We start from the raw sequence: 71383 nt of genomic DNA, 5'->3' as shown, positions 1-71383 counted from the left end.
GCTGCCGCGGTGGTTGGAGATTCAACATGCAAACTCCCATTATTCAGCCATACCTGAATCCGATCTTTCAGCTTGACACACTCAGTCGTGTTATGGTTCCACAAATTGTGAAACTTGCAATACTTTTTCCCTTTCAGCTGTTCTGGTCTGGGGAAGGGTCCGAAGTCTGTTTTCACCATCTTCGCGGCTATCATCTCATCTAAGATTTTGTGTGCTTTGTTTGCATCATATGTATATGTCGCGAATTTAGGCTTGGTGAAGGCCACAGACTTGAGCTTGACCGGCTCCTTGGTTAACTTCAACTGCTTGAGAGCAGAGTTCTTCCTCCCAGTTAGCTAGAAGGCAGAGACATCATTCTCCTTCTCTTCATCTTCCTCTGGGAACACCTCTTCACCCTGATAATAGGGGTCATAAGTGGTTGGCTAATAGTTTAGAGCAGCCATTGTCCGGTGTTTTCCGGGAACATATGTTCCTTTGGATGCATTTTTCCTAGCATCCGTTTCCCTGAGGAGGTGTTCAAAGCTGCTTACCTCCGTGATCAGTTCTCCCATGGATTTGATCATGCTGTCATGTTGCTTCTTTCGCTGGTGTGGTTCTAAGCCCTTGATTGCCAACTGAACCAATTCTCTTTCTGGCAGAACCATGTTCAGCTTGGCCTTTTGAATCTGGAATCGTTGAAGATAAGCGACAGCAGACTCAGTGGGCTGTTGGGCCATCTGGGTAAGGGAGGCCAAATCAACCTCGGGCTCTATAGCTCCAAAAGTTTCCTGGAAGAGCTTTTCCATCGCGAGCCAATTTGCGACTGACCCCGGCCTGAGTTTAGAAAACCAGGTGAAAGCGGCTCCTGATAGAGAAGTGCCAAAGATCTTGCACTTAAGACTGTCATCATTCTGGTACTGGCCGCATTGTACTTTGAACCTGGCCAAGTGAGTCGCCGCATTTTCTGTATCCTCCCCTGAAAAGGTAGAGAATATGATATTCTTATAGCCCCTAGGAAAGGGCGCGAGCATTATATGCGGCAGGAAAGACCCATCATACACCTCATCAAGATGGGCCCTTGGATTAGCCAACCTGATCATCTCCTCTACCTCTTCACGACTCACGTAATCTGGGCTGAGAGGAGGAGGTGTCGCCACAGTCTGGCGAGCGGTCTGCAGAGTAGGTGCAGCTTGGCTAGCGGTCGCTGCCTCTTCTCCTAGGCGGATGAACCGAGGGATGTTCTACTGTTGCAGAGTAGGAGTCGGCGCGGACACATCCTTTGCTAAGGCCATTATTTTGACTGGGTTGCCTGTCTGGTCAATCCCATATTAGTTCCCTGGAAGCTCCTGGTATACATTCTCCGCTCCATCGCTGTCATATTGGGCAAACACAACAGGATCAGCAAGGGTGCCTTCACCGATTTTCAGAGTCCTACTCTTCTAAGCGACCGGCGGTGTGGCCTTGTCCTTGCCACCAATTAGCAGGGCCCTCTCCTTACTCTTGGTCGATGAGGTAGTAGCAACTGCAGAAGGTGTGACAGTATTACTACTGCTAGCCTTATCTCGAGCATTTGGCGGCACATACTTGCCGGATCCAACGGGCTGTCCAAGAGAACCAAGGATAGCATTGGGATCTCCCAATGTCTTATTCAGAACCTCTTTAGCCTAATCCAAGTCAGCTTTCTGCATGGCTACTTGGGTTGCGAGATTGGACCCATTGTTGCGAATAGCCGCGACCTCTGTAGCAATATTCTTGCTCTGGGCGGCCTGGGCATTTATCATGGCCACGAGCTACTTGTGGTTCTCTTGGGTTTGTCGCGTCAGATTTCCCAAACGTCCATGCGTTTGCCGTGTATCATGCTCGATTTTTTGGTTCGTGCTCATAGCGTCCTCAAACCTCTGTCGTTGCTCCGCGAAACCCTTGTTTGTCTTTTCATAGAATAAGGCATTGTTCTTTTGCATGATGGCAAGTCGCTCCTCTATGCTCGCATTCTCTAGGATGGGGATGGGTACATAGCCATATGTTATCACCTCGTCTTCAACCACGTTGGTGGTATCAGACGCATCTCCTCCCTCATTAGGCTGGATGGTGGGGATAGTCTCGCCCTCGGTAGTGGGCTGGTGATTTCTTCCCTGTTCAGTTGACATGTCGGATGATGGCGGGTTAAGAGAAAACCTTCGAATTACTTGTTCGGCAGAAGACCACGACAGTCTGCACGAGAGTGCGGCCTGTAACTGGAGGTCTTGTGTTTCGGGCAGTTAACGTAAACCTTCTGAAAAGGGTTTCCACTTGACTTCCCAATGGTAGCGATCGCGAAGAAACGCTAATGCAGGTCCCACTGGGCGTGCCAAAATGTTTGGCTCCCAAACCAATCTGGCGTGCAAACAGTCTCTTTTGAATGCGCGAGCGTGCCAACACCTTTCGGTGTAGTTGTCGGGGCGTCCCTTGACCTGATTTCTTCTCAAATGCTGTGGAGGAGGCGAGCACCAACCTCATCATCAGGTTCTTTGCTATGCCTTCTTGGAAAGGACTTCTTGCCTTACGGGTAAGGACTTTTGTTGTGATATCTTGCATCACCGATTCGATACTCAATATTGTAGGTTGAGCAGAGCAATCACCGGGAAGTAGGAGAAAGCACGGATTTGCTAAAGCGTGACTTTAGCTTCGCTGGGTTGCGAGGGCGTTACCATTGCTTGGCTGGTTTTCAACTAGGTTGAAGGTTGCTCCGAGGAGGCTTTGATAATATGTGCAATTAGTTGATTGAAGAGTTGTTGTGCTGTTCTGTCCCTAAACCCCAGTATTTATACCTTAGGGTTTCGGCTGTTCCTTGCCATAGAAGGATTATTGATTGAAGATTCCTAATCGGTGTTTGCTACTTGATTCCTATAAGGGCTCATTTTCCTTATGAATTTTGGAATGGGCGAAGCTATAACCCAAACCCAAGTAGACTTAATTTTGGGCCACAGGTATCGGCTCGCCACGCTAAACCCCCTCAAGGGATCTTGCCAAAAATACTTTTGGGCTCAAACAGAGAGAAAGAAGTTAATTTAGTACATGTTAACTAGCGGAAGGGAGCCCCATTTTCGAGGGATGGTACCACTCAGATAGTTGCGGGAGAGGTCACTAAAGAAGAAAAGAACAAAGAAAAATGAGTCGTGGTTATAGATACTAGAAATTTGGAAAAACATTCAATATGACCAAAAGTCCTCTTTTGCTTGCTATGCACGACTCAAACATGGAGTGTGCTTACATTATTTGTAGATAGGGAAGCGTCGCCAACTCTGGTGGGAGTGTTGCCGCCAAATCCTTAGCCTTCAGAGATCTGCGCTTCATTAGAAAATAACAAACACCTGTTATATATCCTGCCTAAATTGCAAAAACAGCCACACAGTACTGAGACTATGTAAGCAGGTCAAATGTTATCGAGTTAAAGAAATTGCTTTCTTTTTCTTCTTTTATTGAAGGCCAAGGAACAGAACCCAACTCAAACAGGCAGCGGCCAGTTCTTATAGGCATACTAACAAGCAGGTGGAGTGCATGTTTCATAAGTACATTGTTCTAATGGAATGATCATTGCCTATCAACCCAATACAGCTACCATGTAGAAAATATGCAGCTAAACTATTTTTGGCTTTATCCTTTTCTCTGGTTTGAACTCTGAATCCATTCAAAATTCACGTTACACCTAAACCCAACCTACAACTGTCTTAGGCCTTCCCCCAATCCCGCTATCCAGTGCGGCTGGTATTTTTTTTAATATCTTTTTGGAAAGATGTGTCATTTATCAATAAATATATTTTCTTCTATCACATAACTTTTTGTTTTTTTTCTTTTTGAATGAAGGCATCGCGGCTATATTAATCTCAAGCCAGAATGACCATTACATACCCGCCGCTGCCAATAACTTGATAGACAAGAACTTGTAGAGGTATTACGGTAATACATAGGTATAGACCACTCATTATACATTCATTGCTCACTCAATAAAAGTCAGCCTATGAGTTATGAAAGCAAATAGGCAAAGCAAAATAATACTCATTAGCACTCATTAAGAATTAACAAGCATAGGTCCCTAGAAAAGTAGGAAATTATTAGAAGAAAAACAATAAAAACTAAAATAAAGCCCACAACCCAATAGCCCAAAGTTTGCCCAAGCCCGAAGCCAACAGCAAACTGCCTAACCGACAACAAGCTTTGTTGCACTGTGCAAAGTTGCCAACAACAAGAACGACAACCCCGCTACCACCACGAGGAACACCACCTCCACCACTCAATGCCATTACCTGAGCCCTCAGCGAAACTGGTGCAGGAGAGGACCCTACCCAAAAACGGACACAGATCCCTAGTGCACCAAGCCACCACCTGAAACTCACGCTGCCGACACCATCGCCACTATCGTTACTCTAATCGCTGCTTCCATCGTCGCCACACCGCCACCAATCTCACATGCCTCAGTGCATCATTGAGCCAAAATCTGGAGCTGATGCTGTCAACCTCCAAGCCAAAAAACAAACTGAACAGCCACAAGTTAGGCCTTAGAAACCCGTTTGACAGCAGCACCAACATCAACTGACCAAGGCCGGCATAAATGCTGGGCCAACACTGAACAAGCGGCGCTCGTCGGAAGACTCGCTAGGGTTCTTAGGAGAAAAACAGTACGGCAGGGAAGAAGCATAATTTTTTTTTTATCACATATAACTACTTTAAAAAAAATTATTTTTATGAGTCGAACCTGAGATCTTCCATTTACAAAACGAAGACTAAAGTTTATTTTATTTTATTTCATATAACAAGTAAAAATATACAATAACTAGTTCATGAATCAAGCTTAGGACCTCCTACTCTTACGATTACCATAAACAAGGCCAATACTATATTTGCACACTCCTTTTAAATGGCTCTCGTTTTTTGAGAACCCAAGCGGCGCCTTCATTGGTATTGAGCACTATGGGCACAGCCGAGGCTGTTCTCAATCCTCCTTCGCCCAAAACGATTGAGCAAGTCACCCTTTTTTATGGCATATCATCGAAGGCCTTGTAGAGTCTTCTTCATCTTCGGATTTCTTTATTTGTCAGTTGAAGCATGCAGATCTGGTCATAGGGATCCAAGGTACTAATTCTGGCATCATAGAGGCAACTAGGTTTTGTTCGATGTGGTAGCATGGGCTTTGGCTAGGTATGTGGTATTGGTGCTGTTTGGTAGCTTCTTTCATGCTTTGGTCCTGGGCTGTAGATTGGCCTAGCTTCTGTGGAGGTGTTGCTTAGAGGCTTTGGGTGCAATGGCGATGTCACTTAATGGCCTAGTGAATGATGTCATTAGTTTTTGGGCTCTAATTCCAGTTTGGCCTTTGATCAGGCGTCACAATCGTGGTTTCTTGTTTCGAGTCAAATTTGTGCTCGAGATGGTGGAGTGTCTACAGGTTTGTTGCTTGTAGTGTTGGGTGATGGCAGCGGCGGCAAATTGGATGCCAGAAGATGTGTCTCTTGGGTTAGGTTTCATCCGTTTTAGGTTATGGTACGTGATTTAGTGTGTGCTATGCACTTTGGGCCGGAACATTTTCAGTTCCATATATGGGATCCATGGGGTATTGAGATTCAGGATTCTAAACCTGTAGGCACAAATACGATTACTCCTTGAATTTATCTGCTTTAACCATAATATTGATAATAAAGTCATGTTACAAGATGCTTGGAGCTTATTTTTAATACTAACATTCTCTTAGACTATTTTAGAATAGCTTAGGCGATGGCTCAATATTGACGTAGCTTACTGAAAGTGAGTCATTGTGTAATGTTACTTACATCTTCATTTTAATGGATTAACACCCACTTCCTTCAGGAAAAAAAAAAAAAAAAAGGTCCTTCCACTTCAACTACTTACAAAAAGAGACTAAAGTTACTAGACCAAATAACAGTGCGCACAAATGACGTAGGAAGGACCGAAGGACATGTATGTGGAGGGTAATTTTTTAATTAATTAGTCTGTCTTTCTTTAATTGTTCCCATCTGGTAATTTTAATGAGTCAGATGAAAGAAATGACCACAATAAGTTCTTTTCTTTAATTACTGACTCATAAAAAAGTTTTCTCAACCTGTAATAAATTCGTGTTATTAACTAAATGGTAGAGGAGGGGGTTGGAAATCGGATTAGGACTATTAAAGAGTTAAAGACAAATGTACGTCCTATTAAAAGGCAGTTTGGGCTGGCACATATTACTTTGTATGTACAAGGTCCAGCCTGTTTCTGGGCCACATCTGTCTATTTGTCCAAAAACCAACCAAAACCTAAAAATTGCAAGGTTGGGCCAACTATTTTGATTGACCTATGAAAATTGAACCATAGCAAGAAGTTCCAAACCGGCAAATGAAGAGAAGATGATGAGACGCAAAAAGGAGGATCACCATCCCTTCCAAGCAGAAAGGCTGAAGATACCGAGATAAAATTTAATTACCGCCTATACCACCCTCAAGATTCTCGACATTACACGGAGGTGACGTTGCAGTCGAAAATGTAAATGCCACCCTAGCTAGATTGAGAACTTTAAAGATGACCATGAAATGAGAGACTCAAGAAGAGTGCTATGTAGCTCTCTCTTCTCTCTCTAGGTTTATCTGACCATGGGAAAGTGAGGTCCAAAGCTCTCAACCATTCTCATGAGAATATGGAATGGAGACAAACAGTGGCGGATCCAGGATTCGAGAGTCTTCTAGGCTAATTAGAAGTACACTATTTTATTTATTTTTTATTTATTTAAGGTTTGGAACCCAGTGGGAGGTTCATCCTCACGCCTTTATTATTTTCAATCAAAACATACAACAGAGGGGACATAAAACCAAACTCCTTAAATTATAAACTACAAGCATACATTTGTTGTAAAACAACAATAAACTAAATAAATCGTACCCTCTGAGTCCCAATCACTTCAAACTCAGCAATCACATAATCATTATTAATGCTATCAGCAAATTCTTTTTCGATGTAGAGAATCATCAAATCATCAAGAAACTCATCTTCCGTCTTATTTCGAAGTTTGTTTTTTATGATGTTCATAGATGAAAATGCTCTCTTTGTTGTTGCTGTAGAAATTGACACAGTCAGCACAAGACAAATCAATCTATAAATCGTAGAAACTAGTGGCGGTATCATATTCACTTTCAAAACTATATTTTGAGCGATTTATGGTTTGCTATTCTCCCAGGGTGCTATGTATTGAATCTATATTGGTCAATGTAGTCAAATGCTATTTATCAAAACAAAAATATACTATCTATGCCGTCGGTCAATTTACTTCTTCATATGCTAGATGTTGGATATACGTGTTAGGATATCATACATTGGTACTAGTCTATTAGGCGCATGCTCCACCTTTACTTGATCATGGACACATATGCATGTTCTAGACTTCTGGTACAAAGCCACAGAGATATACAAAGGAATTTGAAACATAAATGGTCAAGTACGTCGACAAGAATAAAAAAAGTCGAGAAACTCAATACCCAAAATCATAGCAGTGATCCAATTCTCCAAATCAAACAATCCCACACAGCAACGAGCCAGCAACCGCCAGCAAGTCAGCAACTGACCTCCATCGAAACGCACAAATCAGAATTAAGAGTAGATTCATGGGATTTCCCCAAATCGGCAAGAATTGAAGATGAAAAATAAAGTATTTGTACTTGTGAAGTAGGGATCCCCAAATCGGATTGAGTTCACGGCGATTTCCCACGGCTGTTTGTGGGAGACTGGGAGTACGCGAGCTGCTGACCTGCTGTGGCATAGGAGGTACGACTTCCTACAAATATTTTGTTTTTCTTTGGTCTACTATGGGCTGAAGGTAAATACACACACACACACACACACTTAGGGATTTTTGGCCCAAAATATTGTCTAGGCTGCAGCCCATATAGCCTTCTGTTTGCTTCCGCCACTGGAGACAAAGTGGCCATCATGTACAAGTCTAAAATGGCTGCATTAATTTCCCAACGTGCTTTTACGATATATGGACTCCCATGCATGTACCAAGCTGGAAAATACTTAAATCCAAAGGACCATGCATGCCAGTTTGAATCCGTGTATTTTTTTTTTGGCAAAGAGTTTGCATCCGTGTATTGAAACTCTTTTTTTATTTGTATAGTAGGCAATTTAAAGTTATGTTTTAGATGTTTAATAGTTAAATCAACATTTAAAAATCATCTCTGAATGTTGATCCATGTTGATTTAACTTTTGAATTGTTAAATATTGAATTTAGAATGTCCAATGTATACAAATAAAAGAAATTTTGGATACATAGGGTCCATGTCGATTTAGATGTAAGTATTTTCTTTATTCAAAATTTTGAAAGATGCAAGGCCACAAGAGACAGAAAAATACATCGGCAACTTGCATGTCACGACACAGTGACACTAATTAGTTCCTAAATATGTTGTCTTCACAACCCTACATAATTAAGCCAATGATCGAGACTATATGATATATGGACTCCCATGCATGTACCAAGCTGGAAAATACTTAAATCCAAAGGACCATGCACGCCAGTTTGAATCCGTGTATTTTTTTATGGCAAAGAGTTTGCATCCGTGTATTGAAACTCTTTTTTTATTTGTATAGTAGGCAATTTAAAGTTATGTTTTAGCTGTTTAATAGTTAAATCAACATTTAAAAATCATCTCTGAATGTTGATCCATGTTGATTTAACTTTTGAATTGTTAAATATTGAATTTAGAATGTCCAATGTATACAAATAAAAGAAATTTTGGATACATAGGGTCCATGTCGATTTAGATGTAAGTATTTTCTTTATTCAAAATTTTGAAAGATGCAAGGCCACAAGAGACAGAAAAATACATCGGCAACTTGCATGTCACGACACAGTGACACTAATTAGTTCCTAAATATGTTGTCTTCACAACCCTACATAATTAAGCCAATGATCGAGACTATATGATATATGGACTCCCATGCATGTACCAAGCTGGAAAATACTTAAATCCAAAGGACCATGCACGCCAGTTTGAATCCGTGTATTTTTTTATGGCAAAGAGTTTGCATCCGTGTATTGAAACTCTTTTTTTATTTGTATAGTAGGCAATTTAAAGTTATGTTTTAGCTGTTTAATAGTTAAATCAACATTTAAAAATCATCTCTGAATGTTGATCCATGTTGATTTAACTTTTGAATTGTTAAATATTGAATTTAGAATATCCAATGTATACAAATAAAAGAAATTTTGGATACATAGGGTCCATGTCGATTTAGATGTAAGTATTTTCTTTATTCAAAATTTTGAAAGATGCAAGGCCACAAGAGAGAGAAAAATACATCGGCAACTTGCATGTCACGACACAGTGACACTAATTAGTTCCTAAATATGTTGTCTTCACAACCCTACATAATTAAGCCAATGATCGAGACTATATGATATATACTGGCCACTGGATGCGTACCCCTACATATATACAGCCCTCACTCATGTAAATATCATGTATGCATTAATGGTAACAGGAGAGTTTGAATTCGTGTATTGAAACTCTCTTTTATTTGTATAGTAGGCAATTTAAAGTTATGTTTTAACCGTTTAATAGTTCAATCAACATTTAAAAATCATCTCTGAATGTTGATCTATGTTGATTTAACTTTTGAATTGTTAAATATTGAATTTAGAATGTCCAATGTATACAAATAAAAGAAATTTTGGATACATAGGGTCCATGTCGATTTAGATGTAAGTATTTTCTTTATTCAAAATTTTGAAAGATGCAAGGCCACAAGAGACAGAAAAATACATCGGCAACTTGCATGTCACGACACAGTGACACTAATTAGTTCCTAAATATGTTGTCTTCACAACCCTACATAATTAAGCCAATGATCGAGACTGTATGATATATGAACTCCCATGCATGTACCAAGCTGGAAAATACTTAAATCTAAAGGACCATGCACGCCAGTTTGAATCCGTGTATTTTTTTATGGCAAAGAGTTTGCATCCGTGTATTGAAACTCTTTTTTTATTTGTATAGTAGGCAATTTAAAGTTATGTTTTAGCTGTTTAATAGTTAAATCAACATTTAAAAATCATCTCTGAATGTTGATCCATGTTGATTTAACTTTTGAATTGTTAAATATTGAATTTAGAATGTCCAATGTATATAAATAAAAGAAATTTTGGATACATAGGGTCCATGTCGATTTAGATGCAAGTATTTTCTTTATTCAAAATTTTGAAAGATGCAAGGCCACAAGAGACAGAAAAATACATCGGCAACTTGCGTGTCACGACACAGTGACACTAATTAGTTCCTATATATGTTGTCATCACAACCCTACATAATTAAGCCAATGATCGAGACTATATGATATATACTGGCCACTGGATGCGTACCCGTACATATATACAGCCCTCACTCATGTAAATATCGTGTATGCACTAGGCAGCTCGCTCGCGCGATGCTGCAGATTTGTATTTTTTGTCGTAAATTTTATATGTTGTAGGATAGTAATGACAATATAAAAAATGTTAACTAAATATATTATCATTTTGCATATTATGAAAGCTGGTGTTTTAACCTAACTTTAAATGGAAGTGTTGAGTATGATCTGACATTTTAACCAAACTTCTGTATTTACATTTTTCAAAAGAAATGGATAGTCTAACAAAAGATATTCTTTACATACAAATTAAAAAAGTGGTTAAATCTCACCAAAATATCATACATTTCATGTTGGAACTAATCATCATCTGATGTATCACTTATTGGTTCATATGGTGTTGAAGACCCTTCATTTGTTTTTGGATACAAACGATCTAATATAAGGAGCAGCATATGAAACTTAGCAGTGAAGCTTTCAAAAATCTTTATAACAATTTACTGATCTGTGATAAACATATAAAGTTCTAAATTCAAATTTAAGAATTACTCAAGACACCCACCTATATAATACCATGTTTACTGACTTTTTCTATTTCTATTTTAAAAAATTATTTTAAATCAAGGTTTATGTTCTATGCTCAGGTCACATTTGACAAATCTAAGCCATGTATAAAGACGGATAAAAAGTTTGTATAATCTTACCAAGCTAAAACCATGGATTCAAGAACAAATAAATTTTAAGATCATAATTATCTTTCACTTCTATTTGTAATAATTTAATTGAGCTAATATTTTGTGTTTTTTCTTAAAAATAATAATAATAAAATAAAAATAAAAACTGAGGGACAAAAGCGTCAAAGATGAAAGAAAATAGGGGGCAAATCCGGTAAATCACTGTTTACTATTCATTGAACAATACAAATCCCATTCTACTTTTGTATATGTATAATTAATGGTAACAGGACCATCGCGAATAATCGAACATGATGAAGACGACTCGGAAATTGAAAGCCTTCAAGCATGAGTCTTAGGCTCTTAGCCTTCCAGCATACACAAAAATAACCATCATATATAACCCCACGTCCCGAGAGCTGTTTTGACTTTGTGTCGCCTAGGGTTCAAGTCATTACAACTGGCTTCGATGAACTTCTCTGTGAATGAACGATCAGTCAACATCTTATAGTGCGGACATACATTTCTTTGGGGTTTCTTGTTAGTCAACATTAACATGACGTGGGAACTAATTAATTGCTGGTACGCCATATTCCATCATTCCATGCCATGCCATAGAATCATATTAGTCTTTAAAGAAAAATTTTGAAATTTCCACAAAGGATTCAATGTATTTGACTCATTGATTAAAGTTGTTTTTTTTTTTTTTTGATTCTTGATTGAAGTTGTTGGAAAACAAAATATTACTAATGATCAATATGGAATTGAATATTTGCAATATAATTTTGGGTGGAGAGTTATAATGAGAGCCACTGTATTGAGGACTAGTTAAGAACTTTTTTGTGAGATCCACTCTTTAATTACATTTCGGCAAATTAACCATTAAATGTTTAGATATTCATGAGTAGACTATAGATGGTGCTTTAGAAAGCTGTAACAATATGTCATGTCTTAATACTTAATATACAATCCTTGTTTCTCAAACCCTAGCCGCTGACGCGAGAGAGAGGGAAGCAAAAAACCCTAGTTTCAGTTTTCTCAAAGCTTGACGACATGGAGGAGGTGCATGCGATGGCTGGTCGACTGGCAGCTTCTCTGGGACTGGCAGATGTGAGTAGGCCAGTTGATCTTCGTCTGGCTCGTGGTGAGGGGCTGCGTCGCTCCCAGACGTATCTGGTGGGAAAGTTGTTGACGGTTAGGGCTTTCAATAAGCGATCGTTCATGGGCATGTTCCGGCGTGCATGGAGGTTGAATGGCCGGTACACTGCTCAGGAACATGGTGACCGTTTTCTGTTCACCTTGACGGATCCAACAGATCGTAACCGGATCCTTCGAGGTGGTCCTTGGGGTTTTGATCGAGCGCCGGTTGTCCTAGCTCCGTATGATGGGGTGGGGGCGATTAAGGACGTTCCACTCTCTACTTTAGCCTTCTGGATCAAGGTACGTGGGCTACCACCGGATTTCCATATTGACCGGTGCCTGAGAAGGATTGGTAGCGCTTTGGGGCGGTATGTGCAGAAGGACACAACAGAATTTGAAGACGGAAGGATTCGGATCCGAGTTGAGCTGGACCTTCTGCAACCTGTGCTATTCCAACGGAGGCTTACGGTGGATGATGGGGTTGATGTGGAGCTGGATTTCTTTTTTGAAAATCTCTATGGTAGATGTCAAGAATGTGGTTTGATTACTCATGTTGGAGTACCCTGTGTTGGGACGCCCCTTCTGGTGGAGGTTAGGACTGCACAGTCGCCGGCACGGCGGAATCTTGAGAGGGTGTTGAACAGCGTGGAGTTGCCTCCGCATGTTGGACCGTCGATGGTTTTTGGAGCACAACCGAGTCCACAGGGTGGGCTAGAGAGATTCTTACCAGCAGCTAAACCAAAGGGGAGAAAGGAGTTTAAGCGTAGACTTGTCACCGGTAGTAGGGAAGGAAGTTCTGGGGTGCTCACTGCAGCTCAGAGCGAGCAGGTGGAGACTGGTAGTGAACCAGCTATGGGATTTGTAGGGCAGGAACTGGTTGGGAGTGGTAGCCCAAGTGAACAGGGGTTGATGGAGGTAGCTCCTAGTTGTGGTATGCGTCGGAAACGTGTAGAGGCAGATGGCATATCTCCAAAGAAGTTGCGGTTGAGCTTAGCAGTGGGTAAGACCAATTTGGATGCTGTGATAATGGGATTGAGTTCTGTGAAAGATGTGAAGGAAGTGTACAAGAAGAGGCCGAGACGACCAAAGGGCGCAAAAAATAAGGCAAAGGAGCTTAAAGTTGTGCATGCTTTACCTATGAAGAAGTCACCGATAAAGAAGCTCAAGACTCCTCGGAAGGAGGAGAAGTTGGTGAATGGATTACCGGAATTCACTGTGGTGGAAGCAAATCATGGTTCCAACCCTCCCCGGGGTAAGGAACCAATAGTTGATTGATAGGTTTTATCCTAGTTCCTATTGTCTATGCTAGTAGAGATACCTCTATGAGTCTTGTGGAAGTACTTAGTTTTTGGCATGCCACAATTGCGTGCTCGGCGTGTGAAACTAGGTAGAATAGATTGCCTGCAAGGCGAGGTGTTTGTATGTGGCATAGGCTACTCAGAGCATAATTGTCTTTATGGGGGTAGTCTTTGTACTATTTCTTATTCTATGAATGGAGCATATTATTGGTATGTCTCATTTTGATCAAAAAAAAAAAAATCATGAGTAGAATATTTCTGCAAATTAATTTTCAACCAAATTGAAAATCGTTAAAGCATTTATAATATTGATTTATCATTTATGAACATAAACGGTTCAAATTTGATAGATTCGGTTTGTCCATTTATTTGGTCTATTTCGATACCTTAACAATTTTCAATTTTATTGAAAATATGTAGAAGTGATCTGCTCATGAATATCTAAACATGTAACAGTTGATTTGCCGAAATGTAATAGAAAAATGAGTCTCACAACCATTAATCGAAAAGTCCTCAACTAATCATTAGTAGAGTCTCTCTCTAACTTTAGATTTATCTTATAACATTTTAGTGACCTTGTTATTTACTACACCATTATATATACTTTTTCCCTCAAAATATTTAGGTCAATAGCTTTTAGGTTCGGGTCAGGGACAATAGCCTTTCCTTTTGAGACCGTAACTTTTAGGTTCAGGTCAATAGCTTTTTAAGTTCGACTGGCCTTATGAAAGATACAAATATTGAGCAGACAAGTTGTGACCTTATTTGTTATTGGCCTTTAGTGATTTTCTTTTAATGTAAAGTTCGTAGTACTGTAGCAGTGCTGTTAAGAATATCCACATTGAGTTCCTTATTTAAGCTCATTGAAAAAGTTTTATGATGAAGCTAAAATAAATTTTCCGACTACGCTCCATTTTACACTTCTAAAATTAGAAAAAAAAAACAATAAATTTCTAAAAGATGCGTCTATTGTCACGCTTCTATATACTTAATTCACCCTACATACAAAAATTTAGTAAAATATTCCCATACTAACTTAACTAAAAAAAAAAAAAAAAAGGTTCATCTTTTGATTAAAAAATAGGGGAAATGATCATTTACCCAATTTTAGCTTAAAAATTGCCCACTTGCTCCACTAACAGTTTTTTTAACCCCATTTACTCAAAACACTCTAAGAGATTATTTCCCTAATACCCAATTAATTCTTTTTTTATTCTTTTTATTTATTTTTGAGACTTTTTTGCCCTCTCCTTCTTTCTCACTTAGAGAGAGAAGTCATCCTCCACCTTGCTGTGCTCCTGTGACCAGTGGCCGGACGCTGACTCCGGCGACCGATGACTGGAATCCGGCAACCGATGACCGGAATCCGGCGACCGGTCACCGGATTCCGGCGTCTGAATTTATGGCCCCTAATAATACCCAGTAACCATATTATTGCCCCCCGGTAATCATATTATTGCCCCCAATACTCATATTATTGCCTCCCAATAATTATATTATTGCCTCCCGAAATCATATTATTGCCGTCCAGTGAATTGTATAAACTCCCAAAACCAAAATGAATACACTACAGGCACAATTGATCAAGTTATATGCATATTATTGCCCCCCCCCAATACTCATATTATTGCCTCCCAATAATCATATTATTGCCTCCCAAAATCATATTATTGTCGTCCAGTGAATTGTATAAACTCCCAAAACCAAAATGAATACACTATAGGCACAATTGATCAATTTATATGCATATTATTGCCCCCCAATACTCATATTATTACCTCCCAATAATCATATTATTGCCCCCCAATAATCTTTTTACTTCCCCCCATTAATCTTATTATTATCTTCTAATAATCGTTTTATTGCCCACTAATGATCTTATTATTGCCCAACCAAATCATAATAAACAAAACAATCACTACTAGCAACATCCCATATTGAAATCGACCAATTTTTTGGAGAAACAAACCACCGCAATAGCCATTGGAGGCCTCCTATGCATTTTACCAGAAAGAGGGGCAAAAAAAAAAAAAAAAAAAAGAAGAAGAAGAGAAGCCTGAACGACGGCATCAGAACCCCGACCCGGACCAAAGCCCGGACCCGAACTCCGGCTGCCACGTGGAGCTTCGGAGGTCTGATGACGACCCTGGCGTGGCGGCGGAGCATCGGAGGTTTCTTCTCGTGGCAGCGGTGCTTGCAATCAGAGATGCAGTCGAGGTCAAGCTTCTGACCGCGGTGCTTGTCGGGTATGGCGTCGACGAGGACAAGCTTCGAAGGTCCTAGGTTAGAATGGGCTGGGCGATGGACAGGCCGACGCTGCCGGCGCCGATGACGGAGATCTTGGTCTGGCCGTTGGAGGAGGAGGGAGGGCGGTGCCGTGGATGTGCTTGAAGAAGGCCTGGGTTAGGTCGATGATGAAGGCGGTCTGGCAAAACAGGCTTGGCAATGCAGTCGGCCGGAGGTGGAGAGAGAGAGAGAGAGAGAAACTGGAGGTGGAGATCGGGGGGAGAGAGACAGAGTCTGAGAGGAGAGGGATGAGTTTCAATTTAATTAATAGGGGCTAAAATGTCAATAGATATTAGATTGGGTAAATGAGGTTAAATAACTCTTAGTAGAGTAAGTGGACAATTTTTAAGCTGAAATTGGGTAAGTGGTCACAACCCCTAAAAAATATACATCTGCATTCTGCAACAACCATTAGTGGTTTAGTACCCTAATATACCCCTATATATCCTTGCCTCAATTGTCGCCACCACCTATCAACGGTCAACCCAGCCACCATTATCCATGCAAGTTTTATCACATGATGTGGGCCAGAAGATCCAATCAGTTGGGTCTCCCATTAAATAAAATATTATTTTTTGTAAGGGCTATAGGGCTAAATCAAAGGGTATATATAGCCCTTCGGCCCTCAAACCCTTAACTCATTGTCCATTTGTTCTATCTTCTATGCATGCAATAGTTGATTGGGTCTTGAGTTAATTGTACAGCGAAAATGGGGTCCGCGATTTCGAACTCTAGGATTGGTTTGGTCTTTGCTTTTGGGTTTCTGGTGCTGATTTGCTTCACTGGGTTTGGGTCTCTTGCTCAACTCATTCCTCTACAAGAAGGTAAGTACCATAATTTCATCCTTCTCGCTTCAAAATCATAACCTTTTTCTGGGTTTGTGAAGATTTTTGGGTTATATTCAACATTTTTCCTGTTGTGGGTATATTGCATTGCTTTACCAGTTTTTTTTTTTTTGTTGAAACTGAATAATTTATTATTTGGGGGAATTAACCCTCCATAGATAGTACATCACTAAGCCACTCCGGGCTATTACATATCCAAACGTGAAAGTCAGGAATCACAAGCGCATGCTTAGCAACGACATGTGCTGCCTGATTACAATCACGTGGAGAAAACATACATTGAATAGAAGTAAAATAAGAAAAATAGGACTTTACTGCCTCCACAAAAGCCCCATCCACCTCCCAAGTTTCATCAGAAGAGGATATACTTGACACAGCTTCCTTTGCATCCATTTCAAGAATAGCATGTGAGTAGCCTCCATTTCTTGCCACTTGAAGACCCAACTTGGCAGCATATAATTCGGTAGCTTTTGGAGAGAAGTTACCAATCATTCCTTTAGAAGCAACCACCAAAACAGACCCATCCCAACTTCTAATCACAACACCTAGACCACGTCTACTTGCATTCAAGTGAACAGCCTCATCTACATTAATCTTGATAAAAGGAAATCTAGGTCTCCTCCAAGTCATCCGAGCAGTGGGCAAAGTGTTCAAATTTCTACTACAACCAGTAGCCTTATTCTTATCACTGTGAACTTTAGCAAATTCTTCCATTAACAGCGATAGAAATCTGCAAATCATTGCTTTGCCAGTTTGATGTTGTAACTGCTCTGTTCAGTAACTGAAATTGGGTACCCTGTTTTCTCTACCTTATCTATCTATGTGTGTCTGCTCTGTTTTGTTTTCTGTGTATCCAAACAGTGTTGGTTTCTAAAAATTTAGACCTTTTTCTCTTCTGGGTTCCATCAAAACCTCATTCAACATCTCCAAACTGGTTCCTTTTTCTAATTCCCTCTGCTCTTTTACTCATTCAAAAACACTACTACCAGACTACCTGAGCACATTAGAAGCTGTCTAGCAGAACTATTAAAAAATTTAGAACAGAGAAATTGACATTGATGAGAATTTCCGACCCTATATTAATAGTTTTTCAAGACCTCCAACATGGTAAATTTTCAGTTCTGAATAGAACTCTTGACAGTGGCGGAACTATTAAGGGGCCGGAGGTGGCCGTGGCCCCCCCAAAACTTTTGAACTGCACACTTGGGCATGTAATTAGTATGTGATTTAACAAGATTTAGACAATAATCATGGAATTGCCCCCCCCCCCCCCCCCCCCCCCCACTTACTCTGATTGTGCAAAAAAAAACCGTAGAAGGAAAAAGGTATAAACAATAATAATTTTGAACACTTGTATGGTACAATAACTTTAACCTATTAATAAATCTTTTTGAAAAACTACAAAGAAGACATGAGTAGATGTTATGAAAGAATACATTGGTATGTAGCACAAAACATTAAAGCTTTCTTTACAAATGTTAAATATGTTTTGCATTAAATTGTCTTCTATTAAAAAAAAAAATTATTCAACATATTTCACAATTTTTCGGCCCCCCCAAATACAACCTTCTAGTTCCGCCACTGACTCTTGATCTTATCGATGAAGATGAATGTCATATGGGTCCAGAACCTCAGTTCCAGTTAATTGAGCAGTGTCAAATGTCGCATTTTTTATTTTTTTATTTTATAAATATTTTTGGTGAAAGACAAAAGCGTTTTGTTTGGTTAGTGATGTCGTTTTCTTCTGTCCTCTGTACCGTTTGAATTATTAAATATGACGGGCGTGACCGGCGGAAGATACTTTTCCGGTAACAGGGGCTCTGTGAATCTGTGATACCTTTCCGGTAACAGGGGCTCTGTGAATCTGTGATACCTTTTGTCAAATTTAGTAACGGAGAAACAAAAACAATATAACCAGGTCATGAGGGCATAGTTGTCTATTTATGCCAGTACAAGTTGCAGAATGGCGCAATGAGCAGTAAAGGGTCTATCTTCTGTGTGGGAGCGGATCCTCCCCTAAGCAAGTTTTTAAGCTGAGCTTCCTAAGCTTTCATTTAGATTAAGACACGTGGCTATACTGGGATCCAATGGTCTACAACAAACTTGGCATTTCTTTTTATATTCTGTTTCTTTCTCTCTTCTTTCCCCTTACCTATTCTCTCTCTCGATCTCCCGGTTTTTCTTCTCTTCCTTTCTTCCACGATCTATTCACTCTCTCTCCCAGTTTTTCTTCTCTTCATTTCTTTTGCACCAATTTGGATAACCACAAGTTGGATAATGCTTTATATCAAATAAATGAAACATTCTTCCTTCTTTTGCTTGCTGGATTGAGCAAGATCCCAATGATCAAGAATACTAGAACAGAGCCACGCAAGCATTAGAAGCTCTCAGTTCAAAACCCAGAGCTCCGATTCGCAACCTGCCCGAGGACCACCGAGGCCAATGAGAAAGAACAACACCACAATCCACACTTCCACTATCCGAGCTTGAGCATCAACGTGGTCGCCGGAAAGCTTTACTTTGCAGTAGTTAAACGACAGGGCCTCGACTACGGTGTTCAAAATGCTCAGATTTTTATTAAATTGCATCTGTTCATGGAAGCTAAAAGAACTTGTCCATGACTATCAATTGTATCATCTGCAGTCTTGGATTGTAACGGAAATGCGGCAGTATAGAAAGGACATAAAGGGGTAAAGATAAGATTCGTTATCTCATCTAATTGTGATAAAGACAAAGATGAAACAAAAAGAGAGAGTGATCCCAATCAAAGAGATCTGCATTATCTCATCTACAAGGCCAGTACTTCAAATCCATAAAACCCAATTCAACCCTCTTGAATTAATCCAATTCTCCACCAGATCTCAAACCGACACAAACCCAGAAAATGATTCTAATTCTTGACCAGCGGAGATCAAAGAGCTAGACCAAAAGAGAGAGAGTGATCCTATTGATTCTCGAAGAAGAAGAAGAAGAAGAATGGGAGAAAGTAAAATAGAAAAGGATAAACTAACATTGTATACCATTAGATTCATGAGAGCCACGTGTCGTAATCTAGAGAAAAGCTTAGGAAGCTCAGGTAAAACCTGAGCTCAGATAGGATCCACTCCCCTTGTTTTTTTCGATAGGGAAGGGAAGGGTCTATCTTGTTTCTTTGTTTGGTACATGTCATAAATGGCCAAACAACCAAATTTAATATCTTTGGGCTTTTTTTTTTTTAATAATTAGTATTATTAATTTTCTTTAGGTTTAATAATAAGAATTATATGGGAGAGAGTTATCTTGTTTTTTTTTTTTTTTTTGAGGGCAACGGAAGACTGATCCATTGATGATAAATCATACGACCTCGCTCGGTCAAGCATGAATGGTACAAACACCCCTCATATTACAATGCATGCTCATTAAGAGTACTAAAACCAAAGGAAATCCAAAAAACTAAAGTCCAGAAAAACACTAAAGCCAAAAAGCAATAAAATAAAATGCTAGCCCTACAACTCCGCAGATGAAACACCTCCTTGAACATTTTGACGCCTAAGACCCTCGTGGTGTACGTCTCCATGAACAAAGAAGCCACGCCTCACCCATAGAGATGCAGAGGAGCTTCTCCTAACCAGACTGGGAAAAAGACGCCAAACTTGCATGCGTAGCATGCAAACCTGTTAGACCACCTGCAGTAGACGCTGACTCCAGTGACTCAGAGCCTCTACAAACCGACATCGCCGGCGAGCTTTTGGGAGTGTTTCTCTTGCCACGGGGCCGTCCTTTCTTCTTGTAGACCTTAGGAGCTGAGGTCACTGTCACATCCACTAGTCCCTCGGAAGAGAACTCCAAACCGAGATTTTCCGGTTGCAAATCAACCGGGACAAGATCCAATCCGTGTTTGGCACGCTTCCCCTCTTCCTGAGTCTCCTCCTCTCTTGGGCGACGCATCCCCACAAGATGTTGAGAAGAGGTCCCTTCAGTCCCCGACGTCGGCACCAGCTCTGGCAGCTACCGGATCTGCACCGATCGTTTCTTCAGCATATTAGGGATCCTAAAAGCAGACAGCAAGGAAGGAGAAATTGTAGGCTGAACATTCGCCCTGAAGACTAGGGCAGGAACAATCGGCCCCGCTACTGGCTGCACCCCCGCCTCCGTTTCCAGCTCTAAAGCTGGCTCTGTCTCCCTAGACAATGTTGCCCACCATGATTAAGCATAGTACAGATCCGGCAGCGCCCCAACAGACTTTCGTATCGAAAACGAAGTGTTAGGACATTAGCAGGAGAAACCCTAACCCTTCGATCCAATCGCACCGGCTCATTGATAGGTAACACAAGCCGGATACGGGCCTCTCCCCGCCGCAACGCACCACGATCTACCTCCAGCACTTCTCCAATCGTCCCTCCCACCAACCTGACCATAGGCTCAGTCAGGATACCTAGAGGAATTCCTTGCAGCACAGTCCAGATCCAAACAAAATCTAGCTTCACCTCTGAGATCTCCGAAAATCCATCATAGTCATTCAGGAGAAGCATGACTCGCTGAAAACCCCAGGGACCACCCTTCTTCACACGAGCAACATCACGTTCATGGGAGAACATAAAGAGAAAACGATCACCTCTTGGTTGGACCTCCACCGTCCCAGACAGACGCCACATCGATCGCACGACACTCTGGAACGAATCGAACACCAGCGCCCGACAAGTATTCAGTCGACCCACCAGGTAGAAATTGCGGGCCAAAAACTCTTTCCTCGGAACCCTAAGGTTTCCCAAATCCACGGGTTCTTCCCCTTCCTTGAGCGACAGTTTAGTTCTAAGTCTAGCAGTTATGGAGGCAATAGCAGCCATGAGAATGAGACGCCGCACAACTTGAGAATTCAAAACCCTAACCCTAGCAGAGCAAGAGAGAGGGGGAGTAAAAGTCGCGGTATAGGTGAGCATAAATTGGTGGGAGAGAGTTATCTTGTTGTTTGGTGGCAAATATAGTATAATGTTCAGTTTCAAAAAAAAAAAAATATATATATATATATATATATAATTTTGCTCAGGTGCGGATATCCGCACATAAGCAAAAACGTACGGATTTTGTGTTTTTCCCCACTTTTCGATCACACATTCACATCTTAACCGTTCAGTTTTTAGGTCCTAATGTATAGATCACCTCTGCAAAATTTCAGCCAATTTGGTGATCGTTAAGGCATTCAAAACTGCAATTTACACGAACGAACCAAATCTGTCGAACCGGATCCGTTCGTATATATTGTTGTAATTTGCAATTTTGAATGCCTTAATGATCACCAAATTGGCTGAAATTTTGCAGAGGTGATCTATACATTAGGACCTAAAAACTGAACGGTTAAAATGTAAAAATGTGATCGGAAAGTGGGTCAAAACTGGAAATCCGTACGGATCGAAAAACTGCGGACGTCCGCAGTGGAGAACCGCTGTATATATATATATATCCAGATTGATTTTGATAAAGAATCTGACTTTAGAATAAGTGAATGATCATTGATTAATTAGCATTAATTTTCGTAGATAGCTTGTGCTAATTAGAAAGCAAAGGGTTAGTTAAATGCCTAGTTTTGACTTTTGACCATATCTTCTGGCTTCTAAGATCTGACCTACAGAAAAAGAATAATATTCTGATTTTGATTGTTGACCATGTGATCTATAATTTTGTATTAGAGGTGAATCTGACAGTTCAGTAGGTGCAGGTTTCAATTTGGGTTTAAAAATTGAAAAAAAAAAGGGTTCAACTTGGCAAATTTAGACCGAAAGGAAAAAACTTGGGTGTGATGAACAGTTCAGTAGGTGTATACAGTAGAACTCTTTAGCATAATAGGTAATGTTTAACTTGGGTGTGATGAGCAGTTTACTACCATCTTAAATCTTTATTTCTCTACTGAACCAGTTACTTCATATTACTAATTGATTGGCACATAACAGTGAAAACTCTTGAAACGATATCCCTGAAACTCCAGAATTCTTTTTGGAACAACATCAGCCAAAGTTCTTGCCAAGATGGTGGATCAAGCTTTAATAAGATTATCACGGACGAGATTCTAAGCAATGTCACTTGCGACTGTTCCTTCGCAAACAACACTTGCCACGTCACAAACATGTATGATATCGTTGCTTTGTATGATATCGTTGCTTTGTAGTTTGGTTCCTTTGAATATCATACAAACATGTATGATATCGTTGCTTTGTAGTTTGGTTCCTTTGAATTCCACTGCTGAAACGTATCAGACTAATCAAATTTGGTTTATTCTTTTTTCATTCTTTTCCATTAATTTACTGATTTTATTCGAATGTTCGTATGACAGAGTGATGAAGCGTCTAAATTTAGCTGGTATTCTACCAGAGGAATTTGGAAGTCTTACTCATCTACAACAACTGTAAGTGATTCTTTGATGGTTATCTTGATGGACCATGTAAACTTTAGCTTTTCTTCAAATATCCCCTCATTTATTCAATGCGAATTACTCACTTGGATAAAGATAAACAGATAAGGATTCTTTCCCTATTTTTAAACCCCATTTATTAAAAAAAAAAAAAAAAAACTACTTTCCAAGCACACTCTCCTTCAACAATGGCACCTCTTTTTTACTAATGACCATCCAACAATGACAAAGACTAAAGCCTTTTATTTTTTATTTTTAAACAGTGATCTCGCTCGTAACTACATCAATGGATCCATTCCTGCAGGCATGTCTCGCGCCCCTCTTCGGAATCTGTAAGTGATCACCCCCTTTTTTTTAATTTATAACTGAGGCCTTTATAAGGCGATAATATGTAGGCTGTTAGCATGTAACTATTGGTATGCTGCAGGTCTCTTATAGGAAATCGACTAAGTGGTTCTATTCCAAAGGAAATTGGTGACATTGCTACTCTTACTGAGCTGTAAGTATTGCAAGGATGTTATTGACTTATGGTTCACATCCAAAATTAATTGGCAATGAATAATTGGCAATGAATGGAGTGGTCCAAACCCTTATATATGTATTTGAGTCCGTGTGGCCAATTTTCAAGTCATACACGTGAGGCATGCACATCTCACCTGCTCTAATACCATGATAAAGTAATTTGGGGTTCAGATCCAAAATCAATTGGCGATGGATGAAGTGGCCCAACCCCTTATAAACCCACTAGCAATATAAAGTAATTTGGGGTTCACATCCGAAACCAATTGGCAATGGATGAAGTGGCCCAAATCCTTATAAACTCATATGCAAGGTCCCATTTTTCCATGTGGGATGTATATACTCTCAACAACTTATTTCCCTAATTAACGAAAGAAGCTCAGGAATATGTAACCTTAACAAAACTGCATTTTTCAGTTTGTTGGAAGATAATCAACTTGAAGGGCCTCTTCCTCAAAACCTTGGGAGTTTGAGTTCCTTGAATAGACTGTAAGATTGCTCTTCTCATGCTATTTGACATGCAAACTTTTCACACTTCTCTGGAACAAAAGCAGGAACATTTTGTTTATCATTCAAATATTTACATAAGATACTTTTTTTTTTTTTCTGTTTTTTTTTTAACATGATATGGTACATATAACAAAGTTTTCTAAGAGGAACTGTATATGTATATGAAGAATTCAGTACTGTAGTGGGAAAAAGCTCTGCGTTGTATATATATGGAGAATGATACCATGTTCCTTTTATCTGATCATAAACTTATTCATGATTACATCAGCACCCTATTTTGGATTTGGTACCGGATACGTTTTTTCTACCAGCATAATGGTAATGCCTAAATGACTCTTTCTTTTATCTACAGCCTTCTTTCTGCGAACAACTTTACAGGAACAATTCCAGAATCATTTGGAAATCTAAAGAACTTAACCGATTTGTACGTGATACTTTTAGTCAATAATTGCATATCTTGGATTTTGGAATATAGAATTCTCATCTTCTTTTGCTGCTGCAGTAGGATAGATGGGAGCCGAATCTCAGGAAAAATACCTACTTTTATTGGAAAGTGGACCAAACTTGACAGACTGTCAGTATTCTCATCATTATGTTCATCTTCCATCTTTTATACTCCTTATGAATCAAGTTTTTAAGTGTTGGTTATTATATATCGTTGTCCTCTGAAGTCTGAACAAGTAAATCTGAGCAGGGATATGCAAGGCACGTCCATGGAAGGCCCCATTCCTTCCACCATATCTTTGCTGACAAAGTTAACTCAATTGTGAGAAGAACACCCTCCTATATCTTGTTATCTGGTAAATGATTAATAATGGAAAACCTAAAACCGACGAAACATGAATATTTCTGTGTTTCTTTGTCTCAGGAGTATATCTGATTTGAATGGATCAAGTATGCATTTTCCTAAATTGGAGGATTTGAAAATTCTGAAAACATTGTGAGTATGATATCACAGAAGTCTACTGAAACTATATGCTATGTCATTCTCACAATTTTGCTAACCTACTGGGTATTTGGTTTCTTCTACTTGGCTTAGGATTCTGAGAAATTGCTCAATTACCGATTCTATCCCTGACTACATTGGAGATATGACAAATTTAAAGATATTGTAAGTGCTTAGAATCAGCATATATTGGTGAAATGCTTAAACTTATTAGTCCATGAACTCAACAAGAATCCGAGTTTTCGTGCTTGCTTATAAACTTATAAATGGAGGTTATTTCTTATAAGCTCCCTCAAAATTAGTACTTGACAAATAGATATTCCTGGAGAGTTGAGTGGTGATTTGGCAAGAGTTATCTCAATTTCAGAAAGAAAAAAAATGGTTCAGGAGAAGAAAGAAATCAGTGATCCTGCTTTCAACAATTTGGATAATTTTATGAATTCATCTTTTTTTTTTCTTTCTGTAAATCTTGTTCATGGATAACCATTCCAGAATCCAGACCTGAACTACTGCAGTATGTTTGATGCCTAATTTTCAATTTGGTTTGGTAAACTGTTTTTTTTTTCTTTTTTCTTTTTTCTTTTTTCTTTTCTTTGAAAGGGTATCAATCATCAATTGAAATTTGTTCCTTTATACACAAATGGAGTAGCTCAATGATGAACCCATATTTGTAATTTAGCAAGACAGAACTCTTTTGTGGGCTCATATGTGACTTTTTCTTCTTATAGGGACCTGAGCTTTAACAAGTTGACAGGTGAAGTTCCAACAACCCTTAAAAATCTTCCCCTTCAATACATGTAAGTCTATTCAATAAATAAAGGGAGCATGAGTTTATTTGTGTAAAAGCATTGTTGCTTATATATTTCTCAATTAGCTATATTGCATGTTTGATTGACTGTAAGTTTTATGGGTGGAGGTTTTTGACCAACAATTTACTGACTGGAGAAGTACCAAGCTGGATATTGCGCAACAAATATCACTTGTTAGTCTTCTTCTCTAGTAGTCTAGTACTAATCTATGTATTATTTTTCTTACCGGTGTTTGCTAGACTCAAATGTACATTTCATATAATTCCTCTGTACACCTTTAACGTCGGGATGAAATATTTTTCTTTTTTATATTTTATTTTGAATTTAAAGTTGCTAACATTGTCATGAACAATCTGTTCCAGTGATTTGTCTTACAACAATTTTAGCGGATCACCTCCAGTTGGTTGTCAACACTTATCAGTGTAAGCTCATTATTAATATCTAAAGCTTCTTCTAATGTTAAGCTCTTTCTGTACGTATAATATGCTACTCATAATTTAGATTATCTACTAACTTCCTTCACTATCAAACAGGAATTTAATTTCTAGCTTTTCATCTTCACAAAGCCCGTAAGTTCTTTGCTCACTTTGTTTCTTTTCTCATCGAAATTCACATGAACATGTAAGATTGACCTTATTTCTTTCAACAAATAGGTGGTGCTTGCAGAAGGACCTCCCTTGTTCCACAAAAGCCAAATGTGAGTTTACTGTGTAGATTCATAAAAGATTTTGCTTTCATGATTTTGGAAGTTGGAACAGCTTAAGAATCCAATTTTAGTTGGTCCTGACTCCTGAGGGGTGTCATGTCTGATACAACTTCCATTACATTTTCAGACTATTCTTTGTTTATTAATTGTGGGGGGGGTCGGATGAAATTCAATGGTAATCAGTACGAAGAGGACTTGAGCCCTGAGGGACCGTCAGACTTCATTTCCTCATTTGAGAAGTGGGGTTATAGCAGTACAGGGATTTACATGGGGAAGGAAAAAGCAGATTACACAGCAACAAACACATCACCTCTTAATGGTTCACCAATTTATCAAACTGCCCGCCTTGCCCCGCTCTCACTCAAGTATTATGGCCTTTGCATGCTTAAGGGTAGTTACAAAGTGCAGCTCCACTTCGCTGAAATAAAGTATTCAGATAATGACACATTCACTGACCTCGGGCAGCGCATATTTGATGTGTCAATTCAAGTGAGTAGAACTGGATTTTTTTTCTCTTTCCGTTTATCACTTGTAGAACTTGGTTGTTTCCTTTACAAGATTTAGTATGGCTTTGATGGAGTTACTGTACGGGTTAATTTAGTAATTCGAATTATGTGCAGGGAAATTTGGTTTTAAAGGATTTCAATATTATGAAGGAAGCAGGAGGTGCTGGTAAAGACATCATCGTCAAAGAATTTAATGACGTCCTTGTTAATGGTAGCACTCTAGAAATCCACTTATACTGGAAAGGAAAAGGAACTAAGGCAATACCTGATAGGGGTGGCTATGGACCTCTTATATCTGCAATTACTGTGACACCAAGTAAGTTTCATTCACACTATAGATTGTTACTTTCTTTCCATTCATGCATTATAAGAACTACTCTTTCCTTTGCAGATTTTAAGGTTGATACTGGCCTATCTGCTGGAGCTATTGCTGGCGTTGTAGTAGCATCATGTGTGTTGATTGTATTGATTTTGGCAGTCCTTCGATATATGGGTTACTTGGGGGGCAAAGACCTTGAAGATAAAGGTAATGATATTCTCTTCATAAAAAATGTTCCTTGTTGCACCAATTCTTTCACGTAGGAACTGCTTCCCAGCATGTTAACTTTCTCCCTCGAATGATTGACACTAAAAAGAACTGAAATTTCAAGGGAAGAAACTTCGTGCTTTGATTGTGAACTATAGAAAAACGACTCAAAGTGTGAGTAACAGAGTTCTGTCGATTTGATTTACAAGACATCTCTTTGGACGAAATATAGGTCTCTATTTATAGGCTAAGCTTAAAATGTACATTCTCCAAACTTCCAATACACATAGGCACATAGCCAACCTAGTAAATTACAAATCAGTAGGCTTGAGAATGAGAAGTTTCGAGCCTAGGACCCAAATTAAAGCTTTGATACCATGGTTAATCAGAAGATTCAAACTGGTTGGAGATGAGTCTATGATGTGTATTACACTGACAGTGTGTCCACTGAATTTGGGAGATGAGTGAAATGTGCCTGGTCGGCAATGTCCTGACTCCTGAACACCACGACAGGCAACAAATTTTCATTTTCTTGTTTTCAGTCTGTTTCTTTCGTGTTTGTTAAATAGCTAAAATCTTTCCTTTTGGCAGAACTGCGTGGGCTAGAACTACAAACAGGTTATTTCACCTTACGACAAATTAAAGCTGCCACTGGTAACTTTGATCCTTCAAATAGGATAGGTGAAGGAGGTTTTGGGCCTGTTTACAAGGTAAGGATTTGTATGACTGTCTTTCAATTTTAGCAGTAAGTGTAGACATATTCTGAAATAAGTTTGCTTGATCTTAGGGGGTACTACTAGATGGTGCTGTAATTGCTGTTAAGCAGCTCTCATCTAAATCAAAGCAAGGGAACCGTGAATTTGTTAACGAGATAGGCATGATATCTGCTTTGCAACACCCAAATCTCGTGAAGCTTTTTGGTTGCTGTATCGAAGGAAACCAGTTATTGCTTATATATGAATACATGGAAAACAATAGTCTTGCCCGTGCACTTTTTGGTAAAGCCTGCAACGTTATCATCGTAATGTTAAATTCAGAGGTCTTGTATTTGATGTTCTTGTCCCCTATAATTGTAGGTCATGAAGAACAACGGCTACACTTGGACTGGAAAACAAGAAAGAAGATATGCATGGGGATAGCGAGAGGGTTGGCCTATCTTCATGAAGAATCAAGGTTGAAAATTGTTCACAGGGATATAAAGGCAACTAATGTCCTGCTTGATAAGGATCTGAATGCCAAAATATCTGATTTTGGTTTAGCTAAGCTGGATGAAGAAGAGAACACACATATCAGCACTCGAATAGCTGGAACAATGTGAGCTGCTCTCTCTCATATATTTTTTCTTCCCTAAGATGTCTTAGTATGGCTTTGTGTCATTTATGTTTCCTGAGTTAGAATTTCGAACAAAGAAACAGAAACTGTTAAAGCTGCTTCCGGGTAATGGATATGGCTTCCCTAATGCATTGCCAAATACTTTAATACTTTCATTTACAGATTTCTTATAGTTCTCTTGGCCTTCATTTATTAACTGTTAACTGCAATATTCTCACTGATTTGGAGTTTTTTACCATTTCTACAGAGGCTATATGGCACCTGAATACGCAATGAGGGGATACTTGACTGACAAAGCAGATGTGTACAGTTTTGGTATTGTTGCCTTAGAAATAGTCAGTGGAAAGAGCAACACAAATTACAGACCAAAGGAGGAGTACGTGTATCTCCTTGATTGGGTAAGCTTCATATATTATATTCTGTAATCTTCAGAGGTTTTGTTTGTCCACTCTTCATGTAAGTAGTTTATTGCTGTTGTACTTGAAATAAGCACAAATTCTCTGGAAATAAGTCTTTTTCAAAATGGTTTGCAAACACTCTCAAACAACCTATCTCCTACAAATAAAATATTTGTAGTTCTTCAATTTTCATGTTTTACATCCACATACTGTTGTGTTAAATTCAGTATGCTCTTTTAATTTTAACATGGATATATTCAGAAGATGATAGATGTTTTTGTTTTATAGGCCTATGTCCTACAAGAGCAAGGAAATATGTTAGAACTTGTGGATCCAGATCTTGGTTCAAACTACTCCAAAGAAGAGGCGATGACAATGCTTAACTTGGCGCTCTTATGCACCAATCCATCTCCCACTCTCAGACCACCCATGTCATCTGTCGTAAGCATGCTTGAAGGTAAAAGTCCGATTCAAGCACCGTTAATCAAGCGCGACACGATGGAGCAGGATGCGAGGTTCAAAGCCTTTGAGAGACTATCACAAGACAGCCAAACACAGGTTTCAACTTTCTCGCAAGATAGTCTTGTAAGAGGAACATCAATGGAAGGTCCATCGATTGATTCTTCGGTTTCTCTCGCTAGTAAGGATGAGTCCCATGAACATCCTTCAACAAGCCTACTAAAGGATCTGTATGATGTAAACTTACAGTGAAGACATGTTTAGTAAAGGTGAACGATTTGAAACACTCTTTCTCAATTGGATTTGGTCCAAATTATTTTGTAATACTAGGAGAAACGGAATTATTAAAGATTTGTTGAATGGATGCATGCATCTGGAATTGGTAGGTTCTACCAATTAGTAATGGATATTGATGAACTTCATGTTTGGAATTAACAGCATGTGTACAACTGAAACACAAAAGCATTGTTTATTCATTTAATGTTAGTATAGGACTAGGTTTTTCAAGCCCGATAAGATTAGATTTCACGTTAGATTTAGATTCCTTGTCAGATTAGGATATATATACTTTCCTTAGAGGATTAGGATTTACTTTCCTTATTACTTAACACACATTATGCCTCTATATATAAACCCACAGGGTGGTAATATGCACCGACATTTGTCTGCTAACTATTCGATTCGCTTATAAGAATGACAAGCGGTGTCGTCTACCTGAATGTTATCCAGGATGTGATCAACAAGGTCAGACCAGAGTTCATAGATGGCCCCGGAGAAAAACTACTCATGCAGCTTCAAGCAACTTGGGAGGCCAAGATGATGCAAGCCGGTGTTGTTGGTACGCCTGCTGTGGATCTCAATGTACCAGTGTTCCCCCCATTACCGTTACACGTTCCAGTTCAACCACAACCGCCTCTACCGGCAACTGGAGACAACTTGTTAAACACTATTCCTACCGGAGCACCATACATGCAACCTCCTTATCCTTGGATTACCTCTCAAACATATCAGACTGCTGGTGACGGGTTTATACTTTATACCCCAGCAAGGTGAAGCCGGAGAGGTCTTCAAGATTGAGGTTAGTGGAGGGAGCAGTAGTACTTATGTGAAGGTAGAGGGGGATGATGAGCCCCCATTGATTGAAGACGAAGACGATGATTTGGATGATGTGGAGGAGGGAGAGGAGGAGCATGAACACACAGAATTTGGTGTTGGCTCAGTTTGAGAAGGTGAAACGCACAAAGAGCAAGTGGAAGTGCACCCTCAAGGATGGCATTATGCACATGAACAATAGGGATATCCTCTTTAATAAGGCCACAGGAGATTTTGACTTCTGATTTCTTATGATATTATTGTTGTCTTAGCAGAGCATATCCGCTGTTTACCATATGTTCTCTTATTTGGGGGTTTTCTTACTTTTCTTTCTGAATATATACTAAGAACAAGCTTGAGGCTAGGGCTAGCTTTTTTGAAGAATGGATTGTTGGTTTTATATTTTTGACCTAAAAAGAAGTAACATTTTATTTCAATGACAACTAGCAAGGACTGAATGCTCAAGAATACACAGAGAGTGCAAAGACACCGGAAAATACTTAGGTCTAAACCGGTTTGGGCTGTTTGGGCTTGTGTGTCCAAACTCTCTTATTTGCATACAATCGGCAAATGTAAATCTATGATTTAACCATTCAAAAATTATTTCAATCATTAATGATCATCTCTGCAGAAAAATCAATGTAAACGAAAATCATATACTCATTGAATTGCATTAAAAAATGAACGGTTGATCATGAGACTGTTAGCTTTTACCAGAACTGTTTATTAACATGTCAGTTACTTTCTCACATTTCATGTTACTCAAGTCTTAAATTTAAATCAATTACTATTTCCTTTATAGTAAACAGGCGATGTGTCCACAGTGTTTCTAACAATAAAAGGGATGTTCTCTTTATGTTTATTGTTATATATATATATATATATATATATATATATATATATATACACACAGTCCGGCTACGGTGCGGACGGTACGGATTTCCCGTTTTCCCCCATTTTCCGATCACATTTTCACATCTTAACCGTTCAGTTTTTAGGTCCTAATGTATAGATCACCTCTGCAAAAATTCAGCCAATTTGGTGATCTTTAAGGCATCCAAAACTGCAAATTACAACAATGTACACGAACGGTTCCGGTTTGTTCGTGTAAATTGCAGTTTTGGATGCCTTAACGATCACCAAATTGGCTGAAATTTTGCAGAGATGATCTATACATTAGGACCTAAAAACTGAACGGTTAAGATCAAAATATGTGATCGGAAAGAATTTCGGTACGGACGTCCGCACTTGAGAAAAATCCTATATATATATCAGATCCTATCCATAGTGAGGCCTCGCTCTGAAATTAACGTGTGAGGTTGGAGTTTAGGGTCACTTTTCGGTCTCATATCCATATCTCGACCGTTCAGTTTTTAGGTACTAATGTATAGATCATCTCTGCAAAATTTCAGCCAAATTGATGATCTTTAAGATATCTAACTCGCTTAAATCAATGGACGAACTGAATCTGTCCAACCTGAACCGTACTAGCTTTAAGTCAGTTATCAATGCCTTAACAACCATTAATTTGACCGAAATTTTGCAGATATGATCTATACATTAGTACCTAAAACTGAATGGTCGGGATGTGGATATGCGACCGAAAAGTGACCTTAAACTCTAAAAACGCACTTTAATTTCATAGCGAGGCCTCGCTCTGGATAAAGCGCTGATTGAGCTACTTGGTTTACTCCTGGGACGATGTGCCCATGGTCCTCTAGCCGCTAAGTTTAAGATTGGGACAAATTAGTAAACAAGTGGTGCAGTGTTGAAGTGTGTGTCATACTAGTATACTACAACTTATCCAGTAGAACTACACCCTCAAAAATGAAAAATCTTCATACTAATGGCTAGCTGCACCATCCAATGTCAACCACAGCAACCACCCTTCCTTTTTCAGCATTCCAAGAAAAAAAAACTGTTGGTGACACATTATCATTTCCCGCCTATAAACTGTCCTTACAGTTAGAGTTGTAGTAGACCTTCACTCACTAATATCCTACCCCTTCTACAAATTCATCATCATGGAGGATTCAAGAATTCTCGAAGCTCATGATCTTTCTGATAATGGCGGCGAAGGGTTCTCGTGGGGTTTTGAACCCGAATGTGATGTTGAATCACAAAGGTTGTTCCATGTGCTGAAATGTTCTATGCTCAAATTGGCTCTGGATGGGGCTGACAAGGTGTTCAAGGATCATAGAACACTGAATAGTAACATATCTGTACTTCAATGTCGGGCTAGATTTGCTGGTGATCATGGAGGAGAAAGGTGGTCTAGTCTGGATTCAACCCAAGTATTTGAAGAAAATGCTGTTGAAGAAAGAAGAGATGGAGCTATAAGTCCCCCTTCGGAGGGAAACAAACCTGCTAACTCTTTGTTACATCATCATTCGAGCAAAGATTGTGTTAATGTATCACGAGTGGTAAATTCTTCTTAAAGGAACTATGATCCATTTCATTTGAACATTTTGGCCTTCATTATGGTATTGCTGATAAAAACTATAGGATTTCAAGTTAGCCTAGTGGTCAAATTTTTCACTTTCCCAATTTGGTTATTCTATTTTTCCTTCATGCTCTTGCTATGTCCATTTCAAACTCTGAGGCACATTAGAGGGTACTTGATGACAATGCTGTTGAGATTGTGGAGTGCTACATTTACCAATTTTACTTCAGCTGTATGTGGGGGATTTAAAACCCAAAATTCGCTTGCAGTGAAAGTAGGATTCGCCTTGTTCAGGTCAATCCATGTGTGTTGCATGCTTTTGGGGATTCTGGCATCTGGATTTGTGCTAAGTGGGTTTGTGATGAAACACCTGGTTGAGAAGCCTATTAAGACCATAGAGACCCTCAACTTTGATTACACCAAGACAAGTCCAGTAGCTTTGGTGCCACTCATGTCTTCTAGTGTTGGTGTTATACCTTATGGTCACAAATTGCGGATGATTGTTTCGTTGACTGTGCCTGACTCGGAATACAATCACAGACTTGGTGTCTTTCAGGTAAGTTCTTCTCATCAACCTTGACCTGGCTTGGGCTAAAAGCTACAATGCTTATATCTATCTGTCATCTTTCTACTGCATCTAGAGATTTGATATCTAATAATATGCGTTATTGTTTAGTTGAATCTCTTGCCATACAATCTGGAATGTTGCATTGTCTGATTGTCAGTCTGGACTATCGAGCAGATTCACAGTTCAACAATATAACATGCTGGACATGGACAACAAAATACAACCCCAAACTTGAAATGATGTGTTTGACTGGCCATTTGTTTCTGCTTGAAGGTAAGAGTAGAGTTCTTGTCAGCTAATGGTGATGTCACTGCTAGTTCGAGCCATCCATGCATGCTGCAATTCAAAAGCCGACCAATTCAATACATTCAGACCTTTCTGAGAAGTACTCCTCTTATTGCTGGTTTACAATCAGAAACCCAAGTTCTGAACATCAAAATCAATGAACACGCTGAAGGACTTGAGCCAACTACCCGCTTGAAGGTGATACTGGAACAAAGAGCAGAATTCCACCATGGTGAAGGCATACCTCAAAGTTACGCTGGATCTTTACTCCTTGAATCTGAGCTTCCCCAATTGAAAAGATTTGTGTGGTGTTGGAGGAGAACAATATTCGTGTGGACAAGCATTGGGTCATTTTTGGCAGAGTTGGTGTTCATCCTAGTCTTTTTTAGACCTATGCTTGTCCCAAGAGGGAGACCAGAAATGAGTAGTGGAAACACTAGACGCTCAAATATCATCTTCAGACATAAAAGCAGATAAGGGCGTCGAAGGACCGTGAGGGGATAGGTGTCGCATATTGATCGAATAAGATCCAAGTCTGACAGCAGAGCTAAATAAAGAGTTGAAAATGATTGCCATGAAAATGCAGATATGAATAAAGAGTTGCTGATCCCGTCCTGTTTCATATCCCAGTTCATCTTATTTTCATCTATCCTTTCCATTAGGAAAAGATGGAGACTATGACTCTAATTGTACTTGGATGATTGGAAGATCTATCATATACATCAATGGATTTTTTTTTTTTTCCTCCAAAACTAAATAACTTCAGAAATACAAGGTGAACGGCAAAACAAAAAGAACTCATTATAGCTTGGTCATACTTCATAGTTATCTAAATCATCATTGATCACTGCAAGTTTGCTGCTTTTTACTCTATTACTGCAGATTAATTAGCCCACAACCCAACGAACTTCCATCTTTAACAAGCATTTCGTCCTTCTGGTTTGTGGAGACAACAGTAACAACAGAACACCGTCTTTTGAAGGCCAAAAATTTTATTGTCAAAAAGTTCACATAATTTTTAACCAAAAAAAAAATCTAAACTAGTTCTAGAAATTAGAAAGGAATTGAGCTCCCAATACAGGAAAACAGGGAACATTGGTATGATTAGCGAAGATGATTCACGTATTCACATGTGGTATTGTCTTACAGAGCTTGAGATTATATACACTTACAATTGCAAACCATCGGGTTTAAACAAACAATTAAAACTCAATACCACTGTTTATCTGAACAGAGAAGTAAGGTCGACCAACATTGGTAAGTGGAGTATCCACTCTTAAGACTATACCAGGGCCCCCAACATTTCCATTCCACTTGGATCTGCCAACCTGAATCAGCAAGACCAAACAAAGTAAGAAGAAAACGACTTGAAAAATATAGAGAAAACAAATCCACAAACAGCATATCAACCACATCAAGTGGTCTAATTCCTGAGAAATTTATACATGACTAAAAGGCAGATGGGCAGTATCATATTAAGGATATGTATCTGGCCTAATATCATAACCAAACCAGGTAAAACTGGTTCTGGTGCATAGTCTAAATTCATGTTCACAGCTGTGCCTAACATAAGGAATGAAGAATGCAGGTAAATGAAGAAGCTTTGGTACAACGTCACAGCAAAAATGTGCCAAAAATCATGATTCATGGCTATGCTCAACACAGATAATGAAGTTCACATGGTATATAGTTCATACAAGAATAACACTACTTTTTGGCGAAAGGAAGCCTTTTTCTTTGGCAGCAGAATATAGGTAAGCGGTCTTATGATGGCTATCCAGAACCCTCCTTTAGTCTTGGTGCAAAACCAGCATCGTATATAGTTCACATGAAATCCACACCCCCTATTTTGCAAATCACACTAGTCATTTTTTATTTTTTATTTCAAGCTCATTCACCAATTAGTATAATTGTTCCAGCCGAAGCCAAGTTCAAGAAAATCTCTCTTTGATACCCTGGTAGCCTCATATACTAGTGCGGCATGTTTGGACATGGAGATTGGGAAGATGGACTGATGACGAAGACATGTCATGGCTTCAGTGTTTGCACTCCATTGGTTCCAAATGTTTGATGAGCCATACAGAGATGCCCTACTTGCTATTGAGTTGGCAAAGCAGGCAATTGGGGTAGTACTAGATTTTTACTAGTTTGAACGAGGATGATACTTGGGTAGCCTAAGAATTGCTGGGTACACCAGAGAGATTGGTTCTTCAGTCTTTTGATAATGAATAGTAATGGTGCAGAGTGTGGGGGGACAACTCACAAAGGGAACTCAAAGCCATAAAACAAGATGATAATTTTTTTTTTTTTAAGTGCGGATTTTACTCCCTGAGAAAAACAGCTTGTTCTTTGAGTATTTATTACAAAGAAATAAGAAAAGAAGAAATATCTGGAGATGTTTACATGAAATTAAACAACTTTCTGAAGTAAAGGACAAAGGTGCCAGCAAAAACTTACAGCTACTGAAGCAAAAGCAGAAGGATGTGTTGTAAATGCGCATCCACATATCAGACTCAGCTGCTCCTTCACCGAGTGAATGAGTTCGGCTCGCAAACCAGGATCGCTTCCACCCAACGTAGGAAATAAACTGACAATTGTGAAATGAAAACATGAATAACGTTAACACCAAGTACCAACAATATGAAGAGCAAACAAAGATGCAAAACAGATGCTTGTTACTTGCTCGAGTTATAAGGAATGGACATAATGTGCATCACCAGTTGAAACCAAAACAAACATTAGGAGTATATTGTAAGCAAAAACCATAACAAGGATGCAAGAAAATATACACCACAAGCTGAGTGACAAAGAAAAAGGACCATAACAAGGATGCAAGAAAGTATTCACAACAAGCTGAATTAAAATTGACTAAAAAAAACACACATAAAAGAAAAAACACACACACCCCATAAAAATCTCTTGTAACGGGAACTTGACTGCAACTGGAATAAGTTGAATGCAACACACACACATACCCCATAAACCCTCCATTTAGAACTTGAATGCAACTGGAATAAGTTGTTATAATGAAAGACAATTAAGTACAAGTAAACTAATAGAGACAGCATAGACCTAACCTGCACTGAAGTGTAGGCCGCACCATGAGACCAGATGTCTGCCAAGCCAAGGCTTGAGAAAGACCCAGTGTAAAAGACTTGTCTGGCCATTGTACCATTGGTGTGATACGTGTTCCCCATTTATTCTGAAAAAAAGAAAAATTCAAATAATCTTAATTAGAATAAACCATAATGACCATCTAATAAGGAAACATTGTGCATTGTTCATTTTAGATACAATGAGGAACTGAATCAAACTTTGCGAGATGTATACTATGCATTAGGTTTTGATAATACAATGAGAATAAGAAAGTACTATAATTTGTCAAAATCATTTAACTAGTTTGCGGTCTAACCTTGCGAGAGTAACTGAATCTCATTTCTCCAGGATATTGACCTTGAGCTTGTAGAAGACCTCCACAGAGAGGTAAGAAAGCACTTGTACTAAGCCCTTCACCAGATACATATGTGAATTGCCCATTTGGAAACTGTAAATCAACAAATGACTGGCAAGAGAGAGAGCAGATGAGAACTTTTAACCTCAAAAGCCTAACTATAGAACTGGCATGTACAAACAAAACAAACATATGAAGAGATAGACACGACATACATATTCCTGAGTAATTAACTTACACAGGCTACGGGGTTCAGACAGAGCATTGACATTAAGAGCCACCTTCTGTGTTTTGACCACACTGCCGGACAGAGAGAATGCAGCCCATTCTGAAAATGAAAACAAGTGAGCACATCAGAACACAACAAGGGAACAGGAAAATCTGGAGAACCATCCAGCTCACATGCATGATATAGATCTATCTACAAGGACCACCACCAACATAAGGATCACATGAACAGTTAAATCCAGCCTACTTGAATGCATAGAAAGATTATACGGGAAGTGATGATCTGCACAATGGTAATAGTAGCTAATAGTAGCTAAGAGCCTAAGACTCAACAACTTCAATTTAGTGATTTACTATTTACTATGACCCAACTGTCTTCACTTTCTGGGAAACGTGGTGTGTTGCCAGGAACTGATCAGGTGTTTTGTATGGATACATGGTCATTTTTTTGGGAATATAAACATGGGGCAGGAGAGGTTGGACCTTTACATCTTTTTAGTTCCTTGGTCGGAGCGTAATCATCAGGCTTTCTAAAAGAGTGAAAATCATCTTATGGAGTTGAAGAGTTATTAATACAGAGTTAATGGCATTTTCTCTTTTAAGATACTACTAGCTTAGAGCATAACAGCTGACTTTGCCAAGAACTGAGAATTCTCTTGGGGAGTTGATTGATAAATGTCTAAGTCGATTTAACGAGTCTGTATTTGTTTCAGTCTCTTGTAGATTATTATTAGCTTTTTAATTTACAATGTTTGGATGTGGGAATTGTTAGTATCTTTGCATGGTGTCCTCGGGTACCTTCTAATGATTGAATGGTGTCCTTGGGTACCTTCTAATGATATACTTAGCTATTAAAGAAACTTGAATGCTCAAGATTGATCCTTTATCAGGCTGCAACTGACGCAATGTCAAAATCTTTGAACAATTAAACCTTATGCAAGGTAGAAAATGCTATACAAAATAAGTAGTGCGAAGTTTGTAATATCTCTAGACATATAGCATTCATGTTCAACTGCCTGACTAGGTTTGTTAATGAATTAAGCTGTACATAACAAAAGACCTATAGTCAACCAAAATTGGTCGTACCTTCCTGTCATAGCCATACCAAAGCAAGTGTTGCTTTGACAAATGCACAGGCAAAAGAAGAGTCGCATCACGAACAAAGAGGACCGGTCCAAGCTGAACAAGAAAGAGTGACGAATTGCCATTTCTAGATGTTGAACTGCCTTGAGAAGCCTCTACTCTCCATAAATCTCCCCTTGCAACCAAAGAGCTTTCTAGCTCCCGTGTTCTACTATCATAAGTCGTTGTAGTATTTAGGATGCCCTGCACACAACGAACCATCAATTAAAAAATGAGCATCTAATAGCTTTCAGTATCCACTGAACCTTGCCTGAATCATATAATGTCCTAATAATTATTAACTTATATAAACTTCTAGGCAGTCTCAATCTCTTCACCTCTAGTTATAAGAATAACAACAACATGCCAACTGGTAAGACTTCAACCTAAAACTCACTCCGAAACTTATTCCCTCACCAAATACAACACGACATGAGCAAATTTCACTTGCACAAGCACCATGTGATTGATCAATAATATTAAACCATGCTCCATATGAAATGTTCTGAAACAAATATGACTTGCTATTTTCAGCCAAATTAAACACGAACATAGACCACAAGAACTATTTGATTGAAAAAGACTACCTGTGGTCTACCCAGAAGCCCAGCAGACCTTAGATTCAAGCCAGCAAGCTCTTCATCCACCAACCCATCAGAGCCACTATCACTCTCCACACCCCTAGAATCCCTCACCAACGGCCCCAAATCCTCCTTACCACTCACACCCACATCAGCTCTCAGATTAACCTTATCCGAATCGACCCGAATCAACGGCCCCAAATTCTCCTCGTGCCGAAACGGCACCGGCAAGCTCCGAAAGAACTGGTGCACCATCCCATCCAAGCAGGCCCCGAAATCGGCCCCGGCCTGCCCAATCCTGTTCCCTATGTCCAGAATCGCCGAAACCCCATTGATTCCGGGGTTCTCCGCCACCAACCCGACCAAGTCCCTCTTCCCGAAGCTCTGGCTCGGGAACTCGAGGTCGAACAGCTTCGAATTGTGAGAACTCGGCCACGGAAACGACGGCGTATTGATGTGGGTCTGAATCAGACCGGTGAAACCCTGCGCCAGACGATCCGCTAGGTCCTGGCCGTGACGCTGCACCTCCTCCCAAGCCTCGAAGGACCTCTCCACCGACATTTCCGGCCAAAGATGAAAGCTTTTTTTTCTCTTCCTTTTGAACCAGTCAGGGCTTGTTCATAGCAGAAGTGAATGAGTTCGAATTGGGTTTTGGGGTTTCTGGGGTTGAAATTGTGGGCTTTGGAGGTGAAGGGTTACAGTCAAAAAGGGGAGCTTGGGTGTTTTTATGAGCTCAGGAGAGGGGAGAGTAGAAATGGTCAGAAACGACGTCGCCGCAGGCAATGTTAGGGTTTTTTTAATTGGGGATTTTGGTAAGTTTCAAATTGGTAAATGGTTTTGGGGTAAAAGGAGCGGGGTGCGTAATGCGCACATAGCTTCCGTTAACGCCACGTTAGCGGCGAAAAGATGTTGTCATTTGTGGGGATGTGTGGCATAGAAGATAGAAGGATAGTGTTGGTCTCACCGTCCGTGGATGTTTACGCCGTCACAGACCAAGTGCAATTCGGTTGAGGAAAAAGATTTTTATTTTTATTTTTATTTTTTTTTGGAAGTAATCTCTAAAATGGCAGAATTGATATGTTCTCGAATTGACACCTGAAAAATTGTGAAACCGACCAATTACAAATATTGTAATTGAACTTGTCACCGCACTAGATACCGAACTTGGTTCAACTAAGTGGATAAGTGAGAGATAGAAGTCGCAAATTAAAGCAAAGAGACCGCAAGGATCAATCCATGATCGTAAGGCTCAATCTAGAGTTCTAGACTATTGCTACAAAGTGAATTGTTTGTATTTCTCCAAAGTTTTTGAAATTTTTCAAAACATCTGGAATGCTTGTATTTCTCCTAACTACTTTCTTCACCCTACAATCTTTTCTCACACTACATATATTTTTCTGGTTACAAGTTTATTTAGTTCGCACATTTACAGTACTCAAAATACCCTTTTCCAAATGTGGTTTAACTCAAATTCTTAAACTATTTGGCTTCCTCTGCATCTCGAATTCTTTTTTTGTTAGCATAACATAATCTTAAAGATGATGAATGCTAAGAAATAAAGCGTTTGGCCTTAACGATGAATAAAGAGATTAAAAATTAAGTTTAAGTACGTGTTTTGTAGGATGTAATAAGAAAAATAAATTGTAATTTTATATAATAATATTTTAGTCTTTCATTAAATCAGAAACTTGTAGGATGAAGAAAGTAGTTAATAAGGTAGCAATAGCCGCACCCAAATATTTATTAATTTTGAAAATTTTTTGCGTTTTTCCTAATTTAGTTCGTCTAATGTGACTAGGTATTCTATTCCTAGTTGGATTATGTTCATAATCTCAATAGACTATATTTACTTTCCAAGTTTGAACTTTAGGAGCATATTTATGGACTAATTCTAGCCAAAATTGAGAAAATATAAGGTTTCAAAATTTTTTTTTTTCTTTTTTTTTTTGAGTTGAAAAGATCATCCATTATCAGTAAGCCACGTGATAATACAAAACCATAAAATAATTACCCACTAACGACGGTTACAGAAAAAATCAGTCCCATTTAACTTCCTACGGACCCACGCCTTATCAGAAGAGGAAAAAAAGTTTTTTTTTTTTTTTTTTGGTGGTCTGATAGGACAAAAAAGTATAATAACAAGCTCCTCTTTTGCTCATCAACTTCTCCAAACTGCTTGCAGTTATGATTTTGATTTTTCGTTTCTCAGTTGTTCTCATAAACACTGTTTTGGTCATCTTTCGAAAATCTCTTAGATTATGTCAAAATATTATCTCGGAATCGAGTCATGCAATGGCAGTACCCGGCAATTTTCCTGAAGAACTCATAGAAGAAATCCTCCTGAAGTTGCCCATCAAGTCATTAATCAGATTCAGCGAAGTGTGCAAGTCTTGGAATTCCCTGATCAAGAGCCCTAACTTCATTTACACCCAACTCAACCGCACTATCCAATCCAACAACCAAAACGACTCTCACCTACTTCTACTGGAAGGGCTTCTCTCTTCGACTAAGATTTTCTTGTTGCATCCAGCACATAACCCTACATTCGATGTAGACAAAAAGCTTACGGAACCCTCCGCCATCAACACAACTGCAGGCTCTTTCTCATTAAAGAACTTTTCTGTGGTCGGAACCTGTAATGGTCTGGTATGCCTTGCTAATTACATCCATGGTGTTGCAGTAATTTGGAACCCCTTAGTTAGAAAGTATGTGATACTGCCTAGTTGTAGTGTTAGGTCATTGAGTGGTTTTGTGAGGTTTGCTTTTGGCTACGATTCACGTACCAATGACTATAAGGTTTTGAAAACTGTTGTTTGTGATCAAAAGCCTAGTCATGTTGAAGTTTGGTCACTGGCGAGGGGTTCCTGGATGAGTCTTGATGCTGCCATTATTCCTCCGGACTTTAAACCTCGAGACTATAGCTACTTGCGATATCCTTTTGTAAATGGTGCTTTGCATTGGGTTGGTCTGCGACATGGTGTTATCATGACGTTTGATATGTCCACTGAGTTATTTGGAGAGATAATGATGCCTGAAGTTGTGACAAGAGATGCAGAAAACAAATTTATATCCAAATACCGGGAGTCTCTCGCTTTGTTGTGTAAGAGTAATGAAAATTCAATTCACATATGGGTGATGAAAGAGTATGGTTCGGCAGATTCATGGATTCAATTATCAACTTTACCCCAAGGCAGTTGGACTCGGCCATTATGTTTTACGGAGAGTTGTGATGAACTAGTGCTTCAAAGGGATGGTGTAGGGCTGCAATCAGTGGACCTTAAGAGCAAAACAGCTAACAAGTTACCTGATAATATATACCTATACTCCATGAATTCTTATACGGAGAGCCTTGCGTTACTTGGGGATTCCAATGCTGTCTCTTATTAGGAACTACTAATAAGTAAGAAACATGAACATGTTGGAATAGTTGATTTTAGCACTTGCTTTCACTAGGGCGTTTTATTTCTTCTTCCTACTACTTAGTTTAAACAGTTGTCATTCGTATTAGTTATGCTAATTACATGAATGGTATATGGGCCTATGTATATCATTGTCGTTGTGGTTTGGTCACTGTTAATTAGATGCATGGCGAGCATTACATTGATTTCTTAGGTTCTCAAGCGCGCCATTGGCGTGATCATGATAACCCTTTTAACTACGGAGGTCTGTCCACCCTTGCTTTATTGACTGTACGCCACCCTCATTGCTTCCATGGTATATGATGAGTTACGTACACACATATATAGGTTTTTTTTGAGCGCTTTTACGATCAAGATTCGGTGTGGGGGATAATGTTTGATAAATGATTTGAAGGAATATGTCCTAGCTTTGATACAATAAACAGGGTGGATTACACTTTGATACGTTTTTTTTTTAACTTTGTTACTTTTTTTTTTTTTTTTATCACATCAACAACTAGTCTTTTTGTGAGCCGAACTCACAACCTCCCACTTTGTTACTTTGTGCAATTATTTACCTGTAAATTAAATAGTTCAAGTCATCAAGTGATATACCAAATTAAATATTCAAACCTAACACGTGTAGAAACTAATAAGGTAGATCATTTGGTAATTTGGTTAACGAATTTAGAGTCTATAGCACTACTAATGTTTGATATTTCCCTTAGCTGTTATTGCTAGTTTTGCCGGGTATCAGTTTTGGAGTAGATGCTTGAAAAAAAAATTAAAAATGGGCTTCTGACAATAATATTAATTTGGCCTCTATTTTAGAGAATCGATATTTGAGAGAGAATTTGTTGTACTTTCATTGATAATAGGAACCTCTTTATATAGAGCTAATTATGTAGACTTGTACATGGAAACATAATCATATAATGATTGTATATTTTCGAATATCTCCGAGAATATCTCTAACGTAGACCCTATTACAACATGCACAAGTAACTTAGAGTTATGTGGCACATATTCTGGATTTACTGAACAGCCTCTATCCTTTTTATATTACCATAGAAAGTAAGTTTTTTTCTTGTGTGGTTCTATTAAGACCTCGTAAATTGTTAATTGGACATCCCTTCATATTTTGGCACCCTAAACTTCCAACTATGCCCAATAAATTTTATTTTTTTCTCTTTACACCTCCTCCTGATCTTCCATCTTCTCCGCAATACTCATTGATGATACCAAATGGGCTTCTGACAATAATATTAATTTGGCCTCTATTTTAGAGAATCGATATTTGAGAGAGAATTTGTTGTACTTTCATTGATAATAGGAACCTCTTTATATAGAGCTAATTATGTAGACTTGTACATGGAAACATAATCATATAATGATTGTATATTTTCGAATATCTCCGAGAATATCTCTAACGTAGACCCTATTACAACATGCACAAGTAACTTAGAGTTATGTGGCACATATTCTGGATTTACTGAACAGCCTCTATCCTTTTTATATTACCATAGAAAGTAAGTTTTTTTTTTGTGTGGTTCTATTAAGACCTCGTAAATTGTTAATTGGACATCCCTTCATATTTTGGCACCCTAAACTTCCAACTATGCCCAATAAATTTTATTTTTTTCTCTTTACACCTCCTCCTGATCTTCCATCTTCTCCGCAATACTCATTGATGATACCAAAGCAACTCCCTCCACCCCCCCCCCCCCCCCCCAAACTCTCTCTCACACACACAGTGTCAAACTAAGCACACCAAACAACGATTAACATAAACCAAACACATATCAACAGCATCACGACTTTATACAGAGTGATCAAACAAATTTTTTTTTTTTTATGACAGAAAAGAAACTTACAAAAAAAAATTACAATATACACCCCCTCCCAGCTGATTCAAATATAACGCTAGGAATACAGGAAAACCAAACTCAAGGACTAGTATAGTTATAGGTCAAAGAGGCCAAATGATCTGCTACAAAGTGAGTGATCAAACAATTGATCGATTAGCTAGTTTTCAATTAACTACTTGATCGAATATATATATATATATATATATATATATATATATATATATATATATATATATATATATATATATATATCTTATCCAGAGCGAGGTTAGGGTCACTTTGCGGTCGTGTATCTACATCTCAACCGTTCAGTTTTTAGGTACTAATGTATAGATCATCTCTGCAAAATTTCAGCCAAATTGATGGTCTTTAAGGTCTCTAACTCGCGTAAACCAATGGACGAACTGAATATGTCCAACCTGAACCGTACTAGCTTTAAGGCAGTTATCAATGCCTTAACGACCATCAATTTGGCTGAAATTTTGTAGAAATGATCAATACATTAGTACCTAAAAACTGAACGGTTGAGATGTGGATATGCGACCGAAAAGTGACCCTAAACCCTAACATCGCTTTGAAATTTCAGAGCAAGGCCTCGCTTATATATATATATATATATATGAGGGCCATTTCACTAAGAGATTTTTTTTAGTCATTTTACGGGATCTGTTGTGGGACCCACTTTTTGATCGTATTTCGGCATCTCGACGGTTCAGTTTTTAGGTCCTAATATATAGATCATTTCTGCAAATTTTCAGCAAAATTGGTGATCGTTAATGTATTAAACTAGAGTATATCAATGGACGAACCGAATCTGTCCAACTTGAACTGTTCATTTTTATAATTGTAAATCGCAGTTATGAATGCCTTAATGATTATCAATTTAGCTGAAATTTTGTATAGATGATCTGCTCCTATAGACCTAAAAACTGAACGGTTAAGATGTGATATGAATATGTGATCGAAAAGTGGGTCTAATAAGCGATCCCTCAAAATGGCCAAGAAAAGGAATTCCTCACTAGAATAGCCCTAATATATATATATATATATATATATTGTGTGTGTGTGTGTGTGTGTGTGTGTGTGTGTGTGGTGTGTGTGTGTGTGTTGTGTGTGTGTGTGTGTGTCATAATTTAAAAACTTAGTCATCTGGGTGAGGCGATGAACAATTTGAGGAACTTATGGATGTCATCCTGATATGGGTTATGATAAGATTTTTTTTTTTTTTTTTTTTTTTTTTGCCGAAAGCACGAACTCGATTGGGATGAGTTTTGTTTTATCTGTTATTTGTTTCGGACAAATTTGAGTTTTAAAAGTTTCAAAAAATGAGGAGGTCCAAATACCAAATCAAGAGACCATTTTTTCCCCTTCTTGCGTAAAAAGCTAGGAATTTTTTTTTTTTTTGAAAGGAGCTAGCTAGGAATATAAAAGTGTTAGGACTTAGGATCGGAGAGTTTTATTTATTTATTTATTTAGGGTTAGGAGAATATATATAACACTGTTCATAGATCGAGCGTCATATCTACTCTCATATAATACATAGCCCAAACCCCAACAAACCTTCCATTGAAAATCTTATTGTGGAAATTGATAGAGGCAATGTCTGGCAGCAGCTATTTTCAGAAGAAATCCTCCTCAATTTGCCCATCGAGTCTTTAATCAGATTCACCGCAGTGTGCAAGTCCTGGAATTTTCTGATCAAGAGCCCTTCCTTCATTCACACCCAATCCAACAAGCAAAATCCCGCTCACCTACTTCTATTATGTCAAAATCATTGGCTTACTCGTTTCTCCTTGTATTGGGATAACCCTAATTCTTTCGATGTATGTAGAGTGCTCACAGGACTAACCGCCATTAACACAACTGCAGTCTCATATAAAGTGGAAGGAACCTGTAACGGGGTAGTGTGCCTTGCTGATTACATGCATAATGTTGCAGTAATCTGGAACCCTTCAGTTCGAAAGTATGTGATATTGCCTAGTCCTACTCGTACCCCACTGACATATGCAAAATATGCTTTTGGCTATGATTCACAAACCGATGACTATAAGGTGTTGAGAATTCTGGTAGGATGTGGATTTGTTGGCCAAAAGCCAATTCCTGTTGAGGCTGAAGTTTGGTCACTTGCGAGGGGTTCCTGGATGAGTCTTAATACTGCCCTTATTCCTCCGGGTTGTGAACCTCATAATCGATCTTCTTCTATCAATGGTGCTTTGCACTGGACTAGTCTTTCCCACGGTATTATCCTGACGTTCGATATATCCACTGAATCATTTGGAGAGATGATGATGCCTGAAGTTTTGACTAGAGATGTATATTGAGGGAAAGAATCACAACTGATTGATTTGAGGTGAAAGAAAGTAGCAGACAAGGTAGCAGAAGACAAGTCCTCCTTAATTGAAGGAGACAAAGAAAGTAGCAGACAAGAAAATGAAAACCTGCAAAAGGAAAAGAAAAAGGCAGAAAGAGAGAAAAGAGTGCAATATATATTCCCATATCGGCTGAAGCAGAAATAGTAGTGAAAACAACTTCCATTATAAATTTCTTTATGGTATCAGAGCAATCGCTCTTGAGGACCTAGAAACTCATACAAGCAAATACCTCATGGCTGGTGATAATGAAGAGCAGAGACTCATTGAACCCAGAACGGGCTCGAACTCTTCCAAGACTTCAGAACCATGGGAGAATTCCAATCATCCTCTTTTCCTTCATCATTCGGATCAACCAGGCGCTGTCCTTGTTTCACAACCGCTGATGGAAGACAACTATACGACATGGGTGCAGTCAATGATCATGGCACTCACTATCAAAAACAAGAAGGGGTTTATTGATGGAACCCTAAAAAGGCCGACTCACAACCCTAATGAACAACTGCAATGGGATCGATGCAACGTCCTTGTCAAAACTTGGTTGCTTGGAGCTATGTCAAAGGACATCTCGAGCAGTGTCATCCATTGCAGGGATGCTAGAGGTATGTGGTTAGAATTGCAAGAGAGATTCTCTCACACTAATACCGTGTTGTTGTTTCATATAGAGAACGCCATACATGAATGTGAGCAGGGCACCAACTCAGTCACTTCCTTCTTCACAAAACTCAAAAGCCTATGGGACGAAAAGGATGCTCTCTGTTCCTTTCCTCCTTGTACCTGTGAAGCAGCGGCTGAAGTTAAGGATTTCATGGAAACGCAAAAGACCATGAAATTTCTTATGGGACTTAATGAGAATTTTGCACAAACCCGCAGCAACATCATAGGGTTGGATCCACTTCCGAACTTGAACAAAACCTATGCGATGGTGCTACGCCAAGAGAAGCAGGCAGAGACTACTGCCGGCAAATCCACGACACCACCAGAATCTTCAGCCTTTTCTGTGAAGAAAATGACTCGTGATTTCAGGTCTGTAGAAGGAGAAGCCAAGTTTTGTGAAAAATGCAACATGACCAACCATAACACAAAGAATTGCAGAGCTCATCTCAAATGCACATATTGCAATGGGAAGGGACATACCTATGACTACTGCCGAAGGAGGAAGAATGCTGCTGAAAGTGGCCAAGCAAGATCAAAAGCAAATAATGTAGCCCCTCAAGATGATCACAAGGAAGCTGCGGCTAATTTCCCTTTTTCACGAGAAGAGTGCCATCAACTTCTCAATCAGCTCCTAACCAAAACGAAGGCTGCCTCAGCCAATTTGGTCGGTAATGTTCCCAATTATGAAGAGCTTTCAGGTAAACTTCACTCCCTTGCACAGAATAGTAAAGAGCCTATCTGGATATTAGATAGTGGTGCAAGCGATCATATTGTTTGTAATCCCAACTTGCTAACCTCACTAAAATCAGTCTCTAATCGTTGGGTCAAGCTCCCTGACGGTACCACAACACGTGTTACCCATGTTGGCACCGTAGTCTTCTCTCCACATTTTGTTCTTCACAGTGTTTTATGTGTTCCTTTGTTTTACCTTAATTTGATCTCTGTGAGCAAACTAGCATTCGACTCCTTCCATATTACCATCTTTCTAAGGCAAATTTGTGTCATACAGGACCTACAATCGGGGAGGATGATTGGGACGGGAACTGAGAAGGAGGGACTCTACCGCCTCAATCTACCACATAAAGGAACATGCAATGCGGTCCACACCACCTTGAACCTGAATAGCTTATGGCATCAACGACTTGGTCATCCCTCAAATAAAGCATCTTCATTATTTTCGTTTCTTGCAAATAAAGCTTGTGCTTCAAGTACTTGTTCTGTTTGTCCTTTAGCCAAACTTACTCGACAACCATTTCCATTAAGTACTACTCGTAGTACATCTTGTTTTGATTTAATTCACATTGATATTTGGGGAGGTTATCATGTTCCAACTCTTTCTGGTGCACAATATTTTCTCACAATTGTCGATGATCATTCACGAAGCACTTGGGTGTATTTGATGAAACACAAGTCTGAAGCACGCACTCTCCTCATTCATTTTATTCATTTGGCTGCAAATCAGTTTGGCAAAAACGTTAAGGTCGTTAGAAGTGACAATGGTCCAGAATTTAAAATTCCCCAATTTTATTCTTCTAAAGGCATTATCCACCAAACTAGCTGCGTCAACACACCGCAACAAAATGGTGTTGCTGAACGCAAACATCGCCACCTACTCAACATGGCCAGGGCTCTTCTTTTCCAAGCCAATTTGCCAAAACCTTTTTGGGGGGATGCCATACTCACAGCAGCTTACTTGATTAATCGAACACCTACTCCCATTCTTCAGGGTAAAACACCTTTCGCGATACTTTTTCATAAGGAGCCTAGCTACTCTCATTTAAGAGTCTTTGGTTGTCAGTGTTTCGTATCCACACATCCAACCCGTCCTAGTAAATTTGATCCTCGCTCCATGGAGTGCGTTTTCCTTGGCTATCCACACGGTCAGAAGGGGTATAAGGTTTATAACTTGACCACTAAGAAATCCCTAGTTTCAAGGGATGTGGTTTTCTTTGAGAATGTTTTTCCTTTTTCACAAGGTTCGGAGCCCTTTTCATCTCAAAACCCCGATTTGTTTCCTTCTCTAACACGTTTGGTCCATTATGATCATTCTTCTATTCCAACAGTTCCTCCTTCGAGTCCCACACATAACTCTCCACCTACAATATCTTCAAGTCCCCAGTCTTCCGCTGAAAACCAACCTAACACCTCTTCCATACCTTTTTCATCTCCAGAACCCGTATCTTCGGACATCACCATTCCTCCCTCGGACACAATCTCATCCGATCACATTTCATCACCTTTGCCCCCAGGACCAACTCCACCACGACCACGCAAGTCTGCTCGTGCTACCAAGCTTCCTACCGCATTGCAGGACTTTCACATTGATGCGGCCCTCCCATCACGCCTCGCTCCGTCATCCTCTTCCAACGAGGTTCCCACTCCTGGTACAGCTCATAGTCTCTCCCACGTTCTTTCTTATGCCAATCTTTCTTCTCCCCATAGAATCTTTACTGCTAACATTACCATGCAAAGAGAACCCACCTCTTTTTCACAGGCTGTTAAAGACCCAAAGTGGAGAGAAGCTATGAGACTAGAGGTTCAGGCCCTGCAAGATAACCACACATGGAGCCTCGTTTCACCCCCGGCTCACAAACGACCGATCGGTTGTAAATGGGTGTACAAAATCAAGTACCACCCCGATGGCACCATTGAACGTTATAAGGCCAGGCTAGTGGCCAAGGGGTACAACCAAGTGGAAGGCCTTGATTATAGGGAGACATTCGCACCAGTTGCCAAGCTCACCACCGTCCGAGTCTTGCTCAGTCTCGCAGCTCACCAGAATTGGCATCTTCACCAACTGGATGTGAATAATGCGTTCCTCAATGGAGATCTCCATGAGGATGTATACATGCAACTTCCTCCTGGCTTTGAACGAAAGGGGGAGAATAAGGTCTGTAAGCTACACAAGTCATTATACGGCTTGAAGCAGGCCTCCAGGCAATGGTTTTTGAAGCTTTCCTCAGCCCTCAAATCGGCCGGTTTCAAGCAATCATTGTCTGACTATTCCATGTTCGTTCGAAGCCATCACGGTATCTTTACAGCTTTGTTGGTTTATGTGGACGATGTAATTCTTGCAGGCAACAGTTTAGATGACATCATGAGAACCAAAAGCATCCTATCAAGCCATTTCAAACTGAAGGATATGGGAAAGTTGAAATATTTTCTTGGATTGGAAGTAGCGAGATCCAAGCATGGCATTGCATTAAGTCAAAGAAAGTATGCCTTGGAAATACTTGAAGACACAGGATTCCTTGGTGCAAAACCTTCACGTTTTCCAGTTGAGCAAAACATAGCTCTCACACAAGAAGATGGAAGAATATTAGAAGATGCATCTCAATATCGAAGGCTTGTTGGACGCCTCATCTATCTCACAATTACCAGACCAGACCTCGTGTATGCAGTTCATACACTTAGTCAATTCATGGATAAACCAAGACAACCTCACTTAGATGCAGCTCACAAGGTGTTGCGATACCTCAAGCAGACACCAGGTCAGGGTATTCTTCTTCCTTCAAAAGGGCCGTTGGAATTAAGAGCATATTGCGATGCAGATTGGGCACGTTGCAAAGACACCAGAAGGTCAACGACCGGTTATTGTATTTTCCTTGGACATGCTCCCATTGCATGGAAAACGAAGAAACAGACTACTGTTTCACGTTCGAGTGCAGAAGCCGAATATCGCTCAATGGCCACTACTTGTTGTGAGATAACGTGGTTGCGATACATTTTGAAAGACTTGAATGTTCAACATTTGCCGCCAGTCAAGTTATTCTGTGATAACAAGGCCGCAATACACATAGCGTCCAATCCTGTGTTCCACGAAAGGACAAAGCATATAGAAATAGACTGTCATGTCGTAAGAGAGAAAGTGCAAAGAGGATTGATTCAAATGGAGCATATAAGAACAAAGGAGCAGCCAGCAGACATTTTCACGAAGCCTCTAAGTTCGGAACAGTTTTCATTACTGCTTGGCAAGTTAGGAGTGATCAATATCCACTCTAACTTGAGGGGGAGTATTGAGGGAAAGAATCACAACTGATTGATTTGAGGTGAAAGAAAGTAGCAGACAAGGTAGCAGAAGACAAGTCCTCCTTAATTGAAGGAGACAAAGAAAGTAGCAGACAAGAAAATGAAAACCTGCAAAAGGAAAAGAAAAAGGCAGAAAGAGAGAAAAGAGTGCAATATATATTCCCATATCGGCTGAAGCAGAAATAGTAGTGAAAACAACTTCCATTATAAATTTCTTTAATGTACTAGGTCATTGCTTTATTTCCAAATACCAGGAGTCTCTTGCTTTGGTGTATAAGCAGAGGAATGTACTCCACATATGGGTGATGAAAGAGTATGGTGTGGCTGATTCATGGACTCGCTTGTCAACTGTACCCTGGAACTTTTATTGGATTACGCATTTATGTTTTAGAAAGAGTGGTGAATTAGTGATACAAACGTCGGGTGTAGGGAACCTGCAATCAGTGGACCCTAAGAGCAAAGAAACCAAACAGATGCCAGATATTTCAATGGTAGTCTATATTGATCCTTTTGTGGAAAGCCTTGCGTTACTTGGGGAACCCAATGCTTGGTCTTACTAAGGGCTACCAAGTAAGAAAAATGAACAGCTAGGTTGGAATTGATAGTCGATTTTAGCACTCGCTTTATAGACCAGATTCTTTTTTGAGATGATTATATGTTATATTAGCCTATGTATGATTCCAATTGCGACTTGCTGTACGTATGCGGTTTTCCTTGAAATTTTTTTTTGTTAGTATAGGTTTGATGTATGTTGGCATTCCTAATACAAAAGCTAGAATCATAGGTCTACTAGAGTTATCAAGTGTAAACTGGAAGTGATATATGATCATACAATGCTCCAGCTGACTCTTCGATGCACTCCAGGTATGGGCATATGCATTTGCATTTCATTAAGGTCAATCTACATGCATACTGGGATTGCAATCTGTTCTGCAATCCCTATCAGATCAGGTTTCATTAAGTTCAATCTACATGCATACTGGGATTGCAATCTGTTCTGCAACCCCTGTCAGGTCAGGTTTCATTAAGGTCAATCTATATGCATACTGGGATTGCAATCTGTTCTGCAATCCCTGTCAGGTCAGGTCGTTGGATGTTATGTCTTCTTTTTCACGTTTTGTAAACATTCATTAGTTGCGTCTTAAAAGGATATTTCACTACATAATTTGTGCTGTTAAGACGTATCGTCTTCATTAAGGATAGAATCGGGTTTACTTGTTGAATATCTTTTTATGATTTGTTCCTTCCATATTAGGAGTTAATTAGGTTTTGGAGTCTTTATTGTCCAAGGTTTTAGGGGGAGTCTGATATACATATACAACGTGTTCAACCATTCATCTGTGACCTTGAGCCGAATAAGAATTTGTGCATCTATTGAGTCAAGATTTTTCATTTGTTTTTGTGACAAACCGTGTGCTTCAAATTCGAGTCTATGAACTACTTGTTCCATGCTTAAGTAGATCATTGAGTCAAACACATCCATCATTCATTACATTCTTCACATCAAGTGCTCTCGAGGTCAGTTGGAGTCGTTGATGTGCGTACAAGGTTGAAGGTTGAGGTCAGCACCTATCAACAAGTGAAGACAGTTCAAAGGTGGTAAAGATCTACAAGTACATGATCAGACAATCTACTAGTGTGTCTAGTAAGTAAGCCGAGGTCAGAGCTTTGGATTGTTTGTAAAGAACTTGTATTCTTTCATCTAGTGATTTGTTTTCATTAGGGTCTTTAACCTTAAAGGCCCCGCAGTTGTTTTCCTCATTTTTGAGGTTTTTACTGCGCAAACAATTCTGCTCTCTTGGTTGCTGTGTGTTTGTGATTATCTTGATTGCCTAGTTATCTTACTGCTATTTTGGGATCCATACCTGTGTTTCAATCCTGAGTATTGTCTGTTACGTTTTTGAATTGAAAGGAAGTGTGTTTTCTGCGAGAATAGCCTATTCACCCCCCCTCTAGGCATATTTGTTTCATCCTAGTATTTTCATTTGGCATCAGAGCAGGTTACTAAGGAATCTTAGTAAGGTCCGTGGGAAGGATGGAACGTGAGCGCGATCGAGCCTCGGGCTCGATTAATAGTCCTCCCTGGTTTGATGGGGAAGACTATTCTCAATGGAAAATCATGATGAGAGCTTTTCTTTACTCTCAAGATGAGAATATGTGGAATGTTGTTGAGAATGGGTGGGTTCATCCAACTAAACCTGAAAATCCTAAAGCTAGTGAATCCTCTGCTTCTAAAATGATTCCTAAACCAAGGGCTGAATGGAGTGAAACTGAAATTCGGGATTGTAATCATGATTTCAAGGCAAGGAATAGTTTGTTCACCGCCTTGTCAAAAAAGGAGAGAGTTAGGATCAGTCATTGTGAGACGGCCAAGAAAGCTTGGGATCTTCTCCAAGTTACTTATGAGGGAAATAAAAGGGTTAGAGCTCAAAAACTTCAGAGGTTGGTCTTAGAGTTTGAAAACATGTCAATGGGGACTGACGAGTCAATAGATGATTTCCATGCTAGACTTATCAATGTGACGAGTCAGTGTCATAGCCTTGGTGATCCGTTTGAGGAACATCGTATTGTTAAGAAATTTCTTAGGTCTCTTCCACCTAGTTTTCAGTCTAAGCAAACAGCCATAGAAGAAGCCCAAGACATTGACACCTATTCCTTAGATGAACTTGTGGGGAATCTCAAAACTTTTGAGATGAGGATCAATCCTGAAAAGAAGGTGAAAAGTGTTGCTTTTAATTCTGTCAAAAAGGAAGAAGACACTGAAGTCAGCACAGAAGACTTGGCCTATTTGACTAAACAGTTCAAAAAATTCTTCAAGTCTAGAAACTCTAGTGGTCAAGGCTCAAAAAATTCTTTTGACTCCAGTTCAAAACGCAGCTTGCCTTCTGAAAATTCTTTTGAAAGAAACTCCAAATCAAACAAAATTTTCCAAAAGAAAATCTTCAGTGAAAAACCTAAATGTTTTGAGTGTGGTGGGATTGGGCATCTAGCTGTTGACTGTGGAAATAAAAAGTATAGCTCACGTATGGGCAAAGCTTTGAAATCCACTTGGAGTGATAGTGAGTCAGATACTCACTCTGAGAATGAGGAAGAGAATCTTGCACTTACCTCAACTCTTCATAACGAATCCTCCCATGAATCAGACGATGAGGAGCATTCGGATGAAGAGATGGATGGTAAGTACAAAGAACTTTATGCAGCGTCCAAATCAATTCTCAAGAAAAACCATTTGCAAAGTGAAGAGATTGTCTTGATCAAAAGAGAGAAAAAGAAAGCTGAGGATAGGTTGGAGTCATGTATCAAAGAGTGGGAAAGTGAAAGATCTGACTTGGTTGATCAGGTAAAGACTCTTCAGGTAGAATTAAAATCTCAAACCTCTCTTGCTAGTTCTTTAGCTTCGGAAAACGAGTCTCTAAAGCTTGAGTTGGAAGATGCTCAGCAAAAGTTCTCTAAGTTCTCAATCGGGTCAGACAAAGTGTCTAAGATGATTGGAATGGGTAAACCTGATAATGACAAAAAGGGGTTAGGCTATAATGCTGGTGAGAATTCTAAACCTCTGAACTTTGTGAAAAGTTCAAGTGTGAGACAACCTGAGAAAGAAAGACGTGGTCTAGGGTTTAGCCCTTACAATCAAGTTAGATGTCCTAGCTTTGATAGAAATTCTTTTGTGCGTCAAGTCGGTCATTCATCGTGGTCTAGGAACTTTACACCTGTTTGTCATTATTGTGGGACACCTGGGCACATTCGCCCTAGGTGTAATCTGCTGCGAAGAGAGTCTCAAAGGTTGTGGAACTCAGAAAAAGAGAATAAGAAACTATCGTTGCAGACTAAACTGAAAGAACATCTGAGAGAGGTAAACAGGATTGCTAAACTTGTTTCAATCCCAAACAGCCTGGATCCGAAACTGAAACAAGTTTGGGTGAAAAAGGAGTCATATAATTGTTTTTCTTCGTATCTGAATGATTCTTCAGTGGGTTCTGAATTTGTTGATGCAACTTGCTTGTTTTCTTCCATATATCCTGATTCTAATGATTTTGAGGTTGTTGAAGCAACATGTTTAGTAGCATTGACAGCACTTTCAGCCAGAAGAGCAGACACTTGGTATGTTGATAGCGGATGCTCTAGGCATATGACAGGAGACAAGAGTTGGTTCGTCTCTTTTTCTGATGAGTACACTAGTGGGTCTGTCACGTTCGGTGACGGAAGGAAGGCAAAGGTTATAGGAAAAGGGATTGTTAACACTCCAGGTATCCCTAATCTGAAAAATGTTTTGTATGTTGAAGGTCTTCAGGCAAATCTCATCAGTGTAAGTCAGTTGAGTGATGATTATGAGGATGTTAACTTCAATAAACAGAGGTGTATTGTTCTTGGCAGTGATGGTAAGAGTATCATGGGTGGTGTAAGGTCAAAAGATAATTGCTATTGTGTGTATGCTAATGAGTCTGTTGTGTCTCAGGTTTGTTTGAAAGCTAAAACTTCTGATAATGTTCTTGAACTCTGGCATCGACGTTTAGGGCACGTGAACTACCAGGACATGCTAAAACTTTCAAGCAAAGAGAGTGTGAGAGGTCTACCGAACCTAAGTGGGAAACCAGATAAGGTGTGTGCGGGATGCAAGCTGGGTAAGCAATCCCGAGCAGCTCATAGTGCAATTAATGTTACAACGACTTCCCAGCCACTAGAGCTTATGCACATGGATCTTGTTGGTCCGTCTCAAACTGAAAGCATGGGAGGTAAGAAATACATACTGGTATTAGTTGATGATTTCTCTCGCTTCACTTGGGTTAATTTTTTAAGAGATAAATCTGATACGTTTAGCAGTTTTAAAGGTTTGTGTAATAGAATTCTCACTGAGAAACAATCCTCAAATTCTTGCATTGTTAGACTTAGGACTGATCATGGAACTGAATTTAAAAATGCATCTTTTGCAAATTATTGTGATGAACATGGTATTACACATGAATTTTCTGCTCCAATCACCCCACAACAAAATGGTGTTGTGGAGAGAAAGAACAGGATTCTTCTTGATATGGGGAGAGTATTGCTGCACTCTGCTGGATTAACTCCAAACTTCTGGGCAGAAGCAATTAGCACAGCGTGCTACACTGCAAACCGGGTGTTTCTTAGACCTGGTACTGACAAAACCTCATATGAATTGTGGAAAGGTAAGAAACCCACGGTGAGTCACTTAAAAGTCTTTGGAAGCCCATGTTTTATTTATCGTGATAGAGAATACCTTGCTAAGTTTGACGCACGAAGTGATAAAGGTATTTTTCTTGGATACTCTCCAAACAGTAGGGCTTACAGAGTTTATAACAAAAGAACATTGTCAGTTATGGAATCCATTAATGTAACAATTGATGATTCTATTGTGAATTCAGTGAGCTTGAGTACAGATGATGAACAGAGTTTTGGGAGCAAGGATGTTGTCACAATCAAGGAAGAAGAAGAAGGGTTGGTGGATGATCCAATTTTCGATCCTCAACCTTTGATGAGAAGAGGGTTCAAACAAGTGCAAAAGGATCATTCAACCTCTGACGTGATTGGAGATGTGAATGATGGAATTAAGACTAGAAGACAGGCAACAAGTGAGGTAAGTAGTGATGCTGCTCTTTTGTGTTTTATTAGTGAAAATAAAGAAATCATTGATCTCATGACTCATTTTGGATTTGTTTCCTTAATTGAACCAAAGAATGTTAAAGAAGCACTAAGTGATGATGATTGGATAAATGCCATGCAAGATGAATTGAATCAGTTTACTAGGAATGATGTTTGGTATCTTGTCCCTAGGCCTAGTGATGTGAATGTTATTGGAACAAAATGGATTTTCAAAAATAAAACTGATGAGGTTGGGAATATCACTAGAAATAAGGCTAGACTTGTTGCACAAGGGTACACTCAAGTAGAGGGACTTGACTTTGACGAGACTTTTGCCCCAGTTGCAAGACTCGAATCGGTAAGACTTCTTCTAGCTATAGCCTGCCACCTACGTTTTAAGTTATACCAAATGGATGTCAAAAGTGCCTTTCTTAATGGTCTCCTACAAGAGGAAGTCTATGTTGAACAACCTCAAGGATTCAAAGATCCCAGCAATCCTGATCATGTGTATAGGCTTAAGAAAGCCTTGTATGGGTTGAAGCAGGCTCCCAGAGCTTGGTATGAGCGTTTATCTACTTACTTGTTGGGTAAAGGGTACATTAGGGGAGCTGTAGACAGAACCTTGTTTGTAAAAAGAGATAAAAACCATGTGATGATTGCTCAAGTGTATGTTGATGACATTGTTTTTGGATCCACTTCTGAAACATTTGTGAAGGAATTCACTAGTGTGATGGAAAGTGAGTTTGAAATGAGCATGTGTGGTGAACTGAATTTCTTTCTTGGACTTCAAGTTCGGCAATTGAAAGATGGTATGTTTCTATCCCAAACTAAATATGCTGAAAATTTGATAAAGAAATTTGGTTTGCAATCTGCAAGTGTTGTGTCCAATCCCATGAGCACAAGTGCTAAGCTTAGTGAAGACCTTACTGGTAAGTCTGTGGATCAAACTCTTTATCGAAGTATGATTGGAAGTTTATTGTACCTTACTGCAAGCAGACCTGACATTTCCTACAGTGTAGGAGTTTGTGCACGTTTTCAGGCAAATCCAAAAGAATCTCATCTGGAAGCTGTCAAGAGGATCATCAGATATGTGTCAGGTACTACTTCATGTGGTATATACTATACTTTTGAGACTAATGTGGAAATTGCAGGGTACTCTGATTCTGATTGGGGAGGAAACTTGAAAGATAGGAAAAGCACATCTGGAGGTTGTTTCTTCATTGGAAACAATATGGTTGCTTGGCATAGCAAGAAGCAAAACTGCATCTCCCTTTCTACTGCTGAGGCTGAGTATGTAGCTGCGGGTAGCTGCTGCACTCAGATGATTTGGATGAAGCAAATGCTTCGAGATTATGGAATTCCTCAAGGTAAGTTAACAATCTTTTGTGATAACTCGAGTGCAATCAATATTTCTAAGAATCCGGTCCAACACTCACGCACCAAGCACATTGACATGAGGTACCACTTTATTCGTGATTTGGTTGAAAGAAATATTCTTGAGCTTGCGTTTGTACCCACTGAACACCAATTGGCTGATCTTTTCACAAAACCTTTAGACAATGCTCGTTTTGAGTCACTTAGGAATGCCATTGGTGTGTGTTCTCGGTTCTGATACTCTTCCTCAATTGGTTCATCTGCTTTTATTGCTTCTGCATGTTCATTGTGTGTTTTCATTTAGATTAGACGAAAAAAAAAAAAAAAATTAGTTTCAGCAGAATGCATTTGTCTATACTAGGATTGCATGTGAGATTTCAATCCTGAAGTGTTTGGTGGAAAATTGACCTTAGATTGAGATTGTTGACTCTTGCTCTCCTTTTCGATCATGGGTCCGGGCTGCAGGGCACTATATGTTCTTCTTTCTACCTCAGGTTTTAGTCAAAGATTATGGCTGGCTCACTCTCCCAAACTTTGCTATACGCACTTGCACACTCAAGTCTTTTGTGGGGGTATCATCTTGTTCTAAGTGATCTGGGATTAGTCCTTTACAAACTGCACTCTTTTTGGTGTTCGTAATTCTATGCTCCTTTCAAAAAAAAAAAAAAAATCATTGCAATATGGAGCTTGGCCAGGCTATTTCTAAAGTAAACAGGCCTCGGTCGTGACGAACGATATGAGGATTGGGAAGAAACAGGAATGGCTTGGTCTCCCGGTGGTTGATTTTGTTGCTTTTCAACGACTCGAGTTGATGTGTCCTTTGGAGTGTCCTTGTTACACTTAGTGCCCTAAAACCAACTGGTTTGGGAGCCACTGACATAAGGCTCGCTACATGAGTCGCAACACAAACAAAAAAAACAAAAAAAAATGTGTGTGGAAGGCTTCAAAAGAAAATATATGAGCCCACACGGTGATATAAGGAGGACTTGAGAAACGAAAAGTAGTGTTTGTCGGTGAACTCTAATTCTGGTTGATCCTAGGTTAAGTTGAAGCCCCATATTGACTTCTGATCACTTTACCACAAAGTTAAGAGGTGCTTTAGCCCCAGTTTGTTTCTAAATGCTTGTTGTTCAAGATTACTATGTAGTCTTCCTTATGCTTGGCCCATTGTTGTCTTTGAGAAGTCATCAAATCACTTTCTCTAAATGCTATGCTTTTTCTTCCCTCTCACTTCTGCGACTAATATTCTCACCTCATTGTGTGTTATCATGATCATGATCCATTTTTTTTATTATTCATTCTGTCCAGATGAATCGATTAAGGGGGAGTATGAGTACTACTTGTTAATTTTCACGTTTCTGGGTGATTCAAAATGAGTGTTGGATGAATGTTGATTGCATCTCACCACCATGTTACTATATGAACTCCACCATATGGTTTATAGCTCAGAGTTTACTCTATGTACTCCACCATGTTATTTTCCATTGTTCATAGTCTTTCGCTGCATGAGGTGATGGTAATTCCATCCTGTTGGTGCCCTTTGTCATTCCTAGACAAAAAGGGGGAGAAGTTGGGCTAATTTTATATGTTACATGCTTTTCACTGGGTTGTTTGTTAAAAGTGTTTCAGGAAGGATATCATGCTTATGGAATAAGGAAGGATATATCATGCGTATGGAATACGGAAGGATATCATGCTTATGGAATATCATGCATTTGGAATTTGCTGTAACGATTGAGGGGGAGTATGATTCGTATAGGGTTTGATGAGTATAGGGTTGTTTTGTATAGGAATGCCAAAGGGGGAGATTGTTAGTATAGGTTTGATGTATGTTGGCATTCCTAATACAAAAGCTAGAATCATAGGTCTACTAGAGTTATCAAGTGTAAACTGGAAGTGATATATGATCATACAATGCTCCAGCTGACTCTTCGATGCACTCCAGGTATGGGCATATGCATTTGCATTTCATTAAGGTCAATCTACATGCATACTGGGATTGCAATCTGTTCTGCAATCCCTATCAGATCAGGTTTCATTAAGTTCAATCTACATGCATACTGGGATTGCAATCTGTTCTGCAACCCCTGTCAGGTCAGGTTTCATTAAGGTCAATCTATATGCATACTGGGATTGCAATCTGTTCTGCAATCCCTGTCAGGTCAGGTCGTTGGATGTTATGTCTTCTTTTTCACGTTTTGTAAACATTCATTAGTTGCGTCTTAAAAGGATATTTCACTACATAATTTGTGCTGTTAAGACGTATCGTCTTCATTAAGGATAGAATCGGGTTTACTTGTTGAATATCTTTTTATGATTTGTTCCTTCCATATTAGGAGTTAATTAGGTTTTGGAGTCTTTATTGTCCAAGGTTTTAGGGGGAGTCTGATATACATATACAACGTGTTCAACCATTCATCTGTGACCTTGAGCCGAATAAGAATTTGTGCATCTATTGAGTCAAGATTTTTCATTTGTTTTTGTGACAAACCGTGTGCTTCAAATTCGAGTCTATGAACTACTTGTTCCATGCTTAAGTAGATCATTGAGTCAAACACATCCATCATTCATTACATTCTTCACATCAAGTGCTCTCGAGGTCAGTTGGAGTCGTTGATGTGCGTACAAGGTTGAAGGTTGAGGTCAGCACCTATCAACAAGTGAAGACAGTTCAAAGGTGGTAAAGATCTACAAGTACATGATCAGACAATCTACTAGTGTGTCTAGTAAGTAAGCCGAGGTCAGAGCTTTGGATTGTTTGTAAAGAACTTGTATTCTTTCATCTAGTGATTTGTTTTCATTAGGGTCTTTAACCTTAAAGGCCCCGCAGTTGTTTTCCTCATTTTTGAGGTTTTTACTGCGCAAACAATTCTGCTCTCTTGGTTGCTGTGTGTTTGTGATTATCTTGATTGCCTAGTTATCTTACTGCTATTTTGGGATCCATACCTGTGTTTCAATCCTGAGTATTGTCTGTTACGTTTTTGAATTGAAAGGAAGTGTGTTTTCTGCGAGAATAGCCTATTCACCCCCCCTCTAGGCATATTTGTTTCATCCTAGTATTTTCATTTTTAATCCAAGATGTATAAGTTCTCGTGTAAATGAATGAGTACTGATCATCAAGTAATCTTTTGCTGCTCAATCAATTCTATAAGTAAATTCATGATAGGCTAGCAAGCTACACAGAACAACCACCCAATCGCGATGATTATAAACTTGATGAATATTGATCAACTGCTGCAGCTCAAGCAACGCTCCATTATGATTCAGAGTATCTTTCTATGGTTTGCAACTGGCAGTAATTATTTTCCTTTTTCTTTTCATGTATTGTATGCTCGTTGCATGATGACTTCCCTCGAATCTGTGCTGAATATTTCTGTTTTGAATTTGTTCTGTGTATTATGGGTGTCTCTGGTGTTCTTATGAAAGGTATATCGCAAACTAAGCTAATCGTGTCGAAGATGTCTGTGGATGTATTATGAATTTGTTAGATTTTGAAGTTATGGGTATGAATGTACGATCATCTACAACTTGCTGTAATTTTTTAGTGTTTACATTTCAAAGTAACTGTAAATTTTCTAATTATAACCCTTTAACTTCGGGACTCCTTCAAACATTGAATCGATATATCCGACTGTTTTCAGTACTTTGGAGATCATCATTCCTTCAATGTAAGTCCATTTTCTACTATTAACACATTTTATGCAATGCTTATTCGATCAAGATTCTGTTTTGCCTATGTTGCTGCTAAATCATCAGAAAGGATACGTCCTGTTACTTTTGGTTACTTGAAGATGATTTCAGGTATGTCCTGTTTGATCGTATTCTGCAGCTGATTTTAATGCGGTTATGGCATGATATCACTGATATACCTATCTGATCAGAGATGGAGTTGAGTTCTTTCTCTGGTTTAAGACTAGGTTTGTGAAACTTTGAAAAAGAAAGCTGCATGTAATAAACTATTTGGTCGTTGTTGTATTAGAAGAGTCACCGAACAGTTCAATATGAAAATGGGAAGTCAAGAATAAAGTCAATGGTGAACTTTGGCAGGAGACTTCAACGGCTTTCTTCGGTCAAAAGATCGTTACAAAAGAAGATTCAAAGAGACACCTCTTGATTTTCAGTATGAAGAAGTGGTTTAGTCCACACCAGCAGCTGTCTTTGTTTATATAAAGTGATTTCTTTCTACAATACCAAAGTCTAGTAGTAATGGAAGTATAAGATGAATGCACAGCCAAAAGAGAGGGAACCAGATCACTAAAATGCCAATTGCTACTAAACAGATACTAATGTCAAACAACATACAAAGGCCAAAAGCAAAAGCCAAAAAAGAGACCTTCTGTTTCTCGAAGATTTTGACCACTAAGTTGCACCACAAATTCTTTCAAAGGCAGAAGCCAATTCATACATGTTCCCGGTCCTTCTCCAATGATATTGGGTTACAAGACATCTACTATGGGTTGTAATACACCCCAAACCTAGAAATGACTAACTAACTATGACTTTAGCAGAAGATACATTCTAGAAATTTTTTTTTTTTTAAATAAATAAAATTGAAACAGAGCAACCACGTGGTGCTCACCTTGATTAGCACAAACAAGAACTCAATGTTCATAGTTTCATACAATAACTAGTGATCTTTCACTTCGAGCTCCTCTTTACAAGCACCATAACATAATATGGTTCAAGTTCACTTTGTCCAATCGTTTACCTGTAAATAAATTGGTACAAGTGAGTAAATTAGCACTTCAAACATTTGACCTACCAAATTAAATTTTCCGACCATCATACCTGGTTTTTGAGCACCCAAGAGTGAGCTCTAAATCATCAGATCCGGATTCTTCATGAATCCTCTCGCCTTCCCATGCCTTAACCAGCCCTGCTGTGTTGCATGATCCGAATGCAAACTCGTCAGAAATCACCTCAGACATTGGAATGTCCGCAGTGTGATCAGAGCCTGCTGCAATGGCAGGAGAGCATGTCCCACTCTGTCCAGGAGTCCACATTCGAGAGCCTCCACCAGCTAAAGCCTCTTCCCTGAACCCAAATGGGTTTGAAGAGACGAGGCTAAATGTTGGAGAAGTTGGTCCATGGGGAATCCGAAGCCCAGAAAACCATTCGGGATCAGGAATAATCTGCCGGCCAGGGCTTGGTGGAGTAGAAGATGGCAGGAAGGAGTACTGCTGCCCACCCCATTCTGGGCGGGCAGACTGTTCGTCCCAGTCCGTGTTCATTCGGGGTGTTCTGGCAGTTGGAGAGCTCAATGGAGGAGTGACAGGAGCACTGATAGAACCACCATGGATGTAAATATTTGGTAGCTTGGAAGAGGAGGCTGAAGAGGATCCGGATGACAGATGTTTTAGCCATGGGATAAGGGAACTTCCATCAACATTCTGATTAGCAGCATAGGAAGATGATGCTGGGCTAGGGAAGGAGGATGAGCCAGGGCTTGGATTGTAGGAAGCATAGTTACTTGGGTGGTAAGATGAGCATGGGCTAGCAGCTGTTGATCCGTCCACAATGTCCTTGCGTTCAACAGGCTTGCATCCCTGCAAACATTTGAGATGGTTAGTGGCACATAACAAAAAAAATAGCATACTTAATGAAGTTTTAAGTACGTATAATTAACCACAAATTAATTTGAACAGGGAATTTGCAGAAAGGCGAGATGAAGTTCCATTAAGAGCATATTAGGCTGATAACAAAGAAATATGAAAGATTCCTCATCCATTACAGCCTTACTTGCTATAAGTAAAGCATAACAAATCATCTATAACGTAATGGGAAATGACACTGATCTTCTTTTGAAGTCACTGTGTCATTATATCCATGCTTCTCATCCCCTTCTCATTATCAACACTCTTAAAGCCTTTCATCATTTGGAATAAGTATCTGCAGTTTGATCCGAAACATAAATCCTTTTACTGCTAAGTCATGAAATATGAAGCACGCCTATGATCTATTCAGTTATACATCCTGTCAAATCTTCAAAAGGGTGTACTCAACCTTAATGGTATGATAACTATCAGTCACAAACTATACTTCATGACTACCATATTCCTAGAACAGCATAAGTGCAAGATCACTCGGCTCTTTTGGAACCGAAGCGTGCGCAACAAAATTGTTCCATATCCGAAGTAAGGAACTCCAGTACCTCAGCTATAGGGAATCCAATGTAAAACATTGTCCTAATTTTTGCAGGCATAGTACTCAACTTTACCATCATATATGACCAAGGTAAAGTTACTGACCACTGAGCATGTACACTTTTATATTTTACTTCCTAGGGGACCATATTATGCTTTGGTAACAGAGCTGGAAACTACTCCAAATATATATAACAGAAAATTTCAATCACTGAAAATGGCTCAAATATCCTTCAAGAACCTAGAAATTCCTCTTTAAAGTATCTGCATTTTGAGCCGCAAATATTGAAAATAAGCTAAAAAAGGGCATCTTCCACGCCTCGAGATCCACGCATTTTAATTCAGGTGGTTCAGAATAATAATCACAGGGGAGCCAAACAAGCATATGAGAAAAGCTTGTGCTTCACGCGCAAAAGTGATTATACACAAAAGGGAAAGTGAAAAAGAAGACGAGCCAGCAGTAGTAGGAGTAAAGCCAGAAACCGAAACAGAGCTGACTAGATCTAAACGTACACCCGAGTCAGCCAAAAAAGTAAAAGAAAAACGCAGCAAAGCAAAAGAATCTAACCCCACCACAGCGCCGCTAAAATGCGCCCCTAACGCCGGTGTACGTTAGCAAAACACCGCTCCCGACAGCACCCTTTCCCTCACGGACCGCTGCCGGCGGAGCACGTTAGCTTACCCCTCCATTAGGCGCACGTTAGCTCTAACCGCCGAAATATTAAAAAACAAACATATGAACTCCCCGGAGCTATCGAAAATTCTACGATAAAAATTAGTCACTGTTTGCGCTGTGCCCCGGCACACTGAGCTAATGCAACAGCTTCTCGGCTCTAAAGTTTTACTTCTCCGGAGCTATGAGCATTAGGTTAATTTTTTCATTCAACGGTAAAAAGGAGTAGAAATTAAAAATTGATTTACCTTGCGGTACGTGGTGCCGTCGAGCTCGACGTTCCAACCGGCCTCGTTACAGAGAGCTTTGAGGACCTCGTTGTTGTCGCAGTGCTTGGGGAGCTTAAAGTTGCCGTACATTCTGAGTCCGGCGAAGATCTTCGCCGCTATAGCCCTTCGCCTTCTCTCCCTCCTCTTGTTGTTCTCTCTCTCCTTCCAGCTCGGCAGCCGCGTGCCTGACGTCATCTTTCCCGCCGGTACCAAAACGACCGCGCTTTACAGAAGAGGCTGAGATTCTAAGAAGCGATTAATTGGAAGGCTTGGAAACCTGCTGGAAGCTCCGGAGTGACGACGTCGTTTGTTGCTTCGAGCTGATGAATGGAGTAGTTCCGAGTGAATTGGATACCGATCGGGGAATATTGCGGTTGGCGAAGAGGTTTGGTGATCGAATCCGATCGGATCTGTGAGGGAAGCGGGCCGGGTTACGGTGGAGAGAGCGGGTCGGATTGAGGTGTTGAAATCGGAAAGGAGAAATGGCTTTTTTTTACTTTTGATGAAACCCCGGGAAAAAAAAATGAGGGAAAAAAAAATGAGGAGTGAAAGGGGTGCTTTGTATGAAATGAGAGAGATTTTGGAGGAGGAAAGAGGCTAAATACGAGGAGGACTTTGTAGTTGCTCCTGTTTTATTAGTATTTTACGAGGCTGCCATTGTTACATGATGAAATGAAAATGTTCTAAATCGAAGGATAAGATCTTCTCTTTTCTTGAATAAAGGCTAAGATCTTCTCTTAACAAAAATGAGAATTTTTTTTTATTTTTTTATAGAGACGACAAATTTTTTTTTTTATAGACTATCAAATTATTTTTTTAATTTAATTTTTAATAAATTTTGAAAAATTGAATTGAGAACGTAAAGAGAAAACTGAGATCACATCAATTATGAGGGAATCTATTTGCTTCGCAATTTTTGCGATGTCATGGATTTTTTGATTGCGTGGGGCAAAGTATTTGTTTAAGTCGAGAGCGTAAAGAGAAAACTGAGATCACAGAAATTATGAGGGGATATCTAATTGGTTCGCAATTCCCGCAATGGCATGCATTTCTTGATTGTGTGAGACAGAGTATTTGTGAAAAATATTTAAAAGCGACTTTTTTCTATATCAAGCAAGAAGCGTGCATCATGCAATGTGTTGCCGGTCTCAATTCAAAACGCAGTCGTCTAGAAATCATCTAAAACACTTATACGTATAAAATTGCTGACAACACCTTAATATTAGGTAATCTTTGATATTGACTCCCACTAATTCTACTATCCAACACTCCGTTGCCAACAATTGTCGAAAATTTAAGAATAACGAGAGTCGAATATTTAGGGAATAAGGTGATGACACCTTGTTTAGGTACCTAATATTGTGTAGATGTGTCATTGAGATGTTTCGGTGTGGGAGACAGGGCAACAAGAGCTCAAGACACTAATCGTGCTCTCCATTTCTGATTTCAGACAACTCTAGATAACCAATAGCGAAAATTGTCTCCGATTATTCTCTTTCCAAATTTATTTCGCTCTGTTTCATTTCTCAATAATAACATATCTTTATTTCTTAATTTGATGAATTACGATTTTAGGAATTTAATTTCAAACTTGATATAAAAATGAACAATCAACCATAACTTGCAATTACCATGAGGTTGAAATATAAATATCCCAATCCAAGTCGTCTTTCGAGTCGGGCACCTGCATGCACATGGGCACTTCTGGAAGATGCTACCTAAGTTGACCCAAACCCCAACACGCTCCCCCTAATCCCAGAAGCGTTATGCTCATTCCTCGCAACCGTCACTCTGACAAAACCGTTCGTCTCCTCGACACGTGTCCACATTCGGTGCTCCGGTCCCGTAACCGTCTCTGTCGTATAACAGACCAGTTCGTCTCTTTTTGTACGATTTACATTTTACATTTTACATTTTACCGCCGCGGTAACGTAAAAGGATCTTCCGCATGGTCAGAGGTGTGAATGGTACACGGTGATGCCGACTAAGGAGGGCCTTTCACGTGACCCCAGGCCACACCATCACGTCGGTTCACGACTCGCTAGAATAGAGCGTGGAAAGTACTCGCGAGGAGGAAGAGAATGTGGGGGCGAGACTGGGGATGTGACGGCGACGCATAGCGTGACGCGCGTTTGGGTGTCAAGTTGGTCCTATAATGTTATAATTTTGGTCTAAATTTATATAACGAGTTGGAAAAAAGAAAGAACAGAAGCACGTGCAGAAACGACTGAAGACCAGTCAAACCCCCCCTTCTGTGGTGTTTTTCAACAGATTCAAATATTCAATTGTTTCAATTTAGTTTCTTTGTTGTTCTTGTTTGGACTGTTCTTACTCCAATCTTTACTAGTGATATCTGCATTCGTTGAGAGTTTTGATTTGCCTTTTATAGTGTGCCATTTTATGTAAATTTTTTACTTCTCTACGGAAATTCTAAATGTGCAATTCAGGAAGTTTCATGTTATGAGGTAAAATTCTAAATCAGAACATGTAATTAAGTAGAATTCACGTATAGAAGTGCAATCTAATCACAATTAGGAATCAGAATAATATCAAGGTTAAGAATCGTTAAGGATCAGGATAATATAGAAAGAAAGATACAGTTTTGCATCACAAGTAATAAGCTTTAATGAGTAACATATGTTTGTTTGTTGAGCTAACATGGTCATTTACAAGTAACAACAGACATAAGCCTCATGTTCTCAAAATCCCCCGAGAAATCCAAATCATTCATGATAATATTAGATAATTGATAAAAGCCGACCTCCCTATTAGACTTCTTAATAACTCCAGCATTTTGACTTGCAAAGATGTAATCAAGAGAAGAGTCAACCACAATCCAATAGGTAATGCTGATCAAATAAGAAAGAGACTGCTTAATTTATATCCAAAATCACAAAGATTCACATAAGACGGCCAGAACTAATTAAATCACCATTCATGTACCTCAGAAGGGAACAACTCATGTTGGACTGTGATCTCTAAAACAATATAAAATATGATGCCAAAGACAGTTATAACTCAGAAGATTACATGCATGTACTGCTTGCCTAGAAGTGAAATATGTTTCTGAACAGAATATATGGGCGGTCAGATACCAGAATACCAGAAGATCTTGGATACCCCACATGGAAAGAAGCCAATAATGATGAACAACACTGAGAAACTAGTAAAAAAATGAGCTGCTTTGCAAAAACAATGGCAAGCATAAAGACATGTATAGAATCTGCTATAGAGATTTAATTGATGCAAGAGTGAGTTAAGGATATATGATCCATCCAAGATAACAGTTTCAGATTAACACGGGGGAAGTCAGATTATGGTTTGTACAGAGGACAAGTCACCTTCGAGAAATGCATTAGTCATAGACTAGCTTCAAGTCTTTGGCCTTAGGTTGAGCATTGATCAAGACAAGCAGACAGAGCATCAAATATGACATCTATAAACCAAATTCCCGGACTTGCGCACGCTCAATCCAGTGGGTGAAAACTTTACCCAAATTGGTTCAATTCTTGCACCCTCACTGAAACCAAACAAGGTTCAGAAGAATAAGTAAACAATATGAAACCAGAAGAAGGAAATTACCAAAGAGAATAAGCCACAACCTACCTTGAACAATCTAGTGTGCCTCATGAAGTAGTTTGACTTAGCTTCAAAATCTCCTTTAGCAATCGACTAACAGAAGCCTTTAAATCATCTGGCACAACCAGCTGCGGAGGCACAGATTCCAAAGCATATAGCGTGATAATATTCATAACATCAGCCAGGTTCAAATTCTTGGGGTTTCCTTTCCCCACATTATTAGTCGGATTCAAATTCTTTGTGGCTCCACGCCACACACTCTTGTTCACAAACCTGCATGATTCTCTTAAGACACATTTTGAACAAACCTGAAAGGTACCAAAAACACAAGACATCAAATTTATACAATATGTTAAAAAAAAAAATTCAGTGAGAGGAAGAGAAATAGTAAGATAGGACAATTGGCTCACAGTTTCTTCTGGAATTGCAAAGAATTTGCGCAATCTTTTAGCACCAAAAACACTCTTTTTTGCAAGCGAAGGACAACCAAAGAGAGCCACCTTTTTCAGGTCGCTCCCTGATAACCATCTGGAAAACCAAATTTCAAGAGCACAGACAGGACAAGACTACCAAATTAATTTACCAGCAAAAATAGCAAAACTAGACACAAACAAACTGGAGAACCTTGATCAAATCAGAAGTTCATAAACTTATGTCCCTAAATCGAAATACATTTCTTGCTTAAATAGTTGAAAAGTAATAAAGGTCTCCAACTCACAGCATAATAGGTACGAACTCCATTGTAAGTTAGAGCTGCTCATGATACAATCAGATTGCTATAAATTGCTGTCTCAGTTCTTAGGGCTGCAAGAATAGTGCAACTATGCAACAAAAGGATAGTTTGAGCTTTGAATTTGTCATATTCTTTTTTCCTATGTATGGTTGTCAACTTCATCTTTAAACATCCCCAAATTAGTCTCACTAAAGAAAAGTCCGGTAAAAACTAGGCATGGTCTGACACTGTAGTCCTAAATAGGTAGTGAAAGTGTGAAACCACAGAGAACTGAATAGTTTTTTTGAAGTCACTCTATTAAGAATAGCAGATCTTTAATTCCACATTGATCCCACATCAGCATGGAGCATACTTCTACAGCTAAAGAAGTTGAATGTCAATCAAGACCCTGTGGACTTTAGAGGAAACAGTTTGAAAAAAGTATGACATTTCTATACGAACAAAACCATTGCCCAGGTGTTATATATAAACAAAGGATAATGTTACTGTCAGGTAGGTCAATGATCCATTCATGCAGCATTTTCTCCCAAACAATTAACAACTCCTCTGCTAGTCAGCAGTAGCCACAACAATTAGCCACGAGCGTTTTCCAACCAACTAAATGACAGTATATCAGTTAGGATAGTTAAATTTGAAAGTAGTGTAAGAGCGGAGTGATGGAAATTCCAACTAGAATGTCTCCTTGGTGGCTAAAATTCTAAAAGAAAGGCATCACATCACAGACTTCATCCAGCTTAATCCCCCAATACATTTCTTCTTTTTAGTAGGTGGCTTAAGTGAGTTCTTGACCAACTTTCAAACATAATAGACCCTTCCATCATCAGCCTCTATCATTTTTGTACTTAAGAATGTATCAATTTTGGCATTCCACATGCACATTATCCATTTTAAAACTCGAAAAACAGTTCAACGTTGGTTGGTTGTAATTTTTTTACATAGTAAGATTTTGAAAGCTACAAGCAGCAAAAACACAAGCAACTCACTCAAATATTAGACAATTAAAGTCAGTTGCATCAGATGAGACCAACACTTAACTATGGAAAGAATGAAACCCGCTTACCAGGAAATGGAAAGGAAACAGTCAAAAACTATAACATGTAAACCAGCCTAATCACTTTTGTCACCTCTATTTTCCCAGAAAACAACCAAAGCACAAAAACCAACCACAAAACACAACATAAAGTAGCTTTTCCAGAAAACAAACTGTAAATTCAACAGGTAAAAATTTCTTACTTT

At 39.2% G+C, this 71383-nt stretch overlaps 6 protein-coding genes and 1 pseudogene across 7 annotated transcripts in view; 4 read left to right on the top strand and 3 right to left on the bottom strand.

Annotated features, from left to right (window-relative positions):
- The first annotated feature begins 16384 nt into the window (after window positions 1-16384).
- Window positions 16385-29980, top strand: LOC133728277 (probable LRR receptor-like serine/threonine-protein kinase At1g53430). The gene is made up of 24 exons (XM_062155675.1): window positions 16385-16570; window positions 22519-22693; window positions 22899-22970; window positions 23240-23308; window positions 23404-23475; window positions 23913-23984; window positions 24358-24429; window positions 24508-24579; window positions 24700-24771; window positions 24874-24945; window positions 25045-25116; window positions 25680-25748; window positions 25868-25933; window positions 26123-26182; window positions 26294-26329; window positions 26414-26457; window positions 26594-26955; window positions 27087-27288; window positions 27364-27498; window positions 28090-28208; window positions 28286-28496; window positions 28575-28812; window positions 29078-29228; window positions 29517-29980. Exons 1-24 carry the CDS (start codon window positions 16456-16458, stop codon window positions 29937-29939), a joined length of 3051 nt encoding a protein of 1016 aa, XP_062011659.1. The 5' UTR covers window positions 16385-16455; the 3' UTR covers window positions 29940-29980.
- A 400-nt stretch (window positions 29981-30380) lies between these two features.
- Window positions 30381-31024, top strand: LOC133730995 (uncharacterized; annotated as a pseudogene).
- A 1624-nt stretch (window positions 31025-32648) lies between these two features.
- Window positions 32649-34784, top strand: LOC133734676 (seipin-3-like). 2 transcript variants are annotated; one of them, XM_062162294.1, is made up of 2 exons: window positions 32649-33778; window positions 34064-34784. In XM_062162294.1, the coding sequence occupies exons 1-2, from the start codon at window positions 33260-33262 to the stop codon at window positions 34550-34552; spliced, it is 1008 nt and encodes a 335-aa protein (XP_062018278.1). In that variant the 5' UTR covers window positions 32649-33259; the 3' UTR covers window positions 34553-34784. The 2 variants fall into 2 exon arrangements, with proteins under 2 accessions (XP_062018278.1, XP_062018279.1); XM_062162295.1 differs by having other exon boundaries at window positions 33965-34784.
- A 367-nt stretch (window positions 34785-35151) lies between these two features.
- On the bottom strand, window positions 35152-40238 carry LOC133728274 (uncharacterized). Its single transcript, XM_062155670.1, has 7 exons — window positions 39464-40238; window positions 38841-39080; window positions 37765-37854; window positions 37488-37637; window positions 37153-37277; window positions 36533-36662; window positions 35152-35403 (listed from the first exon to the last, which is right to left on the bottom strand). Exons 1-7 carry the CDS (start codon window positions 40016-40018, stop codon window positions 35278-35280), a joined length of 1416 nt encoding a protein of 471 aa, XP_062011654.1. The 5' UTR covers window positions 40019-40238; the 3' UTR covers window positions 35152-35277.
- Window positions 40239-41749: 1511 nt separating this feature from the next.
- LOC133730994 (F-box protein CPR1-like) lies at window positions 41750-42844 on the top strand. The gene has a single exon (XM_062158479.1). The coding sequence runs from the start codon at window positions 41750-41752 to the stop codon at window positions 42842-42844; it is 1095 nt and encodes a 364-aa protein (XP_062014463.1).
- Window positions 42845-62987: 20143 nt separating this feature from the next.
- Window positions 62988-66369, bottom strand: LOC133728271 (BES1/BZR1 homolog protein 4-like). Its single transcript, XM_062155668.1, has 3 exons — window positions 65815-66369; window positions 63539-64296; window positions 62988-63458 (listed from the first exon to the last, which is right to left on the bottom strand). The coding sequence occupies exons 1-3, from the start codon at window positions 66028-66030 to the stop codon at window positions 63455-63457; spliced, it is 978 nt and encodes a 325-aa protein (XP_062011652.1). The 5' UTR covers window positions 66031-66369; the 3' UTR covers window positions 62988-63454.
- Window positions 66370-69414: 3045 nt separating this feature from the next.
- The window catches only part of LOC133732209 (uncharacterized), a 2803-nt gene continuing 834 nt past the window's right edge, over window positions 69415-71383 (bottom strand). The window contains exons 1-3 of the mRNA XM_062159704.1: window positions 71381-71383; window positions 69825-69942; window positions 69415-69722 (exon numbers count right to left, since the gene is read on the bottom strand). The exon at window positions 71381-71383 is cut by the window's right edge and continues 834 nt beyond it. Coding sequence (XP_062015688.1) covers window positions 69462-69722; window positions 69825-69942; window positions 71381-71383 — 382 coding nt within the window. The 3' untranslated portion in view covers window positions 69415-69461. The remainder of the gene's footprint in view (window positions 69723-69824; window positions 69943-71380) is intronic.

This window comes from Rosa rugosa, chromosome 2 (assembly GCF_958449725.1).
Source record: "Rosa rugosa chromosome 2, drRosRugo1.1, whole genome shotgun sequence".
NCBI lineage: Eukaryota > Viridiplantae > Streptophyta > Magnoliopsida > Rosales > Rosaceae > Rosa > Rosa rugosa.
The sequence above is the reverse complement of the archived record's forward strand: the minus strand, read 5'-3'. Positions and strand labels throughout refer to the sequence as shown.

Coding starts and splice junctions, on each gene's coding strand:
- LOC133728274 (XM_062155670.1), bottom strand. CDS start 40,018: ATGTCGGTGGAGAGGTCCTTCGAGGCTTGGGAGGAGGTGCAGCGTCAC. Junction 37,855..38,840: donor GGTATGGCTATGACAGGAAG/GTACGACCAATT, acceptor TTTCATTTTCAG/AATGGGCTGCATTCTCTCTG. Junction 37,278..37,487: donor GATTCAGTTACTCTCGCAAG/GTTAGACCGCAA, acceptor TCTTTTTTTCAG/AATAAATGGGGAACACGTAT.
- LOC133730994 (XM_062158479.1), top strand. CDS start 41,750: ATGGCAGTACCCGGCAATTTTCCTGAAGAACTCATAGAAGAAATCCTC.
- LOC133728271 (XM_062155668.1), bottom strand. CDS start 66,030: ATGACGTCAGGCACGCGGCTGCCGAGCTGGAAGGAGAGAGAGAACAAC. Junction 64,297..65,814: donor ACGGCACCACGTACCGCAAG/GTAAATCAATTT, acceptor AAATGTTTGCAG/GGATGCAAGCCTGTTGAACG.
- LOC133728277 (XM_062155675.1), top strand. CDS start 16,456: ATGGGGTCCGCGATTTCGAACTCTAGGATTGGTTTGGTCTTTGCTTTT. Junction 28,209..28,285: donor GTTTTGGGCCTGTTTACAAG/GTAAGGATTTGT, acceptor GCTTGATCTTAG/GGGGTACTACTAGATGGTGC. Junction 28,813..29,077: donor ACTCGAATAGCTGGAACAAT/GTGAGCTGCTCT, acceptor CCATTTCTACAG/AGGCTATATGGCACCTGAAT.
- LOC133734676 (XM_062162294.1), top strand. CDS start 33,260: ATGGTATTGCTGATAAAAACTATAGGATTTCAAGTTAGCCTAGTGGTC. Junction 33,779..34,063: donor ACAGACTTGGTGTCTTTCAG/GTAAGTTCTTCT, acceptor TTCTGCTTGAAG/GTAAGAGTAGAGTTCTTGTC.